Genomic DNA, 53,092 nt, shown 5'->3' on the forward strand with positions numbered 1-53,092 from the left:
TATCATGTTAAATTGATTTACCACAATTAGTAACTCTTCACAACGAGTTGTTTGCATTTAAGATGTATGTATCATTTTGTGATTTGCACCTTATCATCTAAAATGAATTGATTTTAACCCTAACTTTACAATTTCTGTATGAGCTCATAAGGAAGTTCATCTTGCAAAGTACAGAAAGGCGAATGACATGTCTTTTTCTTTGGCGAAATACATAATAATCCTTTTAAGTTATCCCTAACGACCAATTAGATACCTCAACTGAGTCCATTTTTAGTTAGATACTTTTACTAAATAGAAGTGCGACTTTCGTATACCCTTAGTTGATTTGACAGATGTGTGTGTTCTACAAATTTTTAGCGTGTGTTCTACAAATTTTTAGCGCCCCGCGCTACCCTGGGCGCTACACTGTCCGATTTTTTTTCTTTTGTTCTCTTTTTGCTTCGATTCGTACACTTTGGTTCCACTTTGCCTCCCGGTGACTCCTACACATAATAATACCAAGAATTAGAATAAGTCATTACATTCATAAAATACGAGTAAAATGTGAGGCAATAGGCACATAAATATACAAATTTTAAGCTGAATATCAACACCCTACACTTAGACTCTTGCTTTCCCTTGAGCAATAAAACTATAAACTACACCCCAACAACGTACATCTCAACTAGGGAAGAGCAATTCAACCATACTCTCTACCTATGACTATGGTCGATACCGGCAATCAAGCATGAACAAACGGAATTCACATTCTTCCTGTTTTGAACATGCCCAAGTATAAACATTTCAATTCAGCCAATTCAGACAACCTATCCATAACCACCCTACCTAAGAACCGACTCGTTACCATGAAGCACCCTCAACTCGCGCACTCACCCTACAAGAGAAGTTCGCAACATCACCAATCCGTCATGAGATCATGTGCCCTCACCAATAAACAAGAGAGTGAATATAGAAATATTCACACATTCAAATATGACTTTGAACATAAATTAAGGACATCACATGGTTGTACAAAATTCGTTCACTCTCACAAAGAAATTCATGTGCATCCCGTGGTCGTACCATAAGCTTGCTCATAGTGTACATCACTACTAATCTAAGCTAGCCAAGTCTAGGATCGATTAGGTCTTTATAGGTTGTAATGTAGGCTAAGGGACGGGTAGGATAAATTTAGGGATAGTGACTAACCCTCCTAAGCACTTTAATACACTACACTCAAGAATCAAGCACATATTCTTCTCAACCAATTCACTCGCCACAAACCATACACAACGTAGCCCTTTCTTCAATTAAGAACTTCTACATCCCCACTAGCACGAATTAGTAAGATTAGGAGATGTGTTATTTTTTTTGACTATCAATATTATTTGTATTTTTTTTCTTTGCATTTTGCTTTTTCCTACAAACACTCCATACATTAAGGTTCATCGGCTAGTGACCTTTTTCACAACCTTAGTGCACCTTATGGGACTTTCTATGGTTCCACTCGAAAGCTACCTCCCAAATCTCTCACCTTATTTCTTTTAGCGCCTAAGTGCCTCCGGAGGTAAAGGTTCAACAAGCTCAAATTAAGAACAAAATAGGGATACGACTTGTAGTGTGGGTGCCAATAAAAAGGTCTATAGGCTCGATGAGGTTAGCAATGGAAATTTTTTATTTGTAAGTGACAAGCACATCTATGATCAAGCAAAGAACTGCCTATGTCATCTCCTAGACTAGCACAATTTAATAATTTTGCTTCGATTAACACACAGGGCCAGTTTTAGACTATACAGGATAGCACAGAATACCAAAAAATCCACACACACACACACACACATTGCACATGAATCAATCAAGACAGTCCGGTTCAACTCTCAAGTTAAGCAAGTACGTATAGTTGAGAAATTTTAAGCATTATTGCACTAGGTAACATACAAGTCAAACGACTGAGAACATGCGTCACAAAGTAGGCTATTTATTTTTACTTTGGCATCACAATCCAAATCAAATGTAGCAGGAAGACAGAGCACATGCCATAGCCTAGTGTTCCAGCACCAAACATGTCAACATGTATCTTAGAGGAACTCAGTTTTCTTCCTATCCTACTCCTAACAAGATAAAAGCAAAATACTCGGTTCAGGCTACACCCTTGGAAAAGAACCGGTGCCCAAATAAAAATCAAGGGATACTACCTACTTATCCTAAAAAAAAATAAAAAAAATCTTTTTGGTATTTTTAATCGGATCTTAATCCCTCAAGAAAGCTGTCCAAGAGATCCATCGTCGGGAAAAGTCCGAGCATTTTCTGATTTTTTTTCTTCTGAATTTCTCTATTTTCGTTTTTTTGAATAACTATCTACTACTCTAAACTAGACTACTACTATCTATGGGTTATAAAAAATATGAGAATCTTTTTATACAATTACACTCAGAAAGTAAGTCCCCCACTCCACACTTTTCCATGCATAGTTCTTGATGCATGATCATAGAGAAAAATATTAACATAAGGATGAAAAATACTCTCTGAGACCCTCTAGGGCCTAGCTAGCACATGATACTCAATAATAAGAGTCGGGACGATCCCACACTTAAGCTCAAACATACTCCTCAACTTCAACTTCGGGTACTTAGACTTCCCTGATCCGCAAATTAAAAACAACCAAAACGCAACACTAAAAAAATCAAAAAATAAACAAAAATAAATGCTGGTTTGCCTCCCAACAAGTGCCTTATTTGTAGTCTTGGGACGACTCTGCTACTCTGCTCAGACTGGGTGCTTTGGCTTCTTCTTTCTCCCACGAAATCTAGCCTTTTTGCACGCTCTAGGAAGGTCTCCTCTTTCATCTCTGGCTCCTTTCTCAGTCATCTTTACACACTCAGCTTGCAACATCACCCCCTCTAACTCAGTTTTCCCATCAGGATCACTACACTTCACATAAGAGCTCTGCTCTATCCCCTTTGATTCCATCACAGTAATCATGCATGAGTCCTCATAATGCTTAGGGAGTGTAAGTGTCTTATACACATTAAAAGTGATTTCCTCATCATCAACTCTCATCTTTAGCTTCCCTTCCCTCACATCAATAATCGCTCCACCAGTAGCTAATAACGGTCATCCCAAAATAATGGGCACTTCCTTATTCCTCGTAATCAAGAATAATAAAATCAGCAGGAAGAATAAACTTTCCCACTTGAACTAACACATACTCAATAATTCCTTCTGGCACCACTAGTGACCTATCAACCAACTGTAAAGTGATTGTAGTCGGTCTAAGGACCCCCAATCCTTGTTTCTTGAACAAAGATGATGACATAAAATTTATGTTATCACTTTGTGTTTGAAAAATAATTTCTGCAAAATAAATACGAAAGCAGAAACAAAACAGAAATAGAATCAGAAGAATAAAAGTTCCGAGCCCAACAGAAAAACTATATTTCCTTAAGAAATTTAACCCCCTCACTGTTGCCCAAGGTTGTTGTATTAATTTCTCCTAAAATAGAACGGAACAATTATTCTATAAAATCAGCAATGGCAATTATAGAACTTCGTTGAACTCAACAAACGACAGTAAACCACACTGATGCTTACGTTTTGCTTTTGAAAACAATGCAGAAATGCAGAAGAGAGAGGGGAGAGCATGCAGATTTTTGGTGATGGAAAAGTGAGGCCAAGCCTCTGAATTTATAGCCAAACCGTCCGGGTTGAATATGTGCGAAGTTACATGTTCACATGAGGTACCATTTTGGCAAAAAATATTTCTGCTTGGTCGCAAATTTTAAATTCGAAAATGAATATTAGGACCGTTAGGAAATTAACCGAGAACTAAAATTTGCGTAGAATATTGGGAAAAAGAAAATAAATACTCCCTCCATTCCAATTTATGTGAACCTGTTTGATTGGGCATGGAGTTTAAGAAAAAATGAAGACTTTTGGAATTTGTGGTCATAAACAAATCAAAAAGGGGCCCAGAGTATTTGTGTGGTTATAAAAGCTTCTCATTGAGGGTGGAATTATAAATTTAGGCTAAATTATTACCAAATTTAGAAAGGGGTCATTCTTTTTGGAACAGACAAAAAAGGAAATAGGTTCACATAAACTGGAACGGAGGGAGTAACAGGAAACAGGAAATAAATTTGGTCCAAAATATTATCAATCAATCATATCAATTGACCGAATCCAAATCCGAAGCCGAAGCCGGAGCCGAGCCGAGCGACGACGACGATGACGCGAGGCACCACTTCTTCTCAACTCTTTAATATCTTGAAGATGTGCTTCTCTATATTAGCACACAGATTTTCTTTCCATTTTCTGATGAGGGACAAAGTGTCTTAGTAAGAGGAATACTTCAAACATTTCATTTCCCTCCAAATCTTTTTCTTCCATTTCTCATTCACACCTCCTTATTTAGTTAAATAAAACCCCAACAATTTATATAGCCCCTAAATCACACAGGGCTCTACCAACTTCTTGTTTCCCAAGAGACAGAGGAATTGTGAAACTCCCAGGATCTTTCAACTTAGGAGGAAGTTTACACTGAACTCTAGCACTGCACTTTTCAGTAAGTGCACCTGTTTCAAACTCTGTATGTCTTCGCTTGTTTGCCACAATATCTCTGAGATACTTAGCATACTTAGGCACTTCTGCAAAATTTCCACCAAAGGCAAATTCACACGCACTTGGCTCAAAATATCTAAGAACTTCTTATACTTAGCATCATCTTTTTGCTTCTGCAGTCTTTGTGGAAACGGAGGTGGTGGCCTTGTCACAATTACTAGCTTTGATCTTTCGCTCTCTTTCTCATTCTCCCCAACTGGCTTGAGACCTAATTTTCCTTCAAGATTAGCCGTATACTTCTTTTTATTTGGAACCTCTTCTAATACTCTTCCATTTCTCAAGATAACCGCATTGCCTTGAGCTTTAGGAATAGGCTCAGTATCACTAGGAAGAGCCCCAACTGGCCGATTATTTTGAGCACTGGCAAGTTGCCCCATTTGTCGCTCTAAATTTAGAATGGTTGTAGCATGATTCTGATTCTCATCCATAAGTTTCTTGAGCATCTCCTCAATATTGCCCATCGAGTTTGCGAACTGATCAGCTTGTGGTGGTCTATATTGCTGTTGAGGAGCTTGTGGCCTGTACTAATTCTGCGTACCTTGATTCCACCCCAAGAAAAGTTTGGGTGGTTCCTCCAGCTAGGATTGTATGTGTCCCCATACTGATTTGCCTGGCCTCGATTTGCATTACCCACAAACTATACAGAATGTGGATTTGCTGGGCATAGATTGCTCGTGTGACCTTCTCCACACACTTCACAAAATATCTGAACCTGCTGCACTGGTCGAGCTTGTTGCTTATTAAGAACCAAGGTCATCTTATTGACTTGGTTGGCCAATGTGGCAACCTGCGCTGATAATACAGAAATAACGTCTAACTCGAGGACCCCTACAGATTTTTGAACTGTGTGTCTACCCATCTCTCCTTGCCACTTAGGATTACTTTTAAAGAATTTGTTCAAGAATGCATAAATTTCACTAAAGATTTTCTCCAACACTTGACCTCCAGCTGCAACATCAACTTCAATTTTTTCTCTGGATGTAGCCCTTTTATGAAGGTATGGGCCAACACTTTATTTGTCTGGTTGTGCTGAGGAAAAACTCTGAGTAGCCCCTTAAACCTCTCCTAAGTTGAATATAAAGACTCGCCCGATTTTTGTTTAAGGTAAAAAAAAAACTAGGTTCGAGAAATCGTACCAATTTTTAAAGTAAATTACTCAGGACATCATCGTAATATTCACGCCCCAAAATCCAGACCTGTCGTAACGACGCCTAACATATTACTAGGCAATCCAACAATCACATAACGGCTACCCATTTGAACTCAAACCATGATTTAATAAGTTCAACAGTGGAAAATCTCATAGATAACTGATAAAACAACTGTAACTCAACTACAACAATCCCAAAATCCTGGTGTCACCGAGTACATGAGCTACTAAGTGCCAATATATCCTGATACTCTAGTACAACTGTCTGAGAAAAATAGAACATTACTGAATAAAATGAAAGGAAAGAGAGTCAAGGTTTACGGACGTCATAGCAGCTACCTCGAAATCTCCGAGCAGGTACTAGCACCAGATCTAGCAGTCACCGCGTTCAGATGTACCTGGATCTGCACACGAAGTGCAGAGTGTAGTATGAGTACAACCGACCCAATGTACTCAATAAGTAATAGGACTAACCCTGGGCTGAAAGTGGTGACGAGTTCAGAAGGATACAGTCAGAACCAAAATAATGACAACACATATATAACAAAGAGAGTGACAGTAATAACTCAGAGAAACTTCCATATTATGCTTGCTCACAGCATAGAAATTTAGGAATGCTTTCAAGTTCAACAATTTAAGCCCAACACTAAAATATGCCAAGTACAACTAGCATGAGAAGTACATCTCTATGCCTACATGTCAAATGTAATGTATCACAGTGATAATCTCAGATATTCTCACTCTTAGAGTACTCAATCTGTCTATCTCAAACTCTCACTCATCACACACAATCACTCGGCACTGTACGGGTGCCTGGCGTCTATGCCCCTCACCAAAGCACGTGTATATAAATTACTATGCCTGCGCTCACAGCTGGTATGTAAGACTTCGGAGGGGCGGATCCTTCCCAAGCGCTAATATAAAGCTTATAAGGCCTGCTGCGACGTGCAGTCCGATCCGCAATAATAAATAAGCCAACAATTCCTGATACGGCGTGCATCCCAATACATAATAATAATAACAATAACAACAACAACAACAACAACAACAACAACAACAACAATAATAATAATAATAATAATAATAATAATAATAATAATAATAATAATAATAATAATAAAAAATCCAATATGTCCTACTGCGACGTGCAGCCCTCTCCACAATATCACTCATAATCCTGCTCCCAAGCCCCAACTCAATCATCAATCGCTCTAGTCTCACGGGCTCACAAATCTCATACCACTCGGCCCAAACAATGATAACATGATGTAACAGTAAATGATAACAGAGACTGAGAAACGATATGCAAATGAATAAACGTGACTGAGTACATAATTGCAGTTTAAGCACATAAGTAAATAGCAGAAGTAACCTCAGGGGGTCCCAACAGAATAAGCACATAGCCTAGACATGATTTCTAGCATGAATCATAGCTCAAGTACTCTAATACGTCGCAATTTCACGGATAAAACAAGACTAGATAACTACACAACACCACAAAATCAACCGAGTCAAAATTATCACGTTGCACGCCCACAGCACGTCACCTAGCATGTGCGTCACCCCAACACCAACCATATAACACGTATTCCAGGGAGTCATACCCTCAGTACCAAGTTTAGATGTGTTAGTTACCTCAAAGTGCACAACTCAATGCTCCAACAAACTCTTTCCTCGCGAATCGGCCTCCGAACGACTCCATACGATAAAGTTAAGTTCTTTAACCAAATTCAAAAAGTCAACCCTAGGCACATGCCTTGGAACCCGAAAAAATCACAAAATCTGAACACCCATTTAATAACAAGTCCAACCATACCAAAATCATCCAATTCCGACCACAAATTGAACCTCAAATCACAAAATCTTACTCTCCAATACATAGACCATAAATCTCCCGAATCTCACCTTAAAAACACATAATCTAGGTGTATAAATTAACAGGTATTCAATATTAATGGGCAAAAGTGATAAAAAGTAGCCTACCTCTTGAAATATAGTTGAATCCCTCTCAAAATTGCCACAAACCGAGCTTCCAAGGTCTAAAAATGAAAGAAATCTCCAAACCTCAATATAACCTTCTGTCCAGCATTCTTGCTTATGCGGGCTCACCAGCCGCATCAGCTGTTCCGCTTTGGCGGAAAATCCCCCGCTACTACGAAGCCTAATTAAATTCCGACCAGCCACTTCTGCAGACCTTTTCCCGCTTCTGCGGAGTCCTCTCCGCTTCTGCGATAAAAGCCTCCTAGGCCACCTCCACTTTTGCGACTAACTGCCCGCACCTGTGAGTTTGCAGGTGCGGAATTTCCCTTGCACCTGGGCAAATACCTAGCCCTGCCCAATTTCGCATATGTGCCTTCCTGGCCGATTCTGTGGCTCCGCACCTGCGGTCAATTCCACGCAGGTGCGGTTACACAAGACCTGAACCCAACAGATTTTCCATAAGTCCAAAAGTAATTCTGATTTCAATATGAGTCACACCCAAGGCCCCCAGGACCCTATCCAAACATACCAACACATCCTAAAACATCGTACAAACTTAGTCGAAGCCTAAAATCACATCAAACAACATAAAAAACACGAATCACACCCCAAATCAAGCCTATTGAAACTAATGGATTTCCAACTTCTACAATCGATGCCGAAACCTATCAATCCAACTCCGATTGACCTCAAATTTTGCACACAAGTCATAAATGAAACAACGGACCTATTCCAAGTTCCAAGAACAAAAATTCGAGTCTGGTAACAACAAAGTGAATTTTCGGTCAAACTTCTCAACTCTTCAAACTTTAACTTTTCCAAATTTCGCCAATTCAAGCCAAAATCACCTACGGACCTCCAAATAAATATAGGATACACTCCTAAGTCCAAATCACCATGCGAAGATATCGGAAAACATCAAAACTCCATTTTGATGTCATTTATACACAAGTCAATAGTCGGTCAACTCTTTCAACATAGGCTTACAACCTTAGGACTAAGTGTCTCAATTCATTTCGAAACACCCCCCGAACTAAACTAACCACCCCGGTCAGTCACATAACAACAAATGAACGTAGAATAAGCAATAGATGTGGGAATAGGGCTATGATAATCAAATGACCGGCAAGGTCGTTACAAAAATTCATTCACTCTCTCAAAGAAGTCACATGTACGCAAAAGGTACCATAGGCTTTCCCATTATGTAAACCTTTACTAATGTAGGCTCGCTCGGTCCAAAATGAGCTAAGACTTTATTATGGTTGTAATATGGGCTAAAGGACGGGTAGGATATATTTAGAAAATAATGGCTAATCCTCCTAAGCACTTTAACACATCACGTAGCCAAATGTAAGCGCAAAACTTCCTCAATCCACTTCAATCATCACAAGAAAGATCACCCAAAATATGTATACTCTTTCTTTAAGCACTAATATAACTCACACTCACTAGCAAAAACAAGAAGCCTTTATATTTTTTCTCATTTTTCTGCACCTCTTCTTTTTTCTCTCTTTTTTTTTGCTCGTGCCGCTAGTGGAGTTTTCTTTATGATACAAGTGCACCTTTCTTTCTTCTATTGGTTCGACTTAAAAGCTACCCTAAATTTTCTCATTACTTCTTTCTAGCGCTCTCTTTATAGTTCAAGTGCTTTAAAAGGTATAAGGATCAAAGCGGTTCAATTTAAAACAAAAGGGTATAGGCGTATAATGCGAATACCAAAGAAAGGCGTATAGGCTCAAAATGGTAAACTAGGGATGATTTTTTTTTTGTGATAGGAAACAAAACTCAAAAGGATCAAAGAAGGCCTAATATCACTTTTCACACGGAGCAACACCTAGGATTTCGCTTCAATTCACATTCTGGGAAAGTTATAGACTCAAATGCAACACATGGACTATACTAAGAACTCACTTTACACATGGCACATGACTCACTAGGGATGGTACCATTCCAACTCTCAATCAAACAAGTATTCACAAAGCCAAGAGATATATTAAGCATTAAGCACAAAGCGAACACAAGTCAAGCAAACGAGATATAGGAGTCATAACACATACTATTCATTTTTATCAAGGCATCATCATATATTTAAAACCAATGGGAGGTGAAACACATGTCAAAACCTAAGTATGTAACCATCAAACAAGTCAAAAGGTGTGGATTGCATTATTTCTTCTCCTTTATTTCCTAAATACTACTCTACTAAAAGAACTACTACTACTATTTGGTTCAAGTTACATTCTATGGAAAAGAACTGTGGCATAAAGAAAATCACAAGGGTTTATTACTACCTAAGGAAAATAAAAGACATATTTTTGTATTTTTTTTATTTTCTTTTTTTTTTTGTATTTTTTTTAGATTTTACTCCCTCAAGAAAACTATCTAGGAGATCCATCCCCGAGAAAAGTCTAAAAAAAATTTGTAGAAAAAATTATCAATTAAACTAACACAACTACAGTAGTATAAACAGTCACCCAGACAATATCCTTACCCCACACTTAAAATTGTGCATTGTCCCCAATACACACCATAATTAATACGAGGGTAAAAGAAACTCCCTAGTAGGACAAAGTCCGAAGCACTAACAGCTCATGGGATACTCAGACTTCTCCACGGGTATTTTTCTTTGTGTGGGTACCTCACACTTAGTTCTAACCATCTGGTTATCCTTCCAATAGCTTTGATTTCTGTGCTCCTAAAAAATAAAAAATTACACTACAAAATAACACAATAAAAGGTAAACAAATAAAAAATAAAAGAAAATAATAAAGTCGGGTTGCCTCCCAACAAGCGCCTTAGTTAACGTCGTGGCACGATATGAACTACCTTTTGCCTCCACCTCGAGTTTATACTATGAATTTCCAGTTTGGCTTCAAGTTTTCAGCTAAGCTCCACGGGCGGAAGAACAAATCTAAATAGCCCAAGAAAATAATATACTCCCTCTGTTCCAATTTGTGAGAACATGTTTGACTGGGCACGGAGTTTAAAAAAAATGAAGACTTTTGGAATTTGTGGTCCTAAACAACTCAAAAATGGGTCCACAGTATTTGTGTGGTTATAAAAGCTTTTCACTAAGGGTAGAATTGGGAATTTAAGCTAAATTACTTCCACATTTAGAAAGGGGTCATTCTTTTTGAAACGGACCAAAAAGGAAATAGGTTCTCATAAATTGGGACGGAGGGAGTAGTATACTGCACTTCTTGGCCTTTACATGAGGTGTGTAATCCTAACTTTCTGGCATGAAAAACTCCAAAATGTAGGCACCTTGTTCCTGATAGCTTGACTCTTCAATTGGCTTGGATGAATCTATTTCCGTATCATCATCTAAACACAATGTGGATAAATACTTGGAGTAAGGATAAATACGCTCAAACTGAAAATTACAGGCTTATTCACACCTTCTTCATGATACAAACTAGAGTCGACTAAAGTTGCATCTTTAATATTCTCGGTTAACTCTAGTACCACCACTTCAACATGGGCATCCTCAAATTCTAGTTGGATTGATTGTTGGTGTTCTACTCTGACCTCCTCCATTAGCACCTCAATTTTTGCATCTAATTCATGTTGCTTTTGGCTACTATCTACAATATTAGCTTGTTGAGTCACTTGAGCCTCCAAGTTGCCAATAGTTGCCTCTTGCCTTTGTATTTGTTGTTCTTTCTCATTATTTTATTCCAAGAGGCACATCAACGTATCCTTGATCTCATTTAGGTCAGCATCCTCAAGTTCTTTATTCCTATTAACTTCATAAGAAAACGTAGAACTATCATAAAAAGGGGTTGGGGATGATAAAAAGTAAAAGAACAACCTTAAAAGTGACTATCATGACCACCATACACATCACATATATTCCGCAAATGAGATTGAATTGGTGCATATAATTCGCTCCCGGGAATATGTTGAAAATTTTATCACGGGTGATATTTTCCACAATATGCATAAGAAAGATCAAAAGCATAATTACATTAAACCTCCCAAAATTTCAAGATGCCATATTTCTCAAATCAAGTAGTAAAATTTTAAAACATAAAGCAAAAGAAAACAAAGTAAATGAGAGTTCAAACTTGAAACCTAACAATATTTACAACTACAACTACACAGTTAGTTCCCTGGCAACGACGCCAAAATTTAATCACGTCCAGCTATGCCTCCTAAAAGGTCTAACGGTCGCTACAAATATAATCCGGTCAGTCCGGAGTCGAATCCCGCAGAGTATTAAAGCTTACTATAACTGTTTAATATTGCTAAGAAACACGAATTCGAATAATTATTAAATTATAAAGGATAAGACTTATATTTTTAACTAATTAACCAACAAATATTAAAAGCAATAAAAATTATTAACTAAGGAGGATGGAGTTGGAGATAAAACTAAGGAGGCCTAGAGTTATGATTTTCTCAGTTTTCGGAATTCTTCTTGCTACGTCTCCTATAATTTTGCCTAAGTATTCTCTACCGATTGTGAGTACTTCAGGTATCATAGTTTTCTTTCGAGAAACTACCACAATTCACTAGACGTATTCTTCTGAACTACACTAGCCAGTGGCGGACCAAGGATTTTTATCAAGCGGGTTCAAATGTGAAGAAGCAAATATACAAAGAAGTCAACAAAAATAAATATTTATTAATCTTAAGAAACCAAAATACATTACTAAAATTTTCCTCTACTAGTTTTCATTTCCCAAAACCTATTCATTATAGTCTCATCAGAAATGGTGTTAAATATTTTTCTCTCTACATAAGGCACCAAACAACCACTCATGAATTTGTCATTCATTCGGTTTTGTAATTCACTTTTGATAAATTTCATCGCTAAAAAAGTTCTTTAAACTGTAGCAGTGGCAACTGGTAGAAGCAAAGCAAATTTCATAAGGCGAAATACATATGGATAATTCAAATGCTTCTTTGTCTTTACTAGATTTGAGAACCTTTCATCAACATCACGAATATCAATAATATAAGTTTTAAGCTGATTCTTGAGAGTAGCCATTATATTTTCATCAAAATTGTCAGGATACAATTCAGCCATTCCCAATATCTTTACTATGCCAAAACTGGAAAATGAGTCAACTAGATTTAAGCAAGCTACTCCAATAAGCAACTTCGTTGTCACCTCATTAATTTGAACTTGCCAATCAATAATCTTAAAAATACATCGACGCGACAGTGATGTAAAATAGTATAATCAGCAACTTTACGTTGAGATCTTCCAGAGTTAACATAAAGATCATCAAAGTTTGGTATCATAATGTTATACTTGACACAAAATGCAGACACCCTATCAATAAATGAATTTCATTGTTTCTCTCTTAGCTTTTGCAACTGTCTGTTTGCCACTTCAACAAGTAGAATAGAATTTTGCAATATCCTGCTCCTTTTTCTGTAAGGATGTATTAAGCTCATTTATGATCCCCAAAATATCTCTCAGTAGGTGCAACATGAATGCAACCTCAAATGTTTGACAAGTTGTAAGATATCCCTTTGCCTTAGCTCTTTCTTCTAAAGTCCGGGCATCAACAACAATAGTATCAAGAACATCAACAATTGAGCGAAACATAAAATAAAGTTTTTCAAAATATTTATAGTGCGAACCCCAACGAGTGTCGGCAGCTCTAGCAAGACCAAGTTCTTGATTCAAACACCTACCAGTTTCAAGTTCACCCATATCTAATGCCTCTTGAACTTTTTTGCTTGAGATTCTCGAAGATCATCCATACATTTAAAAGAGCCTCCCACTATATTCAATACATTAGAAACCAACAATACTAGTTCTCCTACTTTTTGGACAACGCAACAAGAGTCAATTGAAGTTGATGTGCAAAATGATGAATGGAATAAGCTGATTTACTTTCTTGTTAAATCAAAGTTTTAAGGCCACGTAGATCCCCTTGCATATTGTTTGCTCCATAATAGCACTGTCCACACACATAATATAAACTCAAAAAATATTGAGCAAGGTAATCAACAATTTCTTCCTTTAAACACAAAGCACTAGTATTACGAACATGAACGATCCCAATAAAATGCTCCACCACATATTCCCATCTATTAACATATCGCAAGACAATAGCTAATTGCTCTTTGCGTGATACATCACATGATTCATCAACTAGCAACGCAAAAAAGTCACCATTTAGATCATCCATAATTGCTTTAACCGTTTCATTCTTACATGCAATGATAATATCATTTAGAATTTTATGAGAAGTTAACTGATCATTCTTTGGAGCCTTTTTCAACACAAGATCACGGATTTGATCACACCTCTTTGCATAACATAAAAGAATCTCAAGAAAGTTACTCTTGTTTAATGATGATTTATCTTCACGGTGTCCACGTAATGCCAATCCTTGATTCAATAGGAGTCTTACCACCTCAATTGAAGCCTTCAAGCAAATTTGTATTCAAGCTCGGTTTTACTAGATTGCCTATCAAATGAAGTTTGAATTGATTTAATAGATCTTCACATTTCCTTTTTTCCTGATTATGAATACTTCTCGACTTACCAACATGCATATCTAATCTCTACTTTTTGTGCCCAACTCTTAAATTCTAAACTTGAAAATACAGCGCCTCCACCTTGTTGAATGCATTCATCCTGAAATAAGTACCAACAAAAATAATAAACATCAAGATGAATGCGCTCATCAAGGTGGAGGCGATGTGTTACAATGAAGAGATTTTACCCTCCAACCAATTATGATATTCATCAAACCATTTAGCATTTAAATGGTGCTTCAAGCCCGAAAAACCTCTTTTAGGAAACTTATGATATCGGGGTTGGTAAGGACCTCTTCGGAGATATTCTCTTCTAATCTCATCACGCTCATTTGGACGATAGACTCTAATGGGTATTCTCTCCTTTGGATCAGTCGGTAAAGAATCGAGATCTATTCCTTGTCTTTGTCTTTTAGAGGATTGAAGTTGCTCTTCTGATTGATTTAAATTTTATTCCACGGGAGTAGCAATTGGAGAGGATGAATTTGATTGTGACAACTTGGAAAATACTTGTTACACCCCATGTTTTCGTACGTAAGAGTACGTCTTAAGTCATTTAAGGTAAGATCAAAAATGAGATCAACTTTGAAAGTACATAAATTAAGTTAATCATGATACCATGGAGGTTACAAATATTTAAGATCATGAATACCAAATACAAAGAGGGTTGGAAGTCTTAGAAGCTAAACGAATTGAAGAAAATAAGTTTCGTCGAAAGTCGATAAGTTTGGAATGTTATAACATGCACTTTGGGGTGAGACTAGGGTTCTTAAAGTGATAAGGAGGTTATGTTATGAGTTATTTTAGGCTTATGATAGTCGTGTGTTACGTTTTTAAGTCAAGCAAGTTGTGGAACAAAAGTTGGCAAAGGTCATCACAAGTTACATTCATAAATGTGCTGAAAATTAGGCCAAATGTAGCGGAGCTTTTCTCCCAATATACTTGGAATTAGGGGATGATCGACCTACCAAATCGAAAATTTACGAGTCTATATTCTAACTCATTAATCCGTTCATCGATACAACATAGGATTAGAGAGATATTTGCAGTTTTACGAGATTACGCAGATTGCATATGTGACAAGTAGGTGTGTAACTAAAGCTTTTTGAGAAATACATTTCGTGTATTATATGAGGTCATTTTGGGACAAATAATATACCAAATTGAAGGTCTCAGAATGTAGTTTCTAACTCTCCGTTTGTTCATCATCCAGATAAAAAGATATAAGCGTCTGAAGAAGAGCCAATAATAGGGTGCAAAGCTAGCACCTCTTTGACTTTTCAAAAATTGATATATATAGGCCTTATGTCGTCTCTTTCTTCACTTTTCGACATACCACGACCAGAATAAGACCCCTAAACTTATCCTCAATCTCTCCACAAGGGTTTCCTAGAATATTAACATCCCGGGTACGAAATCAAGAAGCAATAACACTAGAACGATCCCCACGATGTAAGTATCGCTATATCGCCTCTCTTTTCCTGTGTAGTTTGAGTTTTGGAAAGTACTTCACAGTTAAGAAAACATCTAATTTCTGTATTCAAGTGTTTAAATATCAATGAAGGTTGATAAATTGGGTTTCTAATTGTTAGAACTTACGGAACGGTGATCGGAAGCCGTGAGTTTAATTTATTTCACTTTTAGTGGACTGTTTGTAGTCCACTTGTGTTGGCCTCTTGTGCTGATGTTTTATGGAGTTTTGGAGGAGAAATGGTGTGGAGAAATACAACATAATGTAAGAGTGGTGGGCTGGTCATTCGTGGTTACACTTTTTAGGTAGTTTGGCACTACTTTGATTGTCGTTTTATGTATGAAGTGATTATGGGGTGTGGGCTGTTTTGTGGTATATTGTGATGAAGATGGGGTTGGAAAATGATTCATACACTTTGAAGAATTGATTGGAAGGAATTAAGGACTCAACAGAGTTAAGGTATGTTAAGGATAAACCTTTCTTTCATTTTGGCATGATCTAGTAACTACATGTGTTTGATAACGAGACATAAAGAGAAGTTCATGTTACTGAATTCATGTACATTTTCCTAGCCTCACAAGTTACAGCATTCTCCCTTATCGGGACTTCATATTCAGTTTAGTTTTGTCTTCTGTCAGCCAAGAGAGCAGAGAGTCTATATATATATATACAGTATTTTCACCACCATCGAGCTATAATCGATGGGCAGGCCTCTATTGGGCAATCTCTGATCAGATGGTGAGATATATACCGAGCTTACTATGGCCGAGAGCGAGCCCATAATGGCTGAGATACAGAGCCTAGTATGGCCGAGCGCCTATGAGCGAGCCTACTACGGCAGAGCAATTACACATACCGATCCTTATAAGGCCGAAAAACTATTTTACTTACTCTATTACGAGTGTTGAGTCAGTATCAGCCGGTAAGCATATCTTCAGATTATCTTTGACTCCTAGTTACTTTCAGTTATAATATTATCAGTTCAGTTTCAGCTTTTAGGTATTCCGTTGCCTTATATACTCGGTATATTATTTCGTACTAACGTCCCTTTTGCTGGGATGCTGCATTTTCATGCGTGCAGGTTCTCATTGATAGTTGGACAGACCCTCCCAGCAGATAAAGTCAAACATTAGCTTGGTTGGTAAGATTCACTTCCTCGGAGTTACCAGGTCTAGACCTTGGAGTCCATTTTATATATACAGGTTTGATGGGTAGGTCGAGGTCTTGTCCCGACCATGGTACAATTCAGTTATATCTAGAGGCTTGTAGACGAGTTATGTATATTTTGTATATCAGTAGATGTTCATGGCGGCTTCGTCGGCCTGCATATATATATATATATATATATATATATATATATATATANATATATATATATATATATATATATATATATATATATATATATATATATACATATATTTATTTATTTATATTTATATCAGCTTTTGGGTATGTCTACCCCATAGATGAGAGAGACGTTACTTTCAGACAATTCAAAACACGGCCTCGTCGACCTAAGTTGAAGGTTACCCCATATAGTTCACAGTTACAGAGTGGTATGCTCGGGCCGGCTATGGCACAGGGTGCCGGCCAAACCTCTTCAGGTTTGAGGCATGACAAACTTGATATCAGAGCAGTTCTGTCCTAGGGAGTCTACAAGCCGCGTCTAGTAGAGTCTTGTTTATGGGTATGTTGTGCACCACACTTATAAGGAGGAGGCTACAGGGAATTTAGGATTGTCACTCTTTCTTCTTACTCTAGATCGTGTGGTAGAGCTTAGTTATAAGATTCAAACTCCTAACTTTTATTTTATTCATAATACAATGATATCTACATCCAGAAAGCCAGTTGTTAAGAGATTGAATGAGGCTATAGAAGAGTTGATTAAGAAGAGCTCGATTTTGCATCATGCTTACGCTTAGTTAATGTGAGGTCTTCAACAGATCATGTGTGCACTAAGACGTGTAAGCTTCTTGATAAGGAACCCTAAAGGCATGAAAATCTATACACCTATATGGTGAAAAGCAATAAGAGAATTAGGAGGTAGACACAACTTTCAAGAAGTAAAATAAGCAAGGTGAAGATGGGTGCTTGATACCCAGTTAGTGAAGATTATCAATATTTGCAATTCTGGTAGTGAAATATAAGTATTTGAGTTACCGTCAAGGGTAACAAAAGTATGTACAATTGGCCACACCCACATCAATTATGCCCTATGGGAGCTAACATTTATTGTTTAAGAGAAAGATGGGACCTCAGGATCCAGCTGGGCTTAGAGTAACCCAAAATGGTGGAATGATCCACGGAGCTAAAAGTGAAACAATGTTTTGTTGAAGCTTTCAGAATAATGTGATAGAAGGAGATATTAGAAGGAGAATAAGAAGAGAGTAAATGAAGCATTATGAGTAAGATGTGATAAAAGGGTGGTAATGGTAAATCATAATATGACAGGATGACATAGTCTATAGTCAAGTAAAGGAAAAGATAAGAGGTGACGGGCCTTGAGACTACAAAAGAGTATAAGCCATAAAGTCATATCCTCATTTCGAGAAAATGAGTTGGCAACTCCAACGTAATTACCAGAAGGCTAAGTAGACCCCAGAGTAATAGAAATTAACATAGTCTAGTAAACAAGAAAAAACAATATCGAACATGATTTAGGGACCAAAGGATTCGATAATAGTCGGCATCGTAAGAATTAAAGAAATTGTGTTCCGAAAATGATAGAATGGTCAACAGAAGAATAACCTTAAGGGTCATTCAGGAAGACGCTTCCCTAAAGCAAGCAATGTGAGCAGAGTCATGCTTAAGGGACAAAGTGTTCAAGTTACACTAGGTGTCACCCTCGTGCTAAGAAATTTAGTTATCCCTGCTATAGTAGGGTTACCGCAAGGCAAGTAAGAGCCAGTGAAGATATGAAAAGATACCAAGGATAAAGAGGTAACTATGGACTAGTAAAGGAAGAATGCAGTAAAAAGGCGAAAGGGGTGAGATTGCATTTATTCAGATCCTACATATATGTTATGACTCCAGGACATTATAAAAGCACGATGGCGGGGAGATGCAGTAAGGGTTTCCTCCCAGGATATTATTGATAAATTAGTGCAAATGAACACTTGATACATAAGGAGCCAATGAGATCGGTAAGTTAAAACAAAGGAAACAACCCAAGAGAGATTACGTGGAATATAGATATGAGTATGGACCAACGAGTAGTTAGTAATTGTTTCAGGATAAGCCTAGTTATGGCTAAACAAGAGGATACAGATAAATCAGCAGATTGTGACAAGTAAGTGTGTAACTAAAGTTATTTGAGAGAGATATTTGCAGTTTTGCGAGATTACGCAGACTGCATATGTGACAAGTAGGTGTGTAACTAAAGCTTTTTGAGAAATACATTTCGTGTGTTATATGAGGTCATTTTGGGACAAATAATATACCAAATTGAAGGTCTTGGAATGTATTTTCTAACTCTCTTAACCGTTTGTTCATCATCCCGATAAAAAGATATAAGCATCTGAAGAAGAGCCAATAATAAGGTGCAAAGCTAGCACCTCTTTGACTTTTCAAAAATTGATATATATATAGGCCTGATATCGTCTCTTTCTTCACTTTTCGACATACCACGACCAGAATAAGACCCCTAAACTTATCCTCAAATTCTCCACAAGGGTTTCCTATAATATTAACATCCCGGGTACGAAATCAAGAAGCGATAACACTAGAACGATCCCCACAGCGTAAGTATCGCTATATCGCCTCTCTTTTCTTGTGTAGTTTGAGTTTTGGAAAGTACTTCATAGTTAAGAAAACATCTAATTTCTGTATTCAAGTGTTTAAATATCAATCAAGGTTGATAAATTGGTTTCCTAATTGTTAGAACTCATGGGACGGTGATCGGAAGCCGTGAGTTCAATTCATTTCACTTTTAGTGGACTGTTTTGTAGTCCACTCATGTTGGCCTATTGTGCTGATGTTTTATGGAGTTTTGGAGGAGAAAAGGTGTGGATAAACACAACATAATGGCAGAGTGATGGGCTGGTCATTCGTGGTTACACTTTTTGGGTTGTTTGGCACTACTTTGGTTGTCGTTTTATGTATGAAGTGATTAGGGGGTGTGGCCTGTTTTGTGGGATATTGTGATGAAGATGGGGTTGGAAAATGATTCACACATGTTTTTATTGTGGTGTTCTTGGTGTTGTTGGTATATGGTATTGGAGGAGGGCCTTGTTACAGGGGAGATGCTGCCCAAATTTATGTAAACGAGCTACTAGTTTAAGTTGCGAACTTAGCCTTTACTCTGTACTGATTTTGGATCTCCTTATATAGTGGTAGATTGAGTTGAGTTGTTTGAAAAATTGCTTGGAAGGTATTAAGGACTAAACATAGTTAACGTATGTTAAGGATAAACCTTTCTTTCATTTTGGCATGATCCAGTAACTACATATGTTTGATAACGAGACATAAAGAGAAGTTCATGTTACTGAATTTATGTACATTTTCCTAGTCTCACAAGTTACACCATTCTCCCTTATCGGGACTTCATATTCAGGTTAGTTTTGTCTTCCGTTATCCAAGAGAGTAAAGAGTCTATATATATACAGTATTTTCACCACCATCGAGATATAATCGATGGGCAAGCCCCTATTTGGCAACCTATAATCAGATGGTGAGATATATACCGAACCTACTATGGCCGAGCGCCTATGAGCGAGCCCTGAATGGCTGAGATACAGAACCTAGGATGGCCGAGCGCCTATGAGCGAGCCTACTACGACAGAGCAGTTACACATACCGAGCCTTATAAGGCCGGAAAACTATTTTACTTACTATATTGAGAGTGTTGAGTCAGTATCAGCAGGTAAGCATATCTTCAGATTATCTTTGACTCCTAGTTACTTTTCAGTTATAATATTATCAGCTCAGTTTCAACTTTTAGGTATTCCGCTGCCTTACATACTCGGTACATTATTTCGTACTGACGTCCCTTTTGCTGGGGACGCTACATTTTCATGCCTACAGGTCCTCATTGATAGTTGGACAGACCCTCCCAGCAGACAGAGTCAAACATTAGCTTGGTTGGTAATATCCACTTCCTCGGAGTTACTAGGTCTAGACCTTGGAGTCCATTTTATATATACAAGTTTGATGGGTAGGTCGAGGCCCCGTCCCGACCATGGTACAATTCAGTTATATCTAGAGGCTTGTAGACGAGTCCTGTATATTTTGTATATCAGTAGATGTTCGTGGCGACTTCGTCGGCCTGCACACACACACACATACACACACACACACACACACACACACACACACACACACACACACATATATATATATATATATATATAGCAGCTTTTGGGTATGTCTACCCCATAGATGAGAGAGACGTTACTTTCAGACAATTCAGAACACGGCCTCATCGGCCTAAGTTGAGGGTTACCCCTTTATAGTTCACAGTTACAGAATGGTACACTCGGGCCGAGTATGACACCTGGTGCTGGCCACGCCTCTTCAGGTTTGGGGCGTGACAAACTTGATATCAGAGCAGCTCTGTCCTAGGGAATCTACAAGCCGCGTCTAGTAGAGTCTTGTTTATGGGTGTGTTGTGCACCACACTTATAAGGAGGAGGCTACAGGGAATTTAGGACTGTCACGCTTTCTTCTTACTCTAGATCGTGTGGTAGAGCTTAGTTGTAACATTCTAACTCCTAACTTTTATTTTATTCATAATACAATGATATCTACATCCAGAAAGACAGTTGTTAAGAGATTGAATGTGGCTGTAGAAGAGTCGAGTAAGAAGAGCTCGATTTTGCATTATGCTTACAATGAGTAAATGTGAGGTCTTCAATAGATCATGTGTGTTCTAAGACGTGTAAGCTTCTTGATAAGGAACCCTAAGGCATGAATATTTATACACCTATATGGTGAAAAGCAATAAGAGAATTAGGAGGTAGTCATAACTTTCAACAAGTAAAAGAAGCAAGGTGAAGATGGGTGCGTGGTACCCAGTTAGTGAAGATTATCAATATTTGCAATTCTGGTAGAGAAATATAAGTATTTAAGTTACCGTCAACAGTAACAAAAGTATGTACAATTGGCCATACCCATCTCAATTATGCCCTATGGGAGCTAACATTTATTGTTTAAGAGAAAGATAGGACCTCAGGATCCAGCTGGGCCTAGAGTAACCCAAAATGGTGGAATGATCCACGGAGCTAAAAGTGAAACAAGGTTTTGTTGAAGCTTTCAGAATAATGTGACAGACAGAGATATTAGAAGGAGAATAAGAAGAGAGTAAATGAAGCATTACGAGTAAGATGTAATAAAAGGGTGGTAATGGTAAATCATAATATGACAAGATGACATAGTATATAGTCAAGTAAAGGAAAAGACAAGAGGTGACGGGCCTTGAGACTACAAAAGAGTATAAGCCATAAAGTCATATCTTCATTTTGAGAAAATGAGTTGGCAACTCCAACGTAATTACTAGAAGGCTAAGTTAGACCCCCCCAGAGTAATAGAAATTAACATAGGCTAGTAAACAAGAAAAAAAAAATCGAACATGATTTAGGGACCAAAGGATTCGATAATAGTCGGCATCGTAAGAATTTTAGAAATCGTGTTCCAAAAATGATAGAATGGACAACAGAACAATAACCTTTAAGGCTCATTCAGGAAGACGCTTCCCTAATGCAAGAAATGTGAGCAGAGTCATGCTTAAGGGACTAAGTGTTCAAGTTACACTAGGTGTTCACCCTCACGCTAAGAAATTTAGTTATCCCTGGTATAGTAGGTTACCGCAAGGCAAGTAAGATCCAGTGAATATGTGAAAAGATGACAAGGATGAATAGGTAACTATGGACTAGTAAAGGAAGAATGCAGTAAAAAGGCGAAAGAGGTGAGATTGCATTTATTCAGATCCTACATATATGTTATGACTCCAGAACATTATACAAGCACGATGACGGGGAGATGCAGTAAGGGTTCCCTCCCAGGATATTATTGATCAATAAGTGTGAATGAACACTTGATACATAAGGAGCCAATGCGAGAGGTAAGTTAAGACAAAGAAACAACCCAAGAGAGACTACGTGGAATATAGATATGAGAATGGACGAACGAGTAGTTAGTAGTTGATTCAGGATAAGCCTAGTTGTGGCTAAACAAGAGGATACAAATAAATCAGCAGATCGTGCAAGATAAACCTAGTGAACTCTAGCATAGGGAATTCAGTCTCGTAGATAGGACATCGCAATCCTTGAGAAATATTCAGATAGGAGGTAAGTTAGTTATGGTTGCCGTAAAAGTGTTACGGAAAAAAGAGAGTGCCACGGGGGAGACAAGAAAAGAATTTTTTTTTGACTTTAGAAGTAACCCCACGAGAACAAGGGCACGGAGGTATGTAACTAAAGATATTTATAGGTGAGTAAGAACATCAAAAATTCCTTCAGGTATATGATGGGATAAGCTCACAGCTTTACAAGAGTCAGAGAGTCTTCCCTAAATGCTACAATGAAAGACTAGCCGAAGAAATAAGGAAGAAGGCTTCAAACTAATCATAGTGACCTAAATAAATAATGATCTTGTAGGAACAGTATCACTACAACATCGTATACACTCCATAAGAAATTGGCACCTCTCGTGACTAAGGAACGAGAAGTAAAATCAAAAGTAATATTCGAGATCATATGAGTTGCACAAAATTCCAATAGGTGTGGGAACTAAGATAAGCCAAGTATTCATGCAACAAGTGACAGAACAACCATAAGAAGTAATTGCTTATTTTTAAGGAAAGATGAGAAGGCATGAAAGGAATTATCGATCTACGACCCAGAGTTAGTTACGTTATGAACGCACTTAAGATTTTGGAGTGTCATCCATGCAACATATATGTTGATAATGATACAACTATGGGAGACTCCAGTATAAGTTAAAAGAAAGAACTGCCTCGACGTCACAGACAAAAGCTTGAATTGCTAGAAGGTTATATCATGGATATTCCATAGCGTCCACGAGGGGCTAAAGTAATAACTGATACCCTGAGCCACAGATTAGAAGATAAAGTAAGCCTACTTAAAGGCTGAGATAGAAGAGGAAACTAAAGAGTTACATCAGCTAAATGAATTAGGAGTATGATTATTAGACCCCGATAAGTATAGAAATCGTGATTCAAAACACTACAAAATCACTCTTAATATCAGAGGTACAAGAGAGATAGTACATCAGTCATATTCTATAACGGCTCTATGATAAAGCCAGTTAGAAAAGTAGCCTCATAAGGAGTAAGTATGAAGCTTCCGTTGGATATTTTGTGCACCAGCGGTGCAAGTATTATAGTAGAGCTCCAAGTTGTGGATGTGAATTCCACCTATGTTGAAGGGTAGTTATGAAAGAGACAGAAAATACGATGCTAGATTTAATGGTAAGTAAGGTAAAGGTGAAGAAGGTACAATATACTCAAGTGCAGAAGGTTGCGAATAGTCCAGACTTCATATAGAGGGTTAGAAGCACTGTGATTCAGTATCCACAAATGATAGTGGTGTCGTCACTGGTATATCTTCCAGCCTATAGTTTTCAGGTACAGAGAGGTCTAGTTAAGAGAGTAAATAAAAGTTAGAGACGATATGATGTCTTGCTTGAGGTTCCAGAATAACATAAGGAAATCTATAGTGCTTGCAAGTTAAAGGAAGGTTGCGAGTAATATTAACATATATATGTAGGTCGCAAGCTAAAGTATGGTAGAGCGACAAGGTTTTAGGTAGAAATGAGTAAGGATAAGAATAGGTGAGTGAGAAGGTGGCGAGAATAGATAAGTCCTCGGGATTAAACACATCACAACAAGAGAGCTGATGGTTTCCATAAAGTTATAAAAAGTTCAGTATAGCATGAGTGAACTCAAAGGAGTTTAAGACTAGGAGAATTTAGAAGAGATGGAATGCTGCCCTAGTGGTAGAATAAGGGTGTAATTATGATAGATAAGAGGATGACATTTATGTCTTTGATTGGGTAATGATTCAAAGAAAAGAGATTTCATGAATTGTACAGGATTAAATTACCCCAAAAGGTGAATCATATTTGGATGCTATGAAATACGGTTAATGAATTATTGTATCGTCCCTAGGTGGATCAGGCAAATAACTTCAGATGTTCCCCGATGCGACGTGAGACCTAACGATAATGCATTACATAAGAGGTTTCACGTTATCAATGGTAGATTATAGATCAACATAAGGTGATTAAACAATAGGTGGATAAAAATTCCAAAGAAATAGATGATATTAGGCCGTTATTCTTAAGATGAATAGTAATGAGGAAGAACTAAAGGACTTAGATTTATACATATAGAATATGCAGCGAGAGAGTAACCTGGAGTTGCATAGCAAACCTCGGTAATAATAGACTGAAGTAAGTGTTATTGTATAGTATGACCTACCTAGATGTAGTAAATCCATAAGCATAGCTAACCGAGGCTACGAAACAAGATACAACAATAGTCGTAAGTTCGACAAGTACGGAGCGAAGTAGTTCAGTACACCTATAGATGCCTAGAGGGACAACTTGTCATAGTTCTGTATATGTTCACAAAGTGAGGCCTATAGATTGGCTAAAAGCTATAGGACAAAGGGGAGAAGAGTCACATATGCGCACATATAAGGACAGAGTCGTACAGGCTGCATGACATAAGGTAGAAACAGTTACGAGATTGGAAGCATTCCGACCACAAGTCGTGGTGTAGAAAGAGGCCTAAAGGGGGGAATGCCCTAGACTTCGGATTTATTCACAGAACAGTTGCATATATGGCAATGATAGTATTAAAATATTCGTAACATCTATGGTTTATGAGACTGATAAACGCATCATCCAACATTCGAGGACGAATGTTCCTAAGGGGGGAATGATGTTACACCCCATGTTTTCGTACGTAAGAGTACGTCTTAAGTCAATTGAGGTAAGATCAGAAATGAGATAACCTTTGAAAGTACATAAAGTAAGTTAATCATGATACCATGGAGGTTACAAATATTTAAGATCATGAATACCAAATACAAAGAGGGTTGGAAGTCTTAGAAGCTAAACGAATTGAAGAAAATAAGTTTCGTCGAAAGTCGATAAGCTTGGAATGTTATAACATGAACTTTGGGGTGAGACTAGGATTCTTAACGTGATAAGGAGGTTATGTTATGAGTTATTTTAGGCTTATGATAGTTGTGTGTTACGTTTTTAAGTCAAGCGAGTTGTGGAACAAAAGTTGGCAAAGGTCATCACAAGTTACATTCATAAATGTGCTGAAAACGAGGCCAAATGTAGCGGAGCTTTTCTCCCAATATACTTGGAATTAGGGGATGATCGACCTACCAAATTGAAAATTTACGAGTCTATATTCTAACTCATTAATCCGTTCGTCGATACAACATAGGAGTAGAGAGATATTTGCAGTTTTGCGAGACTACGCAGACTGCATAGGTGACAAGTAGGTGTGTCACTAAAGCTTTTTGAGAAATACATTTCGTATGTTATATGAGGTCATTTTGGGACAAATTATATACCAAATTGAAGGTATTGGAATGTAGTTTCTAACTCTCTTAACCGTTTTTCATCATCCGGATAAAAAGATATAAGCATCTGAAGAGCCAATAATAGGGTGCCAAGCTAGCACCTCTTTGACATTTCAAAAATTGATATATATATATATATATATATATATATATATATATATATATATATATATATATATATATATATAGGCCTTATGTCATCTCTTTCTTCACTTTTCCACATACCACGACCAGAATAAGACCCATAAACTTATCCTCAAGCTATCCACAAGGGTTTCCAAGAATATTAACATCCCAGGTACTAAATCAAAAAGCGATAGCACTAGAACGATCCCCACGACGTAAGTATCGCTATATCGCCTCTCTTTTCCTGTGTAATTTGAGTTTTGGAAAGTACTTAATAGTTAAGAAAACATCTAATTTCTGTATTCAAGTGTTTAAATATCTAGGAAGTTTGATAAATTGGTTTCCTAATTGTTAGAACTCACGGGACGGTGATCGGAAGCCGTGAGTTCGATTTATTTCACTTTTAGTGGACTGTTTTATAGTCCACCCGTGTTGGCCTCTTGTGCTGACGTTATATGGAATTTTGGAGAAAAAAAGGTATGGAGAAATACCACATTATGGCAGAATGGTGGGCTGGTCATTCGTGGTTACACTTTTTAGGTTGTTTGGCACTACTTTGATTGTCGTTTTATGTATGAAGTGATTAGGGCGTGTGGGCTGTTTTGTGGTATATTGTGATGAATATGGGGTTGGAAAATGATTCATAAATGTTTTTATTATGGTGTTCTTGGTGTTGTTGGTATATGGTATTGGAGGAGGGCCTTGTTACAGGGGAGATGCTGACCAAATTTACATAAACGAGCTACTAGTTTAAGTTGCGAACTTAGCCTTTACTCCGCACTGATTTTTCCTTATGTTGTGGTAGATTGAGTTGAGTTGTTTAATGAATTTCTTGGAAGGTATTAAGGACTCAACAGAGTTAAGGTATGTTAAGGATAAAACTTTCATTCATTTTGGCATGATCCAGTAACTACATGTGTTTGATAACGAGACATAAAGAGAAGTTCATGTTATTGAATTTATGTACATTTTCCTAGTCTCACAAGTTACAGCATTCTCCCTTATCGGGACTTCATATTCAGTTTAGTTTTGTCTTCTGTAAGCTAGGAGAGCAGAGAGTCTATATATATATATATATAGTATTTTCACCACAATCGAGCAACAATCGATGGGCAGGCTCCTATTGAGAAACCTCTGATTAGATGGTGAGATATATACCGAGCCTACTATGGTCGAGCGCCTATGAGCGAGCCCAAAATGGATGAGATACAGAGCCTAGTATGGCCGAGCATCTATGAGCGAGCCTACTATGGTAGGGCAGTTACACATACCGAGCCTAATAAGGCCGGACAACTATTTTACTTACTATATTGAGAGAGTTGAGTCAGTATCAGCAGGTAAGCATATCTTCAGATTATCTTTGACTCCTAGTTACTTTCATCAATTATATTATCAGTTGAGTTTCAGCTTTTAGTTATTCCGTTGCCTACATACTCGGTACATTATTTTGTATTGATGTCCCTCTTGTAGGGGACGCTGTATTTCATGCCTGTAGGTCATCATTGATAGTTGGACAGACCCTCCCAGCAGACAGAGTCAAACATTAGCTTGGTTGGTATGTTTACCCCATAGATGAGAGAGGTGTTATTTTTAGACGATTCAGAATACGACCTCATCGGCCTAAGTTGAGGGCTACCCCTTTATTGTTCACAATTACAGTGTGGTATGCTCGGGCCGAGCATGGCACCGGGTGCCGGCCATGCCTCTTCAGGTTTTGGGCGTGACAAACTTGGTATCAGAGCAGTTCTGTCCTAGGGAGTCTACAAGCCGTGTCTAGTAGTGTCTGGTTTATGGGTGTATTGTGCACCACACTTATATGTAGGAGGCTACAGGGCATTCAGGACTGTCACTCTTTCTTCTTACTCTAGATCGTGTGGTAGAGCTCAGTTATTAGATTCAAACTGCTAACTTTTATTTTACTCATAATATAATGATACCTACATCCTGAAAGACAGTTGGTAAGAGATTGAATGTGGCTATAGAAGAGTTAAGTCAGAAAAGTTCGATTTTGCATCATGCTTACGATGAGTAAATGTGAGGTCTTCAACAGATCATGTGTGTACTAAGAATGTAAGCTTCTTGATAAGGAAACCTAAGGCATGAATATCTATACCCCTATATGGTAAAAAACAATAAGAGAACCAGGAGGTAGACACAACTTTCACAAGTAAAAGAAGCAAGATGAAGAAGGGTGCGTGGTACCCAGTTAGTGAAGATTATCAATATTTACAATTCTGGCAGAGAAATATAAGTATTTGAGTTACCGTCAACAGTAACAAAAGTATATACAATTGGCCATACCCATCTCAATGATGCCCTATGGGAGCTAACATTTATTGTTTAAGAGAAAGATGGGACCTCAGGATCCAGCTGGGCTTAGAGTAACCCAAAAATGGTGGAATGATCCACGGAGCTAAAAGTAAAACAAGGTTTTGATGAAACTTTCAGAATAATGTGATAGACAGAGATATTAGCAGGAAAATAAGAAGAGAGTAAATGAAGCATTACGAGTAAGATGTGATAAAAGGGTGGTAACGGTAAATCATAATATGACAGGATGACATAGTCTATAGTCAAGTCAAGGAAAAGACAAGAGGTGACGGGCCTTGAGACTACAAAAGAGTATAAGACATAAAGTCATATCCTCATTTCGAGAAAATGAGTTGGCAACTCCAACGTAATTACTAGAAGGCTAAGCTAGACCCCCCGGAGTAATAGAAATCAACATAGGCTAGTAAACAAGAAAAAAAATATCGAACATGATTTAGGGAACAAAGTATTCGATAATAGTTGGTATCGTAAGAATTTAAGAAATTGTGTTTCGAAAATAATAGAATGGACAACAGAAGAATAACCTTTAAAGGTCATTTAGGAAGACACTTCCCTAAAGCAAGCAATATGAGCAGAGTCATGCTTAAGGGACTAAGTGTTCAAATTACACTAGGTGTCACTCTCGCACTAAGAAATTTAGTTATCATTGGTATAGCAGGGTTACCTCAAGGCAAGTAAGAACCAATGAAGATGTGAAAAGATGCCAAAGATGAAGAGGTAACTATGGACTAGTAAAGGAAGAATGCAGTAAAAAGGCGAAAGGGGTGAGATTGCATTTATTTAGATCCTACATATATGTTACGACTCCAGAACATTATACAAGCACGATGGCCGGGAGATGCAATAAAGGATCCCTCCCAGGATATTATTGATAAATAAGTGCGAATGAACACTTGATACATAGGGAGCCAATGCGATAGGTAAGTTAAGACAAAGGAAACAACCCAAGAGAGATTACGTGGAATGTGGATATGAGAATGGACCAACGAGTAGTTAGTAGTTGATTTAGGATAAGCCTAGATATTGCTAAACAAGAGGATACAGATAAATCAGCAGATCGTGCAAGATAAACCTAGTGAACTCCAGCATAGGGAATTCAGTCTCGTAGATACGACATCGTAATCCTTGAAAAATATTCAGATAGGAGTTAAGGTAGTTATAGTAAACGTAAAAGTGTTACGGAAAAAAGAGAGTGCCACGGGGGAGACAAAAAAAAAGAATTTTTTTTAGTTCTGAAGTAACCCTACGAGAACAAGGGCACGGAGGTATGTAACTAAGGATATTTATAGGTGAGTAAGAACATCAAAAATTCCGTCAGGTATATGATGGGATAAGCTCACAGCTTTACAAGAGTCAGAGAGTCTTCCCTAAATGCTACGATGAAAGGCTAGCCGAGGAAATAAGGAAGAAGGCTTCAAACTAAGCATAGTGACCTAAATAAATAATGGTCTTGTAACAACAGTCTCACTACAACATCGTATACACTCCATAAGAAAGTGGCACCTGTCGTGACTAAGGAACGAGAAGTAAAATCAAAAGTAATATTCGAGATCATATGAGTTGCACGAAATGACAATAGGTGTGGGCACTAAGATAAGCCAAGTATTCATGCAACAAGTGGCAGAACGACCATGAGAAGTAATTGCTTACTTTTAAGGAAAGATGAGAATGCATGAAAGGAATTATTCGATCTGAGATACAGAGCCTAGTATGGCCGAACGCCTATGAACGAGCCTACTACGGCAGAGCAGTTACACATATCGAGCCTTATAAGCCCGGACAACTATTTTACTTACTATATTGAGAGAGTTGAGTCAGTATCAGCAGGTAAGAATATCTTCAGATTATCTTTGACTCCTAGTTACTTTTAGTTATTATATTATTAGTTTAGTTTCAGCTTTCAGTTATTCCATTGCCTTACATACTTGGTACATTATTTCGTACTGACGTCCCTTTTGCTAGGAACGCTGCATTTCATGCTTGCAGGTCCTCATTGATAGTTGGACAGACCCTCCCAGCAGACAGAGTCAAACATCAGCTTGGTTGGTAAGTTCCACTTCCTCGGAGTTGGTCTAGTCCTTGGAGTCCATTTTATATATACAGGTTTGATGGGTAGGTCGAGGCCGTGTCCCGACCATGGTACAGTTCAGTTATATCTAGAGGCTTGTAGATGAGTCCTGTATATTTTGTATATTAGGTACATGTTCATGGCGGCTTCGTCGGCCTGCATATATATATATATATATATATATATATATATATATATATATATATATATATATATATATATATATATTAGTTTTTTAATTTATTTACCCCATAGATGAGTGAGGCGTTATTTTCAGACGATTCAGAATACGGCCTCATCGGCCTATGTTGAGGGTTACCCCTTTATAGTTCACAGTTGCAGAGTGGTACGCTCGGGCCGAGCATGGCACCGGGTGCCGACCATGCCTCTTCAGGTTTGGGGCGTGACAATACTGGAGGGTAAAATCTCTTCATTGTAACACAAACTGAATTACCAAATTAAATTAGAATTAGAAGAATATTTTATATTTGTTTAACCTTAAATTTAAACTAGCATGGATAATAAGAATTAAAAGTAAAAGAATACGCTAAGATTTTGGAACTTTAGTCCTATTATGAGATTTTGATTTGACTTACTTTATGGTTTATAACTTTTTAATGTGAGCGAAGACAACCCAAGTAAAGACCACTCATCAGATTACAGAACTATTGCAATGAAACGTTCGTTCATGAATAACAGCAAACAATAGATCATTAAACTCTGCAAATCCAGCCCCTTCTGATCTCCACATATAATTCCATGCTACGAAGACTTTACCACTCTACCTTTACAATAAACATCAGAAAATGGATCATTGATGTGTTAGTGAGAGTGTGTAGTAAAAGAAGAGAATTAAGTATATAATATATGACCTTTAGAGAAGAACTAAAGGTGATCTTCCGAGATAGTTGGAGAGAGTCCATAAGAAAGCCAGCAGTCGTAGAATCAAAATTCTCTCGACTATCCATAATTCCATACTACTTTAATTTTCATTGCATCAAATTTAACTAACAATAATACAAGACCAACTATTTCGATTCCATAGCATCAATTTCTCTCGGCATATAACAAATATACATAACTTTATTTGGGGCTACGACTATAATTGATTTAGCCATAAGATTAACCAATAGAGTGAGAGACACATCACTGACTAACTGTTGTAGTTAAACCAATAGAAGATGCACAAGCACAAAGATAAGAAAGCACATACATTTAGAAAATTGAAAAACCTGCCCTTCTTAGGCTTTGTAACTGAAAGAAAAAAATATTAAAAATCAAAGAGAAACCTGATAGTGACAATTGATAGGCTGACGGCGAGAGAGGCGGCTACCCAACGAGAAGCGGCAGTGGGTTATGGCTAATGGAGGAGACGACTATGAAGCAATGTTCTTTGAAATTGAACTACAACAAAGAGAAGAAAGCACATAAAGGTGAAGGAAATTTATTGGGATTAAATCTTTATGCAAAAGAGAAATAAGTATTGGAAATTGGAAAACTTGAATTGTTGCTTATGATTACGTGGACATTTAGTTAGATACCAAGATGAATCCTTTTGTCTTTAAGAGAGACGACCTTCTCGACAAGGGATAATGGAGGAGATGACTATGAAAGAAATTCTCTTTGAAATTGAACGAGAGAGAGAGGCATCGAAAGGTTTGGGATTAGAAATTTAGAACCGATCATTTTTTAACTTAGGAAATTGGGGCTATTTGTTTGGGAATTGGGGGATATTTAAAAAACATAAACGGCATCGTTTTTATAGGAAAACAGATGTATATTAAAATAAAAATAGAGGGCAAATGTTAGTAACCGGTTTCAAACTCAGGACTATGTGAAAAATTTGAACCGTCTTTACCAACAGGCTAGGCGTTTTACTTGTTTGAAGCAGGTTCAATATAATCTTTATACCATTAATTTTTGGAAGAAAGAAAAAACATATTTATATATACATTATTATTTTTCGACGAAGCGGGTTCATATGAACCCTCTTGACCCCATGTGGGTCCGCCCCTCACGCTAGATGTGGGTCCGCCCCTCACGCTAGATGACACTAGTTCACTGCTCACAAAAATCACACCAAGGTTTCGCTATTCCTAAACCCACCTTTAAACTCTCTCTATTGATTTCTCACATACGTTAGAGTGATGTTGTTCAACAACTACCTAAATGTGTATCCTTTTCCAAGCAATCCACACTAAATAGGCATACTCAATTGGGAGACCTTTAATCAACAACAATAATCACGTAGTCGAACAAGTATAGAAAAGTCAATGGCAAATTTATATAAAACACTGTGAAAAATTATCCCCCAATAGGTTCTATCAAACCCTAGATGAAAGATTTTAGCTACTCATAAACATTCATGATAATATTCAAAAGCATTAAACTATAGACTAAAAAAGAACAGAGAGAATAACTCTTGTGATTCATTGCTTCCAAATGTTTAGTAGCCTTTTGCCTCTCCAATAATGTATACCCCTCGAAAAACTCGCTTTAGGAGGTATTTATAAGGTAGATCTCAAGTGTACACATCCAAAACTGAGGAGGAAACATAAGTGGCTCGGATAGACATCGTTAGCGCGGGGGCATCATCAGGGGCACTGAAATAACAGTGCAAGGCGCCAAAACTACCATGCCTTGCGCCATCAGCGGCGCCAACTTTAGCGCGCTATACAGTGCCTTGCACTGTCTAAGGCTGTGAGATTTAATGGCCTTGTACTGTCTAAAGCTGTGAGGTTTAATGGCCTTGCAATGTTTTTTTTGTGCTCTATTTTGTAGCTTCTAGGTACCATTTCATGCAATATTTCTCCACTTCATATCCATGTATTCTTAAATAAACTCAATTAAGCTCAAATGTTGCACGAATTAGCATCAAAATAAAAAACAAGTAAGGTGAATAACGTCAAAAGATATAGAATAGGCCGACATCACCGTCGCCAAAAAAGCTGAAAAAAGGGGATGTTTTCTCGTCCTCGCATCTAGGGACGTGCACTGTGGGTTTTCCCAGCCTATTTGGGGTTGGGAAGTGAAACTTCCTACACACTCTAGGCCATATATAAACCTCATGCTACATCTTTAGAGGGGAATACGCTACTTTGGAGGCAAGGAACATATGAGGAGCGAATTTTAATGAAATCGGCGACGAATTTCCAATGTTCTTCCTTTATACTTGTTAGTTATGAATTTGAAGTTTGTTATTGTTGTAGTTTATGAAGTTTGAATGTTGGTTTGAGATGAATGCTATGCGTTACTAGATTCTTTTGTTCTGGGTTTGTGGGTAACCATTAAAATTAAAGTTCAACAAATATTTCTCCATCTATACGAGTTACCGCTTTATGATTATTTCTTTAATTTTGTGCATAATTACTTAATTATTTGGTCAACAATTAGGTTTTACTTACTATCTAAGTGTATGCTTAGGAGAGATGTTGTAACGACCCGACTGGTCATTTTGGGTATCTGCACTTTGCTCGGTGTTTTGAGGGCCCGAGTATCTCCGCATGATGTATTATGACTTGCGTAAATTGTCAGAATTGGTTTTCAAGTTATCCGGAATCGATTTGGGGGAATGAACTTTAAGATTTATGTTCTAAGTTGGAAGTGTTGATCAAGTTTGACTTTTTGGCAATTGACCACGGAATGGAGTTTCGCCAGTTCCGTTAGCTTCTTTGAGTGATTTTAGACTTAGGAGCGCATCCGGATTGTAATTTGGAGGTCCGTAGTGGAATTAGTCTTGAATTGGCGAAAGTTGGATTTTTGGAAAGTTTGACCGGGAGTGGACTTTTTGATATCGGGGTCGGATTCCGATTTCTAAAGTTAGAATAGGTCCGTATTGTCATATGTGACTCGTGTGTAAAATTTGAGGTTGATCGGAGGTGATTTGATAGGTTTCAGCATCGGTTGTGAAAGTTGAAGTTTCAAAGTTCATTAATTTTGGCTTGAGGTGTGATTCATCGTTTCGAGGTTATCATGCGTGATTTGAAGCTTTGAGTAGGTTTGTCTTGTCATATGTGACTTGTCTGCAAAATATGGCACCATTCGGAGTTGATTTGATAGGGTTCGGATACTCGGTTGTGATTCTAGAAGTTCTTGAAGTTTAATTTTATTTTCATGCGTTTTGGCGTCCGATTCGTGGTTTTAGAAGTTATTTTGATTATTTGAGCGTGCGAGCGAGTTCATGTTGTGTTTTTATACTTGTTTGCATATTTGGTTTAGTGCCCCAAGGGCTCGAGTGAGTTTTGAACTGGTTTCGGAATGTTCTTGCATAGTTTTTAATTTCTGGTTCTGGTATCTTCGCATTTGCGAGGTTTTGAAAACAAATGCGGCCATCACATTTGCGAAGAAACCTCGCATTTGCGAAGCCTGGGCGACTGGGCAGTTTTCGCATTTGCGATGAACCAACCGCATTAGCGAAGGCTGGTCTTCGCATTTGCGAAGTTTTTGTCGCAAATGCGACCTCAGCAGACATCCTTCAGGTTCGCAATTGCGATGTGTTTTTCGCAATTACTGGGTTCGCATTTGCGAACCCCCTATCGCAAATGCGACATCTCCAACCTGTTAAGTGTTGAGAATTCCGAGTTTTTGCTTTATTTTTCATATTTTTGAACCCTAGCTTCGAGGTGAGGCGATTTTGAGAGGAGATTTTCATACCAAATCATTGGGTAAGTATCTTTAATCAATTTACAACTATATTTCATGATTTTATACGATATTTAACATCAAATTCATTGGAAAACTATGGAAAATTTGGAGTTTTTGTCAAAGTTTTGAAAAATGAAAATTCGGGATTTGAGAGTCGAATAAGACTCGGATTTGAAAACAAAACACATATTTGGACTCATGGGGCTATGGGTAGTCAAGACCTACCTTTGGACCCGGGTTTTGACCGGGCGGTCCCGGGGCTTGACTTTTGTTGACTTTTTAGAAGTTTAATAAAAATCATAGCTTTACTAATTGAAATTATTTTCTCTTGCATTGTGTGGTGTATTCAAGTCGTCATTGGCTAGATTGAGTCGAGCGGAGGCGAATTTATAGAGGAAAAGGCTAAGTTGAGTGTTGAGTTAGCCGGATCGAGGTAAGTGTTTTGCCTAGCTTTGTTGAGGGAATTTTTCCTCCTATTTTTCATTGTTTGCTACATGTGGGGGTGATACATATATGAGGTGACGAGCGTATATGTATGTGCCAGGGTTAATCATTCTCGGGGGGTGGTGTAACGACCCGGCCGGTCGTTTTGAGAATTTAAGCTCCATTCAGCGGCGTAAGGTCTGGAACAACTTCATAATACGAGTATCAACTTGCGTGCATGATTGAATTCAGTTAACGGATGATTCAGAGTAAAATTGAAAGAAGGAATCTAGTTTTGGGAGTTTAAGCGGTGAGAATTTGACCGGAATTGGACTTTTTAGTAAACGGCCCCGGAATGAATTTTTGATGATTCCAACAGCTTCGTATGGTGATTTTGGACTTAGGCGTGCGTTCGGATTGTGTTTTGGAGGTCCGTAGCTAATTTAGGCTTGAAATGCCGAAAGTTGAATTTTTGAAGTTTTCGGTTCAATAGTGAAATTTTGATCTGAGGGTCGGAATGGAATTCCGGAAGTTTGAGTGGCTCCGTAGTGTTGAATGTGACGTGTGTGCAAAATTTCAGGCCATTCGGACGAGGTTTGATAGACTTTTTGATCGAAAGCGTAAATTGAGAGTTTTTGGAGTTCTTAGGCTTGAATCCGATGTTAAATTGGTGTTTTGATGTTGTTTTGAGCGTTCCGAAGATTGGAACAAGTTTGAATGATGTTATGGGATATGTTGGCATGTTTGATTGAGGTCCCGAGGGCCTCGGGTGTGTTCCGGATGGGCTACGAGTCTTTTTCCTTCTATTTTGAACTGCTGATATCTGTTAGCTGGTTTCCTTCTTCTCGTTCGCTTATGCTCCTTCGCGTTCGCGAAGAGTAATCTTGGAGGAGGAATTTATTGTTCATCACGTTCGCGGGTAACCTATCGCGTTCGCGAAGGTTTGCCTTTCTCCTTCTTCGCGTTCGCATCCAATCCCTCGCGTTCGCATAGCAGAATTAGGAACTTGGGGGCTGGTGGCTAATTCTTCTTCGCGTTCGCGTCATAGCCTCCGCGTTCGCGTAAGCCTCTGCTCATTACTCTACGCGTTCGCATCCCATATCTCGCGTTCGCGTAGGCTTTTCTTGGCAGCTTCAGTTTCTCTTCTTTGCGAACGCGATTGTCCTTCCGCGTTCGAGATGCACAAAATCTGGGCGGACAGAATATTATTTCCAAATCGAGGGTTTCACCATTTTTATCACATTTTGACTTGTGGAGCTCGGTTTTGAGCGATTCTTTGAGGGGTTTTCACATAAATCGATTGGGTAAGTGTTCTTCACTGTGACTTAAATATATTACATGAATTAGTCCTTATTTTTATCATTTAAATTGTATTTTTAGTTAAGGAAAATGTTGGTTTTTGAAGAAAGTTTTCAAAACGAAATTTCATGATTTGAGGGACGAAATGGTATCGGAATTTGATAATTTTGTATGGTTGAACACATATTAGAATGGGTTTTCGAATTTGGTAAAATTTGTCGGGTTCCGAGGTGCGGGCACGGGGGTCGACTTTTGGACCAATTCTTAGATTTTGTTAAAGATTGAAACTTTATGATCCGGAATAGTTTCTTACGTGTTTTATTTGTGCTTTGAAGTTAGTTTGGTTAGATTTGAGCCGTACGGAGGTCTTTTCACCCGAGAAGTGCATTTTTGAGCATTGGTTTGTCTTCTTTGAGGTAAGTATCTTGCCTAACCTTGTGTGGGGGACTTCCCCTTAGGACTTGAGTCTCCATGCTAATTGTAGTCCGTGCATGCGAGGTGACGAGTGTGTGCTCGGGCTTATTTGTGGGAAAATTGCCTTTAGGGTTCTTAGGTCCTTATGTTCATCCTATGGGAAGTATTCTGTTATGATTCAGTTGTCTAATTGCATAATTTACCTCTATATGCTCTATACGATGTTGTTAGCTTCCTCTTACTCTCACCTGTTACTTGACCTTAATTGCCTTAATTGAATTAGCTGTTCTGTTGTTGTTTTGTTAAGGTTATTGTATTTTTCTTAGTTTCTCCGTGATTCTCTTGTTGCTATGTAATCATACTCTTGGTGGTGGAACTTCCTTGTGATTGGATTGTTGGATTGTTGTTGATTCCCATGCCGGGATGTTATTGTTTATATTGATGATTCCCTTGCCGGAATGTATTGTTTATATTGTTGATTCCCTTGCCGGGATGTATTGTTTATATTGTTGATTCCCTTGCCGGGGTGTTATTGTTCATATTGTTTATTCCCTTGCCGGAATGCTATTGTTCATATCTGTTGGCTCGGGATACCAAGAGTTCTCCAGCACATATATTGAGGATACCAAGAGATCCTCGGGATACCAAGAGATCCCCAGCACATATATTGAGGATACCAACAGATCCTCGGGATACCAAGAGATCCCCAGCACATATATTGAGGATACCAAGAGATCCTCGTGACACCAAGAGATCCCCCAAGTATTTACGTTTGGGACTACGGGACGGAATACCGGGAGATCCCCTGTCGATATTCTGTGAGTGTAAAAGCACGAAGGGTGATGCCGTGCACTTGCTGCTTACTGTGTGTAATCGTTGGTGTCAATTCAAGTGTTTTAACGGGTTAGATTCCCTTGCTGCTGTGATTCTTTGTTGTGGAACCCATAGTGTTGTCAATACCCCGCCGTATATATATTTATATATATTTCAATACTTCAACCTCAATAATTTCTACATTTTTGACTCAATTAATTTCTCAACTAAATTTTTCTTAAATCGTTTGAGGTAATATCCTACTTAAAAGGAATTTCTACTAAGATGTAAATTATTAAATCCCATGGTAAAGGTAATAATTCATTCGATGTTGTATTCTAATTAAAAATGGTACTCTCTTTATTCAAATGACTTCTAAAAATAACTTCATCTTTTCTCGCTGGCTTTTCTAATTAGATTAGAATTTGTAATTTACTTATATTAGGTAAATGAGACTTCTTGAACATCTTGAGTGCATTTGTACGGACATTATGTGTTGTATAGCATGTGGATTTCTCTTGTTAAGAGTGAGATGGAAAAATATGGGAGCACAAGGTGCCATGTGTGTTGAAGATTCGTAAGTTGAGATTTATGATATGAGAAACCGAGGATTTGAGATGATCGGGATTGTGTATTAGGCATGATGTGAGTGATCGAGTTGGCATTGCCTTCGTTATTTGGATACATTCTTACTTGTCTCTGTTCCTGTTATGTCAGTGTTGATTTACTTGGTTATCTGATTTACTTGGTGTCGTTCGTTACTAACCGTGTTCTCCCTTTATTGTTCCTACTGTTTGTAATTTGATTTTCTCTCCGCTGTTGATATTACCCCGTTATCTTTATCTCGATATTTTATTATCATATCCTGTTCATTTCATTTGAACAGTAGGTGTCTTGACTGTTCCTCGTCACTACTCCACCGAGGTTAGTCTTGATACTTACTGGGCACCGCTGTGGTGTGCTCATACTACATTTCTGCACATTTTTTGTACAGATCCAGGTATTGTTCGCTAGTATCTATGTGGATCCTTGCCGAGGAGACTCAAGGTAGCCCTGCTGCTGCGTTCGGAGGCTTCGGAGTCACCTTCCTATTTTATATTCTCACTGCTGTACTTATTTCCATACGGTTGTGTTTAGAAATGGTAGCGAAACTCTGTAGAGCTTATGACTTGTACCACCGGGTTTTGGGAAGATGTTCATTGAATAAAGGATTTATTTCAGATGAATTTTAGATGTTATTATTTATTGTTATTTTTTCGCAAATTAGTAGGCTTACCTAGTCCTTAAGACTAGGTGCCATCACGAAACCCAACGGAGGGGAAATTGGGTCGTGACAGGTTGGTATTAGAGCTCTAGGTTCATAGGTGCTACGAGTCATAAGCGAGTTTAGTAGAGTCTTGCGGATCGGTACGGAGACGTCTGTACTTATCTTTGAGAGCTATGGAACTATTAGGAAAATCTCACTTCCTTCATTCTTATCGTGCGAGCTTATTGATCCTGGAGTTTGAACTTTTATCCTTCCATTCTCTCACCGACGGTGAGGACACGAGCAGTGGTTATCGATGACGCTGCTTCCAGAGCAGGTATCGCTAGAAGCAGAGTCCGACGAGGAGTACGTGCCGCAGCTAGACCACACTCATAGCAGTGAGTATCCGTTGGTCAGGTTCCAGGCGTCTTGGCGATACAATTGTGGTTCCAGTTCAGCCCATGGTCAGGGCAGCAGCATTCGAGGGAGAGCAACTTAGAATTTGCAAGGTTCAAGAAAGAGTGACCCTCCTGCATTCAGCGGTTTGGCTTAAGAGAGCACAATGGGTTTCATAGGGGAGTGTCATCGCATTATCAGCACTATGGGTATTGCAGAGATGAGTGTGGTTGCTTTTACTACGTTCCAGCTTGACGGAGCGGCTTATCAGTGGTGGTTGACATATGAGTTGGGTAATCGACCGATGTAGTTTCACTTACATGAGTTCAGTTTCAGAGATGTTTTGAGAGAGTTTGTACCTCAGTCACTTCGGTTCAGCATGGCTCGAGAGTTGGAGTCAGATGTTTCGTTTTAGCAGGTGGTAGGGATCGCTCGCCGTTTAGAGGGCATATGGGACCGGGAGCGAGAGGACAGACGAGATCTAGAGAGAGAGAGTACAGGGAGGCGAGGAGGCCTCGTGGACCGGAGAGATCTGCTGGCCCTTATCCTGGAGGCAGGGTACGACATGGTGGAGGTTCGTGGATTAGCCAGTTCAGTTGCGCTTCAGGCTTCACAGTGATTCAGGTGTTCATGGGTCTCAGAGTACCCATAGCGCACAGTTCCCACAGCTGCGTCAGTAGAGGAGTTGCTTTGAGTGTGGAGATGCTAGCCACATGGTGAGAGATTTACCCTGATTTCGGGCAGATATGTCACAGCAAGGTATTTAGGTGAGTAGAGGGCGCCCAAGAGGGGGAGGCCCGACCCATTAATGTGTTTCATATAGTAGGCTTGAGGCCGTTGCACCAGATGATGCCATTCGGGTATGTTTTTTGATTTGTTATAGTGGAGCACCATCCGTAGTTCATTACAGCTCTGCTTATCGGGGTGAGTTCCCCTATTTGTTGCCCCACTTATGGGTGCATTTCATGATTTACACTGTGTTTATGTGTAACCCTGTTGGAAGGTTCTATAAGTGATAGTCGTGTCTATCGTCTGTTTTTGTTTATTATCAAGAGTTGTGAGACTAGTAGTAAATTTCTATTGTCCTTCTCGGTAGGCTTGATGTGATTTATGAGTATTTTTGGCTACGAGCCGTGATTCTTATGCTCCACCAGTGTGGGAGCCAGTACTTGTTGTAAATTGTGACGGAATTGATCTAGTGAGAGTGTCCAGCTGATTTGGTGTGTACCCTACTTGAGATTCAGAGTTGAGGGTAGGACCCTCGTTGTTTCATGTGATTTGATGTGTTGAGACCGGGCTGTGTACCGCGATGGGAGTTATATCGTATGAGATCCTTGTGATTCTTTTATATGCTCTAATTCTTTCTTGTTAGATTGAGTGGTAAATTAGTTTTGATAGAAAAATTTGTGCTTGACGGACTTGTTTGATAGTTCCTTTATGTGTTTCCTTTCCATATTCAGTCAATTTCGTTCTGTGCTTCTTGAGTCCTAGCTTGTGGGGTGTGTGCCCGTTGGTATTAGTTATGAATTGGTGATTCGGGTGTTCGCTGTATGGTTTTTGTGGTTATTGTACCATCGTTAGTGTTGTGGAAGTTTCAAAAAGGTTCCTATCGAATTTGAGGCATATGGCCGGTGCAGGATTGATTCGGGCAAATATTGTGATCAGGAATGTTATTATAAGCCTATGTATGGTGTGTATGTTGTGTGGTTGTACTCTGTGGGTGTAGGCATAAGTGGTTGCAACTAGTTGAGACTGATACCGGATATGGATTTAGAATCTGGTCCCTTGGAAATGAATGGGGGATGGAGAGTTGGGCTCTAAGGCTTATTGGTATTGCTAGAAGGCTAAATTTCAGTTGAGATGGTGTCATCAGATCTATGTGGATCACCCTTGGGATCACCCGCGGGTGTATGCTGGAAATGTGCATTAAATGAATTGAGAACTTCGAGGCGAATCTTGGCACGTTCGAGGACGAACATTGGTTCTAAGAGGGGGAAGATGTAACGACCCGGCCGGTCGTTTTGAGAATTTAAGCTCCATTTAGCAGCGTAAGGTCAGGAACAGCTTCATAATACGAGTATCAACTTGCGTGCATGGTTGAATTCAGTTAACGGATGATTCAGATTAAAATTGGAAGAAGGAATCTAGTTTTGGGAGTTTAAGCGGTGAGAATTTGACCGGAATTGGACTTTTGAGTAAACGGCCCCGGAATGAATTTTTGATGATTCCAACAGCTTCGTATGGTGATTTTGGACTTAGGCGTGCGTTCGGATTGTGTTTTGGAGGTCCGTAGCTAATTTAGGCTTGAAATGCCGAAAGTTGAATTTTTGAAGTTTCCGGTTCGATAGTGAGATTTTGATCCGAGGGTCGGAATGGAATTCCGGAAGTTTGAGTAGCTCCGTAGTGTTGAATGTGACGTGTGTGCAAAATTTCAGGCCATTCGGACGAGGTTTGATAGACTTTTTGATCGAAAGCGTAAATTGAGAGTTTTTGGAGTTCTTAGGCTTGAATCCGATGTTAAATTGGTGTTTTGATGTTTGTTTGAGCGTTCCGAAGGTTGGAACAAGTTTGAATTATGTTATGCGATATGTTGGCATGTTCGATTGAGGTCCCGAGGGCCTCGGGTGTGTTTCGGATGGGCTACGAGTCTTTTTCCTTCTATTTTGAACTGCTGATATCTGTCAGCTGGTTTCCTTCTTTGCGTTCGCGTCTGCTCCTCCGCGTTCGCGAAGAGTAATCTTGGAGGAGGAATTTATTGTTCTTCGCGTTCGCGGTTAACCTCTCGCGTTCGCGAAGGTTTGCCTTTCTCCTTCTTCGCGTTCGCATCCAATCCCTCGCGTTCGTATAGCAGAATTAGGAACTTGGGGGCTGGTGGCTAATTCTTCTTCGCGTTCGCGTCATAGCCTCCGCGTTCGCGTAAGCCTCTGCTCTTTACTCTACGCGTTCGCGTCCCATATCTTGCGTTCGCGTAGGCTTTTCTTGGCAGCTTCAGTTTCTCTTCTTTGCGAATGCGATTGTCCTTCCGTGTTCGCGATGCACAAAATCTGGGCGGACAGAATATGATTTCCAAATCGAGGGTTTCACCATTTTTATCACATTTTGACTTGTGGAGCTCGGTTTTGAGCGATTCTTTGAGGGGTTTTCATATAAATCGATTGGGTATGTGTTCTTCACTGAGACTTAGATATATTACATGAATTAGTCCTTATTTTTATCATTAAAATTGTGTTTTTAGTTAAGGAAAATGTTGGTTTTTAAAGAAAGTTTTCAAAACGAAATTTCATGATTTGAGGGACGAAATGGTATCGGAATTTGATAATTTTGTATGGTTGAACTCATATTGGAATGGGTTTTCGAATTTTGTTAAATTTGTTGGGTTTCGAGATGCAGGCCTGGGGGTCGACTTTTGGACCAATTTTTAGATTTTGTTAAAGATTGAAACTTTATGATCCGGAATAGTTTCTTATGTGTTTTATTTGTGCTTTGAAGTTAGTTTGGTTAGATTTGAGCTGTACGAAGGTCTTTTCACCCGAGAAGTGCATTTTTGAGCATTGGTTTGTCGTCTTTGAGGTAAGTATCTTGCCTAACCTTGTGTGGGGGACTTCCCTTTAGGACTTGATTCTTCCATGCTAATTGTAGTTTGTGCACGCGAGGTGACGAGTGTGTGCTCGGGCTTATTTGTGGTAAAATTGCCTTTAGGGTTCTTAGGTCCTTATGTTCATCCTATGGGAAGTATTCTGTTATGATTCAGTTGTCTAATTGCATAATTTACCTCTATATGCTCTATACGATGTTGTTAGCTTCCTCTAACTCTCACCTGTTACTTGACCTTAATTTCCTTAATTGAATTAGTTGTTCTGTTGTTGTTTTGTTAAGGTTATTGTGTTTTTCTTAGTTTCTCCGTGATTCTCTTGTTGCTATGTAATCATACTCTTGGTGGTGGAACTTCCTTGTGATTGGATTGTTGGATTGTTGTTGATTCCCTTGCCGGGATGTTATTGTTTATATTGTTGATTCCCTTGCCGGAATGTATTGTTTGTATTGTTGATCCCCTTGCCGGGATGTATTGTTTATTTTGTTGATTCCCTTGCTGGGGTGTTATTGTTCATATTGTTGATTCCCTTGCTGGAATGCTATTGTTCATATCTGTTGGCTCGGGATACCAAGAGATCCCCAACACATATATTGAGGATACCAAGAGATCCTCGGGATACCAAGAGATCCCCAGCACATATATTGAGGATACCAACAGATCCTCGGGATACCAAGAGATCCCCAGCTCATATATTGAGGATACCAAGAGATCCTCGGGATACCAAGAGATCCCCAGCACATATATTGAGGATACCAAGAGATCCTCGGGATACCAAAAGATCCCCCAAGTATTTACGTTTGGGACTACGGGACGAAATACCGGGAGATCCCCTGTCGATATTCTGTGAGTGTAAAAACATGAAGGGAGATGCCATACACTTGCTGCTTGCTGTGTGTAATCGTTGTTGTCAATTCAAGTGTTTTAACGGGTTAGATTCCCTTGCTGCTGTGATTCTTTGTGTTGGAACCCATAGTGTTGTCAATACCCTGCCGTATATATATTTATATATATTTCAATACTTCAACCTCAATAATTTCTACATTTTTGACTCAATTAATTTCTCAACTAAATTTTCCTTAAATCGTCTGAGGTTGTATCCTACTTAAAAGCAATTTCTACTAAGATGCAAATTATTAAATCCCACGATAAAGGTAATAATTCATTCGATGTTGTATTCTAATTAAAAATGGTACTTTCTTTATTCAAATGATTTCTAAAAATAACTTCATCTTTTCTCGCTGGCTTTCCTAATTAGTTTAGAATTTGTAATTTACTTATATTAGGTATATAAGTAAATGAGACTTCTTGAACATCTTGAGTGCATTTATACGGACATTATGTATTGTATAGCATGTGAATTTCTCTTGTTAAGAGTGAGATGGAAAAATATGGGAGCACAAGGTGCTATGTGTGTTGAAGATTCGGAAGTTGAGATTTATGATATGAGAAATCGAGGATTTGAGATGATCGGGATTGTGTATTAGGCATGATGTGAGTGATCGAGGTGGCATTGCCTTCGTTATTTGTATATATTCTTACTTGTCTCTGTTCCTGTTATGTCAGTGTTGATTTACTTGGTTATCTGATTTACTTGGTGTCGTTCGTTACTACCCGTGTTCTCCATTTATTGTTCCTACTGTTTGTAATTTGATTTTCTCTCCGCTGTTTATATTACCCCTTTATCTTTATCTCGATATGTTATTATCATATCCTGTTCATTTCATTTGAACAGTAGGTGTCTTGACTGTTCCTCGTCACTACTCCACCGAGGTTAGTCTTGATACTTATTGGGCACCGCTGTGGTGTGCTCATACTACACTTCTGCACATTTTTTGTGCAGATCCAGGTATTGTTCGCTAGTAGCTGTGCGGATCCTTGCCGAGAAGACTCAAGGTAGCCCTGCTGCTGCGTTCGCAGGCTTCGGATTCACCTTCCTATTTTATATTCTCACTGCTGTACTTATTTCCATACGGTTGTGCTTAGAAATGGTAGCGAAACTCTGTAGAGCTTATGACTTGTACCACCGGGTTTTGGGAAGATGTTCATTGAATAAAGGATTTATTTCAGAAGAATTTTAGGTGTTATTATTTATTGTTGTTTTTCCGCAAATTATTAGGCTTACCTAGTCCATAAGACTAGGTACCATCACGAAACCCAACGGAGGGGAAATTGGGTCGTGACAGGTGGATTATGTTATATTTGTGTTTGTAGAATTTCTTGACATTTTGCTTAATGCCTTGACTCTTAGATACCAAGGACATAATATTAAATTATAGATATCAAGACTTAGTTTGTTATAACTTGATCAAACTTGATGAAAATTGTAAGAATATATTGATGTGTCTAATTTGGTCATCTCTTTGCGAAATACTTACTACATTACTACAACCGATAATCTTGAGATTCTAGACTCTATACTTGTGTTGTGGATCATTTATGAGATTCGTGGAAGTATTTGAATAATACGGTTCTTGAGGGTTGTTGAACCATTGTTGACTTGGAAGGTTGTGATTTGGAATGTGTTTGGAATATCCGTTTAAGCACTCTCCTCGATGTTATTTATACTTCCTGCTGTAACGACCCGACTGGTCGTTTTATGAATTTTAGCCCCCTTTTCCCCATTGCTGCTTCTTTATGTCTTGTTTAGCTGTATTATGTGGTATCGGGTTGGTTGGTTCGGGTTCGGAGTGGTTTTATGGAAGAATGAGACACTTAGTCTCTTAAGTTGGCCATTTAGTTGGAAAAAAATCAACCGGAAGTTGACTTGTGAGTAAACGATCTCGGAACTTGGTTTTTATGGTTCATATAGTTTCGTTAGGTGATTTGGGACTTAGGAGTGTGATCAGAATGTATTTGGAGGTCCGTGTAGATTTAGGCTTGAATTGGCAAAATTGGAATTTTGGCGCTTTCCGGTTGGTAGTAGAAATTTTGAAATCGGGGTCGGAATGGAATTTCCGAAAGTTGTAGTAGGTCCGTTGTGTCATTTGTGACGTGTGTGCAAAATTTTAGGTCACTCGGATGAGGTTTGGTAGACTTTTTGATCGTTCGCGAAATTCGGAAGTTTTGAAATCCTTAGGCTTGAATCCGAGGGTGATTTGGTGTTTCAGTGCTGATTTGAGTGTTCCGAAGATTGGTATAAGTTTGAATAGTGGTATATGACTTGTTTGAACTTTCGGTTGAATTCCCGGGGGCCTCGAGATGATTTCGGATGGTTGACGGGAAGTTTGGAAATTTGGTTGAGCAGCTTCAGCTGCTGAGTTTCTGTCATAACCGCACCAGCGGATTGGGGACCGCAGGTGCGAGCCGTAGAAGCGGCGTATTGAGCGCAGAAGCGAAGGTCAACTGTTGGTCGAGCATCGCAGATGCGGAAGGAATGTCGCACCTCCGAGCCCGCAGATGCGGAGATTGGGGCGCAGGTGCGGTAAGGGAAATTAAATGAAAAACCACAGAAACGGTTGGTTAGTCGCAAAAGCGGTCACGCAAGTGCGGGAAATTGACCGCAGGTGCAGTATCGCTGGGCAGAACATATAAATAGATGTCTTCGCAAAATTTTGCCAAGTTCCACCATTTTTGAAGACGGGAAGAGAGCTAGGGCTGTGATTTTTCAAGGAAAACGAAGGGTTTCAGTTGGGTGAGCTTCTTAAGCCTTATTATTTGTGTTTATGGCCATTTTTTCATTGTTTAATCATGGTATTAGTGGAAAGTTGAAAGTTAAGGAAGAAAGTTCGGAGATTAGGGCTTGGAATTTGGAGACTTTGATGTAGGGATTGAGGGGTCGTTTGTGGTCGGATTTTGGTGTATTTGGTATGTATGAACTCCTGAGAGTGTAAGGATTTTAGTTTTGTGAATTTTATCAGAATCCGAGACATGGGCCCGAGGGTCGGGTTTGACCAATTTCGGGATTTGTGATGTAATTTGATTATTTTCGCATGGGCTTTGTTCCCTTAGCATATATTGATGTTATGGTTCTGATTTTGGTTAGATTCGGGGCATTTGGAGGCCGAATCGAGAGGCGAGAGCATTGCGGGCTAGAGTTTGGCTTGGCTTGAGGTAAGTAACGCTTCCAAACTTGGTTCTGAGGGTTTGAAACCCCGAACTATGTGTTCTATGATTACTATTGAGGTGACGCAAATGCCAAGTGACGGGCTTGTGGGCATGCACCATGAGAATTGCGGCCTGGATCATTCCATGGCACTGCTTAGTGACTCTTTCTTGCTGATATCTATTTTGTAATTATGTGATTAAGTTAATGAGCTGCAAATCATGCTAATTATCATGTTAAGGCTTCACGTCAATACTGTTGAGACCCGAGAGGTCGTTTTTTGCTGCCATATCATTTGCTTCATTGATATTCTGTACTCAGTCCTGTTCTGACATATTATATCATGCCTCAGTCTCGATTTATTTGGCACATCATATCATTGTTCGGGCTAGTATCATGACATTTTGAGCCCGTGTGAGTGAGACTGGAGAGTGATGACTGAGTGAGGCCGAGAGCCTGATATTGAGTGACAGTATGGGATCGGGCTGCACGCCACAACGAGATATTGAACATGCCTTCGTTGGCTTGTTATAGCGCTTGGGCTAAAGAGAGAAGCCCCTCCGAAGTCTTTACACCCCTAGTGAGCACAGTTGATGACATTGAGGGATGGATCTTCCCTGGACATGGATCTTGTTCGAAGTATTTATATTTGGAGATGGATCTTCTCCATAGGCTGGGATGGCCTTCCTCGGTAACTGACGACTGTTGTAAGTGATGTGTATATATTCCGGGATGGATCTTCCTGGGCCTTGTGAGCCATATACAATACCGAGTGGTTGTGATTTGTTATTGATATTATCTGGAGATGGATCTTCTCCCTAGGCTGGAATGGCCTTCCTCAGTACTGAGTGATTGCTATCAGAGATGTATATATTCTGGGATGGATCTTCCCTGGGCCGTATAAGCCATATACAGTACTGAGTGGACGAGCATTTGAGGTTGTGGGCACATGAAGCACTCAGCATGGTGCATTCCCATACAGCGTGTGCATTGACATGTAGATGTAGCAGAGTTACACTCATTTACCTTGTTCATACCTGCTCTGTTTTACTGTTCGAGCTGTTTATTTAACTGAAAGCATGCCTACGTTTCTGTACATTATTTCTGTTATCCTCGAGGATGTTGAGTTCGTCACTACCTGTCAGTCCAAAAGTTGGACTTGTTACTTACTGAATTGGTGTACTCACGTTACCTACTGCACCTCGTGTGCAGATTCAGGCACTTTGGATCCAGTGGCGGATGTTTGATCAAGGCTGCTGACTTAGAAGATTATTGAGGTACCTGCACGGCGTTCGAAGGCCTTGTCTCTCCACCTTACTTTCCAGTTGTATTTCAGTTGTTCCCTTAGACATTATATGAGACTATGTATTTTTCCTTAGACGCTCATGCACTTAGTGACACCCCAGTTTTGGGCCGGATTGTATTTATTCTTGGAATTTCTAATGTTTCAAATAGTTCTTTAACTGTTAAAAGCTTCCGTAAATATTTTCAAACGTATTTTTATCGGCTTGATTGTGGAGTTGAGGTTGGCCTAGTTTCACGATAAGCCATCACGACGGGTCGGGTTTTGGGTCGTGACACCTGCCTTGCCATTTTATTGATATTCATATGCTTGGTAAGGAAGAGTGTAAAGCACGAAAGGTGATGCCGTGCCATTTTATATTCATTATCATGTGAAGAAGAGTGTAAAGCACGAAGAGTGATGCCGTGCCATTTCATTTATATTGTTATGCTTGTATGTTATGGTAAGGTCATGGCACGAAGGGTGTTTCCCTGCAGGTGAGGACGAGGGACATGCATTATGATGTGATATTTGTTTCCCGTGTATACGGTTGCGCCCTTACCTTGAACTGTTATTGTTGTATTTACATATTTGGTGTGACTTGTTGTTATTGTCCTGTACTTGACTTTATCTCAATTGTTGTTGCACTGTCCATGTCTTTTACTCGCTTTACTTGTAATTACCACGTCTATTCCTTCTTTTATAATTATACTCATGTTGTATCTATTCTGTTGCGCTTTAGTATAAGCCTTCCACCATGCTAGCCATTAATGCCTTTACTTGTTAACTTGTTAAGAACATGTGTTCTCTTCTTAATTGTTATATTTGTACTTAGGCCTCCAATATGCTAGTTAATTGAAATTAATATTCCTTGTTTCCCAATTGTTGTTGTTACTCACGTGCTTTCCGCTTAGTCCTTTACTGTGACCCACATGTCTATCCTTGTCCACGGTTGCTACTTGCGTATTACCTACTTAGTAATTCATATTGTTGTGTTCATATGATATGATTGGCTCTGTTATACGATCACCTGGGAAAGATGAGTTGAAAGCACGAAGGGTGTTGTCGTGCTAATTGAATTGTTACATAAATTTATTTATACATGGTGAGGAAGAGATAAAAGCACAAAGGGTGTTACAGTGCCATGTGATTTGACATTTTGATATTTTCGACATATATGTCATACCAGGAAAGATCGTAATATTTTACTGTGGTTCTTTTTTAGTAATTATTGAATGTCTCGCCGGTTTGCGAATGATATTTTTATCTGTTATATTTTGAACTGCTTTACTGTTAATCTAATGTACATGTTATTTTAATAAGCATCTTTTTAACTTAAAGCCTCGTCACTACTTCGACGAGGTTAGACAAAATACTTACCAGTACATGGGGTCGGTTGTACTAATACTGTACTTCTGCACGTCCCGTGCAAATTTTGGAGCTGAGTTGCTGGTGACGTGGGGTGCTGATTTGGAAGATGTTCGTGCATTTGGATATAGCTGCCACTTGTCCTTGGTAGTTTAGATTATTGCTAATCTGTTTATGTAATCTTCAAACAGAACGTGTATTTATTTGTATCAGTTTTGAAATTCCAAATCTTAGAAGCTTGTGATTCGTACTACCAGGTCTTGGTAAACTTGTAAAGGTTCAGTTAGCTATTCTCTATTTTCTCATTATCTCAGTCGTATTGTGTTGATCATGTTAATTGGCTTACCTAGAGGTTGAGTTAGGTGCCATCACAACTTGTGGTTTTTGGGTCGTGACAAGGTGGTATCAGAGCACTAGGTTTGTAGGTTCTACGAGTCATGAGCAAGTGTCTAGTAGAGTCTTACGGATCGGTATGATGACATCCATACCTATCCTCGAGAGGCTACTGGGCATTTAGGAAAAATTTCTCTTTCTTCTTTCCTTATCGTGCGACCTTATTTTAGCCTGAAACTTACGACTTTGACTCTTCCTGATCGCTCATATGTGATGTTGTGTGCTCAATATTCGCTATGTGCCGATGATCGGTGATGCTGAAGATAGATTACGACGGGTTGTGGATGCTTGATCATCATCGCAATGTGTTGTCTAGCCTCTGAAGTAGATGTAGTGTTAAATCTTCTAGTCGTCCATTTGTGGTGCGAGGCAGGTTTATATGTCTGGTTGGTAAGCGCAAATTTGGGAAGATTGGTTGGTGGCATGGCTATTGTGATTAAGGTAAGTTCATGGCAAAGTGTCGATTTTAGTATAACCGGAGGGCCATCTTCTGCATGATGAGTTTGTATCGTGTGTCTCGTATGAGGTTTCCATTCAGTGGAGTGGGTATGTTATCATTTCAGAGAATTTGGGGAGGTTATTTGACTGATGCTATGAGGGGTAAGTGCTTGTCAGGGTCTTCGGGGTGTTCTATGATCAACATTTCATGAGTTTTGAAGTATTTAGCTAAATAGTCGGGTAGTATCGGGACATGCTGCGAAGATATGGTACTTTGGGTTTTTGATGAGGTGTTCTATGGCTTCGAGCTAAGTGGTGGAGGCTGCTAATGACGATCGGATTGTAGGATCATGGGCCGTATCAGTTTCGAGACCGAGAGCTTTCATGGTTATTTCTTTAAATGTGCATATGTTGGTGAAGCACGGGTTGCTCAACGCGTATTAGCTGCGTATTGAAGATCAGAATAAGATTTTTAAATTTGTCTACGGGCAAGCTTGAAAATGGTAGCGAGTGGAAATCGGATCGGCGGTATTTCCTTGTCAAGAAAGGGTCTACATGTCAATATTGAAGTGATGCGAGAAATGGCTTCGGGTTCCCAGGAGGTTCCCTCAGGGCGGGCATATCAGATTGAGTTATTTTCGGGTTGTCAGTCTGCGTGACTCGATTGAGTTAGAGGCGATTGGTTCTGATTGCGTGATTATGTGTTAATGAGTTCCGAAGAATTTATCATGGTTATGACCACGGTCGGAGTTGATGTTTTCTGCAGGTATAGAGGCTATATTGCGCGTGGTGGTGTTTTCCTGGATTGGGTTAAATGAAAAATTCACGGTTGACGAGGTGTTCAAATTGCTTATGGTTCAGAGTTGGCTATGAGATTTTCGTAGTGTTGTGAGTAGCATGTTAGAGGCGATGCCCCGTGTGGGGTTGATATTTGCAGGTATAAGGTTGCAGATAGTTTTGGAGGGAAGGATATGAGTTCCTGATGGTACGGACGATTTCAGGTGATTAAGGTTTTGCTGGCACTATGTGTTCCTATCGGAGTAGAGTTCGCCTGTTGGCAGGTACCATGTGTTTTGACTTATGGGTGTTTTTCGTGAGATGACGGAGTATGAGTTACGTGTCAGCCATTGAGTTGCGGTGTTGAGATTGGGTATGAAAATTCTGGTATTCGTGAGGCTCAGAGATTGAGTGTTCATGTTGACAAACTATTCCTGGATTATGAGTTGAGAAGAAATGTAGAGGATTGGATGATTGACGGTAGGTGTTATGGGAAAGTTGCTATAGATTTTTGGAGGGTTTATTACATGTTTGAGGAAGATCAGAATTTGGTTTGGGGATTATTTTGAGCCTAATGAGAGTTTGTATTTTGTACCGGATCGAATTTGTTTGTTCTTGCACAGTTGTTACCACGAGTATATCATCGGACGGAATGGATGTTATTCGCGCCATGGTTTATGTTATATATATTTCTCTCTCATACACGTATTGTGATTCAGTTTACGCCTCATGGCATAATGGGTGAGGTAGCCTTTGTGATGTTGATTTGCTTATTGCACCATAGTTGTGCCTGTCTTTCTCAGTATTGTTTGTTCCTAATAATTTTTCCCACAGTTATATTTTTGTGCACTCGGTTGTGCTTGATATTGACGCACATGTGATCAGTGAGCCCGAGCATTATGGCTCAAAGGGTACTCTATATGGATTGATATGATGGGATCGGGTTGCACGCCGCAACGGTACAGTGATGAGATGTGGCTCCTTATTTCTATTTCGTGTGTGTTGCTTTCACCTTGTTGAGGATAGTTCACAGTAAAATGCTAAAATTTTCACTGCCTGTTTAACTTGCTTAGTAGTTTTCTTATTTAGATTTCTTACTGTTATATGTCATGTCTGAATTATTACTTGTTAGTGTATAGAACCAGGTTGCGTGTGGCTCCATATGATTATTGTTGGT

General features: G+C 38.9%; 2 protein-coding genes across 2 annotated transcripts; both read right to left on the reverse strand.

The window, feature by feature from the left end:
* Positions 1–3,118: 3,118 nt before the first annotated feature.
* On the reverse strand, positions 3,119–5,057 carry LOC109211747. The gene is made up of 3 exons (XM_019375319.1): positions 4,621–5,057; positions 4,443–4,528; positions 3,119–3,333 (listed from the first exon to the last, which is right to left on the reverse strand). The coding sequence occupies exons 1-3, from the start codon at positions 5,055–5,057 to the stop codon at positions 3,119–3,121; spliced, it is 738 nt and encodes a 245-aa protein (XP_019230864.1).
* Positions 5,058–13,584: 8,527 nt separating this feature from the next.
* On the reverse strand, positions 13,585–35,256 carry LOC109211748. The gene is made up of 4 exons (XM_019375320.1): positions 34,983–35,256; positions 15,564–15,616; positions 14,259–14,327; positions 13,585–14,115 (listed from the first exon to the last, which is right to left on the reverse strand). Exons 1-4 carry the CDS (start codon positions 35,254–35,256, stop codon positions 13,585–13,587), a joined length of 927 nt encoding a protein of 308 aa, XP_019230865.1.
* Between the last annotated feature and the right edge of the window lie 17,836 nt (positions 35,257–53,092).

Source organism: Nicotiana attenuata, unplaced genomic scaffold (genome assembly GCF_001879085.1).
Source record: "Nicotiana attenuata strain UT unplaced genomic scaffold, NIATTr2, whole genome shotgun sequence".
Classification (NCBI taxonomy): domain Eukaryota; kingdom Viridiplantae; phylum Streptophyta; class Magnoliopsida; order Solanales; family Solanaceae; genus Nicotiana; species Nicotiana attenuata.

Excerpts from the sequence above, each read along its gene's own strand:
- LOC109211747 (XM_019375319.1), bottom strand. The coding sequence starts at position 5,057 with ATGGGCAATATTGAGGAGATGCTCAAGAAACTTATGGATGAGAATCAG. Across the intron at positions 4,529-4,620 it reads TTGGTGGAAATTTTGCAGAA|TGCTAGAGTTCAGTGTAAAC; the intron begins GTGCCTAAGTAT and ends TGAAAAGTGCAG. Across the intron at positions 3,334-4,442 it reads TCTTGGGAAACAAGAAGTTG|AAATTATTTTTCAAACACAA; the intron begins GTAGAGCCCTGT and ends TTTATTTTGCAG.
- LOC109211748 (XM_019375320.1), bottom strand. The coding sequence starts at position 35,256 with ATGTCTGCTGAGGTCGCATTTGCGACAAAAACTTCGCAAATGCGAAGA. Across the intron at positions 15,617-34,982 it reads TAAACCAAATATGCAAACAA|GAAACCCTTGTGGAGAGATT; the intron begins GTATAAAAACAC and ends TTAATATTCTAG. Across the intron at positions 14,328-15,563 it reads GGGGTCTTATTCTGGTCGTG|GATGAATGCATTCAACAAGG; the intron begins GTATGTCGAAAA and ends TACTTATTTCAG.